This window comes from Gadus chalcogrammus, chromosome 11 (genome assembly GCF_026213295.1).
Source record: "Gadus chalcogrammus isolate NIFS_2021 chromosome 11, NIFS_Gcha_1.0, whole genome shotgun sequence".
Classification (NCBI taxonomy): domain Eukaryota; kingdom Metazoa; phylum Chordata; class Actinopteri; order Gadiformes; family Gadidae; genus Gadus; species Gadus chalcogrammus.
The window spans coordinates 2268339-2329286 of record NC_079422.1 but is presented as its reverse complement, the minus strand read 5'-3'; the positions used below and the strand labels follow the sequence as shown (position 1 = coordinate 2329286).

Here is a 60948-nt window from a genome sequence, read left to right as displayed (position 1 = left end):
CATCCACACTTTCATCCCTATCTTGTAGATGTTGGTGGCCTTCGCTTTATTTTTTATGTTTTAATTGTCTTTGTTTGAGGTCACTGTTTTTGATTGCATTTTGAAGGACGTCTGACAACTTCAGTGCCTCTTCAGTGACCTCTTCCACAGTGTTTCAGCTGGTAATAGACACAGGATGGGAAATAATCTATGTAAAGTGATACTCATGAATGCTATCAACTAATTTTAAGGCATATAAAACATTTCAGTACCAAGAGAGGGCTTGAGATCTTTTTCTGGCAGGAGGAAAACGACTCCAATGTGTCATATTTTCGCTTTAAAACGTATTACAGCTGATAAAAGAAAAAATCTATAAGGTGGGAAAATAATGCATAGTAAGAAAATACATGTTTTATTGTATAAAAAAGACACACAGATATAATTTCGATTACAGTGGTTTAAAAACATAAAGAAGGATAATTGACTCATGGACAATAGTGCTGTAGTGCTATTGACTAGTATGACTGATCAGACGTCGATCCCCGTACAACGTCGATGTCTTGTCACCTTAAAATACATATCTGTGTTAATACAGCGGACAATAGTCCGGTAGTGCAATTGACTAGTATGACTGATCAGACTTTGCTGCCGCACACACGTTTCGAGGCGATATAGCCTAGCTTTAACAAGCTGTGCGCGCTCCCGCGGCTGAAATCACTTTCTGGCAGCTGATCACTTTTTGGCACAACACCGGGTCTCGGTATTCACGAACGTTACGCACTTAATCTACGCGGTTTAAACGCAAATCACTAATCGCTCCTACTCGGTGTACACACTAATGAGGGAGAATGGAGTCGTTACAGTCAGCATCTGGTCATTACACATTGTTATGACGAAAAACAGGTAATGAGCGTAACAATATTTTAACAAGCGATGGAGGGAATACTACATAAATGGACCAATTACATAAGTGGTAAGTCATTTGAAACACGTAGCTAGCATGTAGCTGTTATCACTTGTGATAGAGTTTAGTTACGTTACCAAAACCAGCAGCGAGTTAATCCATCGAGCTAACGGCCGCTACGACTAAAGCACTACCTCGGGTTTAATCGACTATCACTGCCAAGTCAGCGACGTTATTCTCTCACTATTTATTTATATATATATATATATATATATATATAGAGAGAGAGAGAGAGAGAGAGAGAGAGAGAGAGAGAGAGAGAGAGAGAGAGAGAGAGAGAGCGAGGGAGCGAGAGGTAGCTAGCTCCCACCTGTCACTGAACTCGGTCTGTTGTACATTATACATCAGTGGTGTTCTTTTGGCGACATATGGAGGATTCAAAAGAGTTGTAGAAATCGAACGTCCTGAATCAACACCTATATACCTGGTTAATAGTTGGCCTGGTCTATCTGCGTTGACATACCGTCCAACTGTTAACATGGTATATCTGTGTTAGCATACCAGCTCACTGTTAACCTGGTGTATCTTTGTTGATATATCAGCCTGGTATATCTGAGTTGAAATACCAGGCGGCCCCGCATGAGAAACATTGTGGCAGTGTCAAACACAACCATGTCTTCCCATAATGACAAATCGCTTTACGATGAATACTACCATATTATATGATCTGATTTCATGCAGGTTGGCAGCCTCGGTGGTTTGTTCTGGATGGAGGGACGCTGTCTTACTATGATTCTCAAGAAGACGCTTGGAAAGGATGTAAAGGCAGCATTAAGATTTCAGTGTGTGAAATCCTAGGTTGGTAGCTTGCACTTTCCTGTGATTTGTATATGAGACCACACACTTTGTAACAAAATCAAGTAACAAGACTTACTTTGCATTTAATGTTCACCACTATTGTATAGTCCATTCCACAGACATTACCCGCGTTGATCTCACAATACCTGGAGAGCAGTACTTTTACCTTCGAGCCATCAATGCAGCGGAGAGGCAGAAGTGGTTGGTGGCTCTGGGAACAGCAAAGGCCTGTCTCACAGACAACCGGACAAGGAGAGAGAAAGGTAACCTAAACGCTACTACAAGTATGTTTGAGATGTACTGTTGACTTTGTATGATCATCTTGTTTTCTATACCTTTCAGAGCTTCAAGAAAACACAGAGGCAATAAAAACCAAGATGTCAGAACTTAGATTGTACTGTGACCTCCTCCTCAAACAAGTGAACAAGATCAAGGACAGCGAGGAGCGTGGAGACTCTGCAGAAGTAAGGTTTTTTGATGAGCTAGAGAAAATAAAAGAGGCAGACGGTAAAGGGAAAGCTCTGTGGTCTCCAGACGCAGCAATAAGACTAGCTCTTGCCATGTATGCCATTATGTCCGCAAACATTTTCTCCATAAGTGACCCATCACCACTGCCATGAACTTAGCATTATACCATACTAAGGCAAAAACTGATTCTCTGCGGTTTTTGGATGTTAGCCTTGTGCATATGTGTACTAATACCAAGATGGTTCCTGCAGGCAGGTGAGGATACTGGAAACATGGTTAAATCCACATGCACCACATTCCTCAAAACTCTTGAGGAGTGCATGCAGATAGCCAACCACACATTCTCGTCAGACATGGTGTCACAGAGTCCACCTGGCTCTCCCCCAGTAGCTGCCATCAAACCTCAGAAGGTACACTGCTCTGGCGCTAATTGCTTCTTCGACAAAGATGTTGTGAAAATTCAATATTTGGATGTTGCTCAACTCTATTGTTAATGGCCGCTCCTCCCTCCAGATCAAACCGCTCTGTCACCTGAATCTGGGAGAAAAGTAGGTCACACATACATGTGCCTCCAATTTTGTTCATTGACTTTAAAATATGCATGCAAGTTGTATTTTTTGTAAGAGTGAACAATAAAATGTGTAGATGTTCTTGACTGGGGATCTATTGTATCTGTTCCAGATTGAGAGAGTCAGAGGAAGCACATGAAAACCAGAGCCAGGACTCGGGGCGAGAGGGAGCAGAGGAACCAGAAAAACCAGACATACCCTCCCACAGAGACCAAGCACCCTCAACAGGTTAGACGTCCCCCATTACAATGCAAATGTCACAAGTCATCAGATGGTCGCTGTCTACAGCTTTGTAATAATGATTGCCAGGCTAGTGACCAAGGATGAACATCTGGTTGCCTTCTCTGGAAAGTCAATGAGTGGATATCAACAATCTCCTGTAGAAATTAATTAGTGCAAATACAGCATACGTTCCTCAATGTGATCTGTTTTACATTATACAATTGGTCAGATCTCGTGTGTGTGTGTGTGTGTGTGTGTGTGTGTGTGTGTGTGTGTGTGTGTGTGTGTGTGTGTGTGTGTGTGTGTGTGTGTGTGTGTGTGTGTGTGTGTGTGTGTGTGTGTGATGGAAATACCAGCCACTGGTGAGTCGTATATGCCAACTAGGTTACCAATGCAAACTTATATCTTTAATCTTTGGAAGCTTATGTCATATCCCAGAAAATTGGTTGGAGGACTGTGGTTGGTGGGGTTACATAAGAAGGAAGCCAAAAGATTGGAAAAATGTTGCTCTGTTTCACCCACCATAGGTAGTATGCAAATCTTGAGACAAAGATGTTTTTGATTTTTTTTATCCATAATTGTTCGGGGGAATATCTTATCAACTTATCATGTAGGTCTTGTAAAGGCATGTAAGCTTTGAACCTGTTACATTATTAATATTTCTTCCCAAAATGTTTGGATCCTTTTCTCCTTCTTTGTAAATTTGCATCCAAATAAAAGCATGTGTGTGTGTGTGTGTGTGTGTGTGTGTGTGTGTGTGTGTGTGTGTGTGTGTGTGTGTGTGTGTGTGTGTGTGTGTGTGTGTGTGTGTGTGTGTGTGTGTGTGTGTGTGTGTGTGTGTGTGTGTGTTCAGTTCTTGAGGAGGACGATGGGCCTCCAGCCCCTTATACTGCTGGACCTGTGACTCAACTGGAGGGAGAGGGGAGCAATCCTGAACAAGAACAAAAGCACAACATGGACCAAATCAAAGAGGATGGAGAGGATGAGGTGAGCCGAAACCAGAGGGAGATGGTCTCTGCCCCGGACCAAATCCTACCTCCTCAGGATCCTCTGCTGGAGGAGGAGGGTGTAGACACATTCTTCAGCACAATGAGTCACAGGTATGGAACTTCTCTACAAGAGGCTCACATCCTTTAAGATGATAAAACAGCTCAATGGGACATTTAGACTGATTTGAAGCTAGCCCACCCAGTGTTTAATTCTCTTTTTTTAGTACCCTCATTGTCTATACTGTGTGTTTTATGTATGGAGAGTGTGGGTGTGTGTGTTCAGGTGTTAATTCAAACGTCATATGTCTTTTTTGCACTTGCTATAGATGTTTCACACAATAGGATTATATATTTTGAAACAATGACACATTCATAACCAGTGATTCTCTCTTGGTCACAAAACACATACAGAGACGTCCTCCTCAGATTTTTCGGTTTGTAAAGTTATATTTCCTTGTTACAATTTCACTCTTTTCAAACCTAACCTCCTCTTTTAATTCAAATGTATTTATTATCCTGCCAGTGTTTACAGTGTTGCTGGAAAATATGTGAAAAGTATGATTTTACTAATTTAATTATGTATTATAATATGCTATAAATTATTTTTTTGATTTAACTTACTTTTAATTTTATTTTTGTCAGTTGAATGAAAGAGCTGTTAACGATTAACATTGACCAGCTCTATTACCGGTTGTTACTGGTTTGCTGTGATGTTGATACTGCATGACTCTGTCTGAACCATCCTTTTACTTGACGCCTGTACTTTTTTTTTCTTTTTTATGACCCAATAAAAAGACTTACTTCTGGAATACATCATTTTAAACATATCTTCATGTTTGTATCTTTTCCACCTTTTTCTTTTTGTTATTTTTAGATTTAGTGATATAAGACTGGAAGACGACAGGGGTATCCCCACCCAAGACTTTTTGGACTCATGCTATGCAATAGTACCTGTCTTAGGTAGGCCCCCTAGTTATCTCCTCGGCTCTTCATCCTGTTCTGTCTGTCACTTATTCCTTCCTCGTGTTTATGAAGCTTATGTCTGATCATTCTTCTTCCTGCCTTTGATCTTCCATAAGTGCTTTATTATTCACGAGGGGGGAATGCATCTGTTTGGCCGATCTAATACTTGCATTCTTCCAGCTGCATGCACTTCTTTTCATAATGGTTTCATTATTTTGGACTTGGCTCTGGGATGCGTCCCAGGCAAATAATTTGCCTCACAACCCATTTCAGAGTGAAATTCTAATTTAGCATTTGTTGCTTCTTGCTTATTAAGGTAAAATATGTCAAATACCATTGTACTGCCTCTTTCTTACTATGTATTGGTATAAGTATTCCATCAGAGCAGTCAAGTGGTATTTTGTGAGGATGAATTTCACAGTGGAAGCTGCTCACTAGATTTGTATGGTTGTAAAGTATAGTCATTTATAATGTAAAATGTTTAATGAAGAATGTTGTCCTTCTCATCTACCTAGAATCTGACCTGCTAATTATTCATCAGCTACCATACCTCAATGCAACTTTCCTCCCATTCCATTCATGTAATGCATGACCTAGATGGATAGATCATCTCTCAAAGTCATCCACAGATCACTTATTTTCCTCATGTGTGGTCGTTGAATTAATATTTTTCTTGCACATTCAAGAGGTATAAAGTTCTGATAGAATTAACCAGCAACATGAACTGAGACGGTCCTCTCTCTCCATAGACAAGCTGGGATCCACCGTGTTCGCTCCAGTTAAAATGGATTTTGTTGGAAACATCAAGGTAGGTGTAAATGGTGAAAATACTTGGCTTGATATCTGCTTTGATATAACTTATACAAAACTGTTTATGTCCATATGGATACCTGTCTTTTTATAAACTAGTCAGTCCCTCCAGAAAAACGTGATTATGCGATCGCATAATTCAACGCATAATCAGCCTAAGTCCGCATATTCATGCAGGGGCCGCATTTTATCAAATATGCCGCACTTTCACTGCATAAACTGCCAATTTCCACGAAAAAAGCAGCCATTTCCCCCTGTTGCCATGGGAACGTTATGAAGTGACGTAATTACGGGACGTGAACGTCATCGCAAACCCCGCGACGAAGGCAAGATGAAGCGGTCTCATTTGCCAACAAAGATAAGTGCAAAAGACCGTGCAAAGCAGTTTCCCGGATTGTTACACGGCAGTGGGGGCAAATTATTTTGCACTCCGTGCAACTGCGTGTTGGACCACAGGCGGAAGTCGACGCTGGAAAACCACTTTGCCGCAGCCAAACATGCAAGGATGGTCAAAGAGATGGACGTTGAGGGAGAGGGGATGGAGGATGAGGATGAGGAATGATTGGCTAGTGTTAGAGGCTGCAGTTAGTTTTCATTTGGACTGTTGTAGTTTCATTCAATGAGTTGATTCAACTTGTTGAATCAACTTGTGCAATCTTACATCAACAGTTGTAAGATTGCACTTTTTTGTTACTCTTTTGAAATCTTCCTCTGTAAAACAGGAACATTTATTTATTTATATTTTATTTATTCATTTTTACAGAAGTTTTAGCAGATTCTTTTTGTAAAGCTACAGAAGTTGTACTCAATGTTTTGTAAGTTTGAGCCATGTTTTAAGGTCTCAAATAAAACAAGACTAGAACTTAAATATTCCAATTTACAATTAGGGCATTTAGCAGATGCTTTTATCCAAAGCGACTTACATCGTTTAATACACACATTGACACACAGACGGCAGAGTCAACCATGCAAGGCGACAGCCAGCTCGTCAGGTCATATTGTAAATTGTAAATATTCAGAGCACTTTCTGTGATGTAATATGCTTGTTTTTCATAGAAAATAATAAGAAATGACTCTTTACATTAAGGTAATAGCCTAGTGAGAACAGGGTGTTGGGGGAATCACTTTTTCCCCCTCTTTTTCAAACCCCAATTTTCGCACGTTCCCGCATTTTTTGCAAGTTCCCGCATTTTTTTGCGAGTTACCATAATTTCATTGCATAAAATTGCATAAATACGCCGCATATTTCATCGCATTTTTTAAGAAAACGTGCCGCATAATCAAGGATTTTTGGCCGCATAAATCACAAAAAAATACGCATTTTTCTGGAGGGACTGACTAGTAGGCAAAAAAAATTGACACTTTGACTGATAATCTTTTTATATATTTCTAAAATTAAACAACACTTTTCTATATCAGAGCCGCAGTGTATAATAAGCTAATATTAATTCACCAATCTGTTCGGTTTAAAACTGATTTAATGAATCCAAAAATTATTAGATTCATTATTCAATTATCTATCCAAATATTACAATTGTAATGAACATATTAAGTGTTATTTATGTCAAGTAAAAATAAATGATAAATGATTTCAGTGTCGAGCCTTAATTTGATGATTGCAGATTTTTTTTCTGGTCAGCATTTTAGCTAATAGACTAATGTGATGGCAAGCTAATATAAGTAAAAAGGGAAACCATGTTTCCTAAAGCACAAGTTAATTTCTCCCTCCGACTGTGCTAACAAACAGGTTCTGTTTGGCAGGTCTAGAAGCACGTTTATCTAGCATGAGTTTCTTTGCTAAACAAAACAGGAGAAGGTGAAATGTTGTAGTCCAGGGGCCGTATTCACAAAGGATTTTAGGGCTAAAAGTAGGTCCTAACTGGCGAATTTAGGAGTAACTCCTAAAAATAATGGGCGTGTCACTCTTAAATTTAGGACTCCTAACTTTATTCACTAAGAGCAATTCACAAAGTATTTTAGGACTAAAAGTAGCACCTAAGTCTAGGAGAGCTTAAAAGTCCTCAAGAGGACTCCTAACTCAGTAAGACCTATTCACAAAGAATCTTAAAATGCCTGCGAGACAAAATGTTAGGGTATTCAATTTATTGTGGAGTTAATGCGCGATGCAATAACATCCCCGACTAACAGGAATAATCCGATTAGTCCCGAAATAAAATGTTATAAAAATTATAAGTTATAAAAAAATATAAGATATAAGATATATAAAAATATAATACTTATAAAAAATAAAAATAATTGCGCCATCAAAAGACGAGGACGTGTTCGTCAATAGGAAGAAAGTGCATTCCATCAACACGCAGGTTGTTTTTGATGCAAATTTTAACATAGCCTACTGGATGTTGTTGAAAAGTGGCCTGGATCTTCAGCTACCCATGATTCGCGCATTTTAATGGTGAGCGGTCTGAGGCAGCTTTTTGAGATGTACCAGTTGGGTGTCACTTGCTGGGTGATAGTGACTATCCATGCAAGACGTGGCTCTAGACACCCTACCTCAATCCACAACCGGGAGCACAGTTAAAGTGTAACATGTAAGTGATTACGTATAGTCCTATGCGTAAAACACATCGTATTGGCTCTTTGCGAGCACACAAACATACACGAAATGTTGTGGAGAGAGGAATTGGGCAGATGAAACGTCGGTTTCATGTCCTCCACGGCGAAATACGCCTCACCCCAGAGAGGGCAAGCACAGTAATCACTGTATGTGCCATTCTACACAACCTCTGCAAGCGGAGGAACATTCCACAGCCAGACGATGATGATGATGATGATGATGATGCATGGCGATCAACATTACAAGGAATTTGGCCGTGTGGAACCGAGTGGACAGGCATTTAGGGATCACTTTGAAAACACATTTTAGGTAAACACCTTGGCACAAATCAGTCAACACTTGGGTAGTTCGTAACATTAATTTTATTTTAGATTTTACGTATTTTTATTGTTTGCTTTCTCCCTCTCTTGAACGTGCAGGCTACAACGTCATTATCGTGGTCTGCACAAAATTGTCATCATGCGTGTATTCTGCTAACTACACTATAACTACTTAATAGGAATTCATTTCTAGCCTAGGCTATTTCCTTGTTTTTCGGTGATTCAGTGGGCTCGTCTGAACAACCAATCACCGAACTGACCGCTTCTAAACTCGTGCATGAGAATTGACGTAATCCATAGCAACGGCGCGTCACTCTTAGTTCACTCTTTGTGATTTATCCTTAGTAAGAGTAGGTCTCAGCGGCTTTGTGAATAACTTTTAAGAAAAAACTCCTACGTAAAATGTTTTAGCGCGAATTAGGAGCACTCCTAGCGGTAAGATAAAATGCTTTGTGAATACGGCCCCAGAACATTAATTGACGGGACAACCCAGATATTTTCTTAGTGCATAGTATATTTATTTAAAGAACAGAGAGAATAGCAGAGCATAATTTCATGACTGCCTGGAACATACCGATGGCAGGAATAAAGGGGGCTGGCATGTGGCTGAGAAGGTAGACTAGGTTGGCTGGTTACTGTAAGGTTTCTAGTTCGATCCCCGACTCCTCCTTGCTGTCGAGGTGTCCTTGAGCAAGAAACCTCACCCTAACTGCTCCTGACGAGCTGGCTTTCACCTTGCATGGTTGACACTGCTGTCGGTGTGTGAATGTGTGCATGAATGGGTGAATGTTAGGCAGTATTGTAAAGGGCTGTGAGTGACCACTGGTTAGAAAAGCGCTGTATAAATGCAGTCCATTTACCAAAGGGAAAAAGTAACCACCACTTCTTTAGCCATTTGGTTAGCTTGACCATTTGTTTTTTCTTTGTTTTTTTGGCTTTAGAAAATTAACCAGAAGTGGTTGTCAGACCCCAACTGCTTCCCGACCCTCCAGTCCATCGTGCTGCACGAGCTGCAGACCGCTACAGCACAGGTGCGCAACTCGGCCACCGAGGCGCTGCTGTGGCTCCGACGAGGCCTCCGCTTCCTTAAGGAGTTCCTGTCTGAGGTCCACTCTGGGGAGCAGGACATCCATGGGGCCCTCAGTGAGTTAATTCTTTGTCATATATCCATGTCCTTCAAGGGCAGATAGGGGCTAGGCATCTACAGGTCTGGGATGATTGGGCATCAAACCCAGTATCCCCTAGCCACAAAACTGTCTGGCCCTGCAGTGGCTCACAGTGTCTTATGGACACTGTGAGCACATGTACCATATGCAAATACTTGATGATCCATGGTTGATTGAGATGGTATGCCACATAACTGGCTTCCCCGTCTCCAGCGTAGCTACAACCCGCTTGCTCCACTCCTCTGCCTCCGCTGTGCTGGCTCTGTGGCTTTACCATAATCGCCTGGATCTACCGCTGGCTTCTTCCGACTTCACAACCTGTGGATTTTTAACCTGTTCCTCTGGATTGCGCTATGTTAGACTCTCACGTAACAAGCGCATCTCTGCCGCTCCGTTGCTCGGTAACGGAGATGTTACGTCTACGGATCTTCTCAAGGACCCCCCCACCTCAGCTTGCATCCCACCACGACATTCTCAAACGACCAAAATACATCCACCGAGGCTCTGGACGGAATTTTCAGTACACTCACACCAGCAACAAAAACATCCGCTCCTGCTGGTCCACTGGGCCCCGCCCCCCTCCTCGCACAGCCCGTACGGTCAGTCCCGTCAATCACAGTGTACTGTCCCCTCTGCTCAAAGCAACCTGCTACACTCCACTCACCTGTCTGAAACTCTGTCTGCTGAACACCAGATTCCTCAGTAATAAGGCCCTTTTGATAAATGACTTTATTGTTGACCAGAGCCTAGACATTCTCTGCCTCACTGAGACCTGGCAACAACCAAATTACTTCTCCCATCTAAATGAGGCTGTCCCACCAGGTTTTTCTTTTATTAGTAAACCCCGGGTTAATGGGAGGGGGGGTGGCCTCGCTCTCCTCCATCGTGATAACATCAAAGTCACTACTGTCACAGTCCCCATTCACTCCTCCTTTGAATGTCTATCTATAAAACTCTCAGGCCCCAAACCCACTATCATTGTCACCATTTACAGACCACCAAAACCCTCTGCCGTTTTCCTCAATGAATTCTCATCACTACTTACATCTGTATCGTACCGTAAGATGGCGGATGGTGCGTCCCGTGGCGCAGTAGCTCCTGGTTTCAATCACCGGCCTCGATTAAAGCCTACAATTTACAAAACTGATCATGGCCAAGTAATTGTGGAGGATGAATTCTTAAACTTCCTAGCGGTTAAAATTAAAACGATGACCCAGGATGATCTGGTTCTTGTTGCCTCAAACACATTTCACTCAGAATGGATCGAGACTTCCAAAAAGGCGTTGTTTGAACTCTGTCCGGAGACAAAGCAAAGGTGTGTGGCATTCAAAGGCAACCAGAAGGACGCAAACAACATTAAAAGTTGCTTAAAAGTGCTGAATGAGTGCGGAGAAGACATCCCCCGTTTTGTCTCTCACTACCTGGACGAGCTGCCACCTGTGACGTTTAGCAACCTGGATGTGTCTAACCTGCTGAGCAGAATGGAGCGTCTGCACAGCGAGGTTTGCGCACTAAGACACACAGTAGAAGTTCAGGCTGAAATCAGCGAGGACCTGCGTACTATGGCTGTAACAATGGACAACCGAGTTGCTGCCGTGGAGGGCCGATTGAAGCCGGGTGATGGTGGAGGACTGGCTGTATCAGATGGCCCTGCAATCGGCGGTGGAAGTGGTCCGCACGATGGCCCTGTGAATGGCGCAGCGCATGTTGCGAGCGCACCCGGCACCTCCGTTGCAGGTGAACCCGCCTGTGTTGAACCTGTTGCTGCAGCAATAATCGTGACTACCTGTATGAGTCCTGGAAAAACAGCACCGAACTCGCCAAGATGGAGTCAAGTCGTGAAACAGGGCCGAGGTCGGAGCAATAATCCCGAGGGCCAGTCGGTCTTATTAAAACAGCGTGCTGGAAAACCTGAACGGAGGATGCCCAAGCCTATTGTTGCCACTGCTGCGCAAAAGGATATAAAAGTGGTGCGTACGAAATTGGTAAGTGTTTTCGCCACGAAATTCTCCCCAGACCTAGATGCTGAGACACTGAGTATATATCTTACTGAACAACTTGGCCGCTACGTTAATTGTCAGCGTATTGTCACTGCAGGCAATAGATATAGCTCGTTTAAAGTGTGTGCTGAGTGCGATGAAGTTGCGGAGATGTACAACCCAGAACTCTGGCCTGAAGGCTCGCTTGTGAGGAGATATTATGAACCTCGTAAAGTGGGAGTGATAGGTGCTGGCGTAGCTAGGTCGGTTTCTAGTGCAATTGTACCGAATGGGTCTACGGATGCAATGCTCAGCTAAACTGTAGGCAAACTTCATGCAAGTTGGATCATATAACTGTCGCGGGCTGCGCCTGGGTAACAGCGAAGGTGATAGGAGCCGACGTATAGTAGTGGACAATTTGCTGCAACATTGTGACATTTTATGTTTGCAAGAAACTTTTCTACCAAAGCAGGATTTGGGAAAGTTGAACTGTTTTCATGACAATTTCCACGGGGCTGGCGAGTCCACAACGGACCTATCCTTGGGAATAGTGAGAGGGAGGATAGCAGGGGGCGTGGCTATCCTCTGGCACAAAAAGCTGGACTCTGTCATTAATGTCATCAGGCTTGAAGTTGACTGGTGTATTGCAGTGCGCATACAAATAAATAACAAGGAGTTCAGTATTCTAAATGTATACACACCATATGAGTCGCAACAAAATGAAGATGAATATCTGAATAGGCTTGCTTTTATAAATTATTTTATTTCTGATAATCATTCCACAAGCGTCTTGTAGTGGGTGATATGAATGCTGACCTTACAGACAAACGTTCCTTGTTTGCTAAGCATATGCTACAGTTCTGTGACGATAACAATTTAATTGTGTCCAGCCAAATATTTTTACCTGCTGATAGCAATTCTTATATAAGCGAGGCTTGGCACACAACATCATGGCTTGACCATTGCATTAGCACTGCTGATGCCCATGAAATTATAAGATCTATTAACATTGTGTATGAGGCGTCCATGTCTGATCATATTCCTTTTGTTGTGTCACTAGATTGTGAGAGTCTCCCTGAGATGTCTCAGGAGGGTAAACATGCCTCTGTTTTAATTGGAGTTATTGATGCCTCTAAGGCCTTTGATAGAGTCAATCACCAGAAGCTGTTCACAAAATTGAATCAAAGGGGTGTACCTGCTAGCATTATAAGAATACTTGCATACTGGTATGCTAACCAGAGTATGCAAGTCAGATGGGGTAGCAGTGTCTCTGGTCCTTTCAGTGTTGCTAATGGAGTTCGACAAGGGGGGCTACTGTCACCAGCCCTCTTCAATCTGTACATGAACGATTTATCTCACCAACTGAACGATTGTAGAACGGGCTGTATGATTGGTAACACGGTGATTAACCATTTAATGTATGCGGATGATTTGGCCATTCTCTCTCCCAGTAGTGCTGGGTTTCAGCAGTTGTTAAATGTGTGTACAGAATATGGTGTCAAACATGATGTGCAATACAATTCAAATAAGAGCAGTGTGATAATATGTAGGGCGAAGGGAGATAAGGACCTCCACTTTCCACAATTTTATCTTTCTGGGGAAAAGCTTTGTGTTTGTTATAAAGTTAAGTACCTCGGGCACTTTATAACAGATCAAATGTCTGACGATGACGACATTTTAAGACAGTGTCGTACATTATATGCCCAAGCCAATATGTTGGCAAGAAAATTTCATATGTGTTCTGATCATGTTAAAATATGTCTCTTTAGAGCATATTGCACTCCACTGTATACTGCCCCCTTATGGGGTAAGTTCAAAAAATCAAGTATGCACAGACTACAAGTTGCTTACAACGATTAATTTAGGATCCTACTTAAAAGACCTAGGTGGAGTAGTGCAAGTGAGCTATTTGTGAATGCAGGAGTTAACACCTTACAAGCTTTATTGAGGAACCTTATGTACAGATTTATCTGTCGCCTGAATAACTCAAAGAATGAAGTCATAATGCTGCTGTCGAACCCAAGTTATAGCTCAGTACGCTACCAGTCATACCTTTGGAGGCATTGGTATAAGTGCCTTTTATAATTGGTCGTTATGTTTTTATTCTTATTTATGTGTGTGTTGTCCATTTCTTGTATTGTATGTTTTTAAATGGACCTTGAGTCTAATAATAAAAGGTTGATGATGATGATGATGTATGTGCAATGTCCCCCACTGTTATCCTCCTTGGTGATTTCAACATCCACATTGACAACCCATCCTGTACTTTTGCTAATGACTTCACATCACTTCTGGACTGTCTTGGCATCACACAACATGTCAACCTCCCAACCCATAACAAAGGTCACATTCTGGATTTAATCTGCTGCACTGTCATCACTCCCACTAACCTTGATGTCATTGATTTCCCCATCTCCGACCACAAAGCTGTACTTTTTGACATTCTTACCCAACTACACAAAACCAAGGAACAACGGACCATCTCCTTCAGAAACATCAAACTTATCAACACCACAGACCTCTCCACCCTGATCAGCTCCTACCCCAACCCTCCCCCAGCTTCCTCCCTGACTGACCTGGTGACTCACTACAATAACTGCCTCTCCTCCTCCCTCACCACCCTGGCCCCCCTGAAAACCCGCTCAGTCTCATTCACCCACACTTCTCCCTGGTTCACTCCTCATCCGCGCCAGCTCAAAGCCACTGGTCGTCGACTGGAGCGACTCTACAATAAGACTCAACTCACTGTACACCGCCAAATGTATTCGGACCACCTCCATCACTACAAGAATGCCCTCACCACTGCCAAAACCTCATACTACTCCAACCTCATCAACACTGGTGCAACAGCAGAGTCCTCTTCTCAACAGTCAGCCACTTACTTCAGCCTCCTAAATGCCTCCCTCCAGACATTTCCACCACCCAATGCACTGCGTTCCTGGACTTCTTCAGCTCTAAAATCAACACCATTCACCAACAACTGGCCTCATCTCGCACCCCCTCTGATGACCCACCCTGGATGATCACCTCTGGCCAACCTCTCATCAGCTCCCTCTCTGACTTCACCCCAGTAACAGAACAGACCGTTTCAGAAATCATCCGCAAAGCCAAAACCACCACCTGTCAGCTCGATCCTCTTCCCACCTCCCTTGTCAAAGCATGTCTTCCGTCCATCTCCCCCATGATCACCAACATAATTAACTCCTCCCTCACTACTGGTACTGTACCCCCCACTCTCAAGCTGGCTGCCATCACTCCCATCCTGAAAAAACTTGGTACTGACCTTAACCATTACCGGCCCATCTCCAATCTCCCTTTCATCTCCAAAACACTTGAAAGGGTGGTTGCCGCACAACTACAGTCCCACCTTGACACAAACAATCTCCATGAACCGTTCCAGTCTGGCTTCTGTCCAAAACACAGCACTGAAACAGCCCTAGTCAAAATCACCAACGACCTCCTCCTTGCAGCCGAGTCTGGATTACTCACCATTCTCATCCTCCTCGATCTCAGCGCAGCATTCGACACCATCTCCCACACTCTGCTCCTGGACCGCTTGGCTGGCATTGGGATCTCTGGTGCTGCACTCTCCTGGTTTACATCCTACCTCACCGGCCGTCAACAATTTGTTCAACTAAGCAACCACAAATCTGGGTGTTCAGGTGTCTCACTGGGTGTCCCCCAGGGGTCAGTCTTGGGTCCACTCCTGTTCACCACTTACCTCCTCCCGCTGGGCACACTCCTCCGTCACCATGGGGTCCATTTTCACTGCTACGCTGATGACACACAGGTCTACATCTCCACCAAACCCACCGCTGCCACCCCCCCCACCTCCCTCATCACGTGCCTGGAAGAGATCCGGAGCTGGTTGAGCAGGAACTTCCTGAAACTCAATGGAAACAAGACCGAGGCCCTGCTCATCGGATCCAAATCCACCCTCACTAAATCACAACACACCCCAGCTCCACTCATAATCATCGATGGATTCCCAGTACCCTTCTCCTCCAAAGTCAAGAGCCTCGGCGTCATCCTGGACAACACCCTCTCATTCGCACCCCATATTCACAACATCACCCGGACTGCATTCTTCCACCTCCGCAACATCGCCAGACTCCGCCCATCACTGACCCAATCCAGCACTGAAATCCTAGTTCACTCATTTGTCACATCACGCATAGACTACTGCAACGCCCTCCTCACCGGACTCCCCACCAAACTCATCAACAGACTGCAGATCATTCAGAACTCAGCCGCCCGGATCATCACCCGCACCAAATCATCTGACCACATCACCCCTGTCCTCATCCAACTTCACTGGCTCCCAGTACACTACCGCATCCAATACAAAACCCTACTCCTCACCTACAAAGCTCTCCACAACCTAGCCCCCAGTTACCTCTGCGACCTCCTCCAAGAATACACTCCCTCCCGCTCCCTCCGCTCAACCTCTGCTGGACTACTATGTATCCCCACATCACAACTCACTACAATGGGTGCCCGGTCATTCAGCTGTTCAGCACCCAGGCTCTGGAACTCCCTCCCCCCACACATAAAACAGTCAGACACCATTAAAACCTTCAAGTCACAACTCAAAACTCACCTGTTCAAACTCGCACACAACGTCTAACTGATCACTGTTCTGATTGTTTGTTTGTTTTGTTTTGTCTTGTTTTTGTTTTATTTATTTTTTATTTATTATGTTTATTTTATTTTTTATTTTTTTTATTTTTCCAAAATGTCTTTTATTTATGATGACTATATGCTCTGTAAGGTGACCTTGGGTGTCTTGAAAGGCGCCTCTAAATTAAATGTATTATTATTATTATTATTTATTATTACATAAGGTCTCTTCTTTCAATCAGACAACGCCTATGGAAGGACACTTCGGCAGTACCACGGCTGGGTCGTACGAGGCGTGTTCGCTGTAGGTATCATTTCCACTCTGGTGGCTCTTCTTAGATCAGCCCCATTGTGTTCATGACTAGCCTGACTGACTGGAACCCTTCCCTCCAGTTGGCCCTGAGAGCCTCCCCGTCCTACGAGTCCTTCACCGCGGCCTTAGTATCCCAGGAGGGGGACCAGCTGAAGCCGGGCTTCACCAGCGGCATGCGGCGGGACCTGAGTGTGTACCTGCCCGCCATGGAGGACCAGCTGGGCATCCTGGACGACCTGTACGACGAGTACAGCCTGGAGTCTGACGAGGTGGTATGAGACTCTAGGGGCCTTCCTGCTGCACAGAGACGGTGTTGACGTTGATTTGCTTGCAGCGAGGCATTGTGGATTGAGAGACAAGGAAGATGTAGTTTAAATATCTTGTCAGGCCTGAGAGCCGGTTTAGTTAGCTATAACCTAAAAAGCGGGTGTGGTTCAACAAATTATGCTAATGCTAACGTATTCTATTATTGTATTAATTCAAGAAACCCAGAGAATCCATCTTTTCATGTTCTGGCTAAAGAGGATGGTGGTTAATTTATTCCCAAGACATTCCTGTTTGCTCGGGTTTATAAAACGGGTTGATGGATAGGCCTGCCGCTGATACAATGCACCATATTGACCAAGCTAATGTCAGGTTGTTAGTTTTTCTTTCCCCAGTATATGCCTTGAATTTGTTATTGGTTCTAATAAGGGACAACTATTTTCTAATGTGTGTTGCACTGAAGTTGTCCTATGTAACATTTGTTACTGAATGGTGTTCATCTGGCTATAATTGTAATCATAAGGCAATAGGTTTGCATTGGTTTCCTTAGTGTAACAGGTTAACAATGTATTGTCTGTGTTCTGTATAAAGACTCCATGGGACCAATATGTGACGGACATGAGAATGCTGTTAGCGTTTGCTTTCCATCACATCAAAGAAAAATGCAATGGAGCTGTTCAAGTGTTGGCAATTGATCAACTCAAAATCAGCATTTTTGCACAAACCTATGCACAGTTTGCATTGTTATTCTGACTCTGACTTTATATATTAGCTCTAAATGGTTCACATTTTGATAATCTCAATCTTTGTAGGTGAAGTATATTGGTATTTGCATCCAGCAAGAATGGATTTAGATTGCATGTTTAAATGTAACAATGGTGCCATAAGACAAGTAAAAATGAATACACTCTTACACAAAGATCTGAATTTATTAAATGTATCGCATTTATATTGAACCATTTTCCAACGGAATGATTGGCACCATGTCCCAAAATAGAAGTTACTTCCGGTTTATTAATTATGGACCCAGATGTACACTTGCCATATATACTCTAACTTTGTGAAGCAGGATCCTCCTTGACGTGACTTTTGTAAATGTTCCTGTAACGTGCCAGTATTTAAAAGTCTATCTGGTCAATATTTGAGTTTGCAGCGTGGGTTTATTTGTTTGTACAATAACATTTTCTTTGTCTCCTGTACATTAGAGATGTGCAAAAAGCTTGTTTACAATTCCTCTGTCAGAATAATACAATGTTGTATGTGGATAATGATAATATGCTTTTTAAATGATGAACATATAAGGGGGTATTTCATTACTACTCAATAAATGGTAATGGTTTTGAATTGGCAAAGTCATGGTCAGCTATAAGCTGTTAATGTTTTCTAGTTGACTGACTTTAGACCGCATTTACGCTTTACTGTTCCTAGCTCATTTCAGACCAATCAGGGGATCTCTTCCATGGCTGGTTTGAGGGATCCATCTGGCACGTCAATCACAGGTGTGTGAAATGCATCACTTTTCAATGGCGGAGAAACCTAGGGAGGGGTGAGAGCAGAGGGGGAGGGCAAGTTATGGTGTGTTCAAGGGTTAGGGTAACCCTGTTCTAGGCCCTGTCCACACGGCTACGATTTTTGTGTATAAACGCGGAACGACCGCCTAGAAGGACACGAGTTTTCGGTGCATGAAAACACATTCTTTTGATACAAGGTCCCAGGGTGAAAAAGAGAAAACTAGTGATTGGTCAATTGCGACCAAATCTGTTTGAATGACCGAATCTTTAAATTTCCCATGGCATGCTACTATATGGATGCTTTAATAAAGATATTAGTGGGCCCCTAACACATTATTTGAAGACATTCCTGAAATTCAGCCGTTGTGCAGAATTACAGCCACTACGAGCCAGTCGCACATTTATGGAAAGCCAAGAAGGCCACTAACTGGCCCTAGAATGGCGCGGTGAAAGTGCAAAACCGCACGGAAACCGTCCAGAATCCGTATATGGAAAGCCAAGAAGGCCACTAACTGGCCCTAGAATGGTGCAGTAAAAGTGCAAAACCGCACGGAAACCGTGCGGTTTGGCAGGAATTCCGTACGGATTCCGTACGGTTTTTGAATGCCTAATAGCCGCGGCTATTTATTATTCACTCCGGCTATAGAGCGGCGAAGTGACGCCCCTTCCGGTAGAGCTCATGGGACCTATGAGATCGAAAAATATGAATGGGTGTCAATGGAGAGAAAATAATTATTTTCTGGTCCCAGTCTTTGTATGACCTGGATTACACATATGTTGTTTGTGGATTTAAATGATAATTTTCCATGCAAAGAAAACTAAAAAAAATCGTGAAGAAGTTTGATAATTATAGGTTTTATGTGAGGCCGCTTTGTGAACTACAGCTCTTCGCTGCTCTCGACGCATATGATAAACGTCACCACACCCGCACTTGGAACTCGGCACAGAGATGGCGATCTCTCTGCTCCACTTCACCACTTTCTTTCAAGGCGAGGATAAAAGCATAGAAAGAGGTGAAAACCACTATAAGTCGGGGCATGTGGAGAGTTTTAGTTATGTGCCATCTCTATGTGCCATCTCTGTGCCGAGTTCCAAGTGCGGGTGTGGTGACGTATATCATTCGCGTCGAGAGCAGCGAAGAGCTGTAGTTCACAAAGCGGCCTCACATAAAACCTAAAATTATCAAACTTCTTCACGAAAATTTTTAGTTTTCTTTGCATGAAAAATTATCATTTAAATCCACAAACAACATATGTGTAATCCAGGGCATATAAAGACTGGGACCAGAAAATAATTATTTTTTCTCGATAGACACCCATTCATATTTTCCGATCTCATAGGTCCCATGAGCTCTACCGGAAGAGGCATGACTTCGCCACTCTATTAAAATAATAAATAATAATATATTTAATTTAGAGGCGCCTTTCAAGACACCCAAGGTCACCTTACAGAGCATATAGTCATCATAAATCGTTTAAAAAACAAGACATTGTGGAAAAAATAAAAAAATAAACATAATAAATAAAAAATAAATAAAACAAAAACAAGACAAAACAAAACAAACAAACAATCAAAACAGTGATCAGTTAGACGTTGTGTGCGAGTTATTAGGTATGCAGAACGAGCCACTCCCTCTTCTTTGCTTGACCACTAAGTTTGAAGGCTGTCTAACCCAGTGATTTTCAACCAGTGTGCCGCGAGAGATCGTCAGGTGTGCCGTGGGAAATTTTCTAATATCACCTAATTAACCATTGTCGGGTGTCTGTGCTGTAATAAAGTGTCGCAGATAATGTACCGTAATTTTCGGACTATAAGCCGCGCCTTTTTTTCCCATTTTTCAGTTCTGCGGCTCATATAACGGTGCGGTTAATCTATGGATTTTTACAGCTAACGGCTACTCGGAAATTGTATTCGAAGCTTAAATCAGTATTCAGAGCTTCGTTGTTTTTTTTCCACGTACGTGACGTTACAAGAGCGAGGGAGGCAAACTATAAGCGTCAGCGACACCAAGCAGAGAAGCGAGAGAGGTGGAGGAAGAATAGATATCTTCCCACACAGCAGGAGACTCCTAGGCGGATCCGCATAGGAGTCACCAAACCCGCGTTACTGTCACATCCGTTTTGGCGCCGCCCAGAGGACCTGTGTCGGATCCGCGAACGCGGATCCAACGCGCCTTTTACTGCTGAAAGTACACCAAGAGCTGAGAGATCATATAAATTGAGATTTTCTTAGCTGGAACACGGTTGCGTAAGCTATGATTTATTATTATTTGATTTATTTATTTGATTATTTATGGATATATTGCGGATCCTGAGCGGTGTCGGACCCGTGTCTGATCAGCGAACGCGGACGCGACATAACATTTGAAAGCCTATCACCAAGAGCCGAGACGATCATATCAGTTGAGATTTTCTTTACTGGAACACGGTTGCGTAAATATGATTTCTTATTGATTTCTTATTAATATTTGATTTATTTATTGATATATCTCGGATCCTGAGCGGACCCGTGTCGGACCCGTTTCCGATCCGCGAACGCTGACGCGGCAACACGTTTGAAAGCCTTTAAGAGCAGAGACGAATCAGACGATCATATCAGTTGAGATTTTCTTGGCTGGAACACGGTTGCGTTACGTAAGTATGATTTATTATTGTATTTATGTAATTGTTTCTTGATAGATTGCGACATTCACAGTAAAAATTGGCCTTTGTGTTTTTTTAATCATCATTTACGTTGTTTGATATTAGATATATTGTTTGATATTAGGACTAGCAGTAGGCCTAAATCCTTTTTCAGTTAGGCTATCATTTTTTTCAACAGGCTATTGTTAGCTGAGAGGCGATAATCATGTCAGTCTGTAGCCTATTTGATTTAAAATGGAATAGCAATTTCGGCAGAATGTTATGGTAGTTAAATTAAGTCATCCTTCATTGTCCCTTTTTGGGGGAAATTCTTTCGCTGCTTTTGACTCATCCGGGAGCCGGTGAACAAACGAAGGGGCTTATTTTCGATAGGCCGATAATGACCGGCGACATTCTATACATTATGCCGCTTATTACATGGCTACTTGCCAAAACGAAAAAAATAACTTCACACCATGTGTCTTTTTACAATTTATCTGTTACCAGTACCAGTACTCTGGGGTTGATAAGCTACCCGTAGGCCTACTTGCGGAGTGCTACGAAAGACGTTTTTTTCTGAATAAAATAGCTTTTGAGTAGCTTAGCTCTTTCATTGACCAAGTAGGGTTAGTGTTACGTACATTTCTGCAGCAGCAGTGGCGGCTGGTGATCAAAAATGTTGGTGGTGCACAGTAATAGATCGTACCGGCCTACGTCATCCATAGTAATCCATTCCAAACCTGCCTGGCAACAGACGATCGCATCGCCCGTTCGCGTCGAATGACATGGGAAGGTTCTTGAACATTCGCGCGTCGAATGACGTGGGAAGGTTCTTGAACATTCGTGCGTCGAATGACTTGGGTATGGCGACACATTAGTGCCATAAAGCACTCGTGTGATAAAACATGCATTCGGGCGTATGATATCATATCACACGCGTAGATATTAATTGCGAGCGCGCAAATTATCTCTGCGCGCACGCGCGCACTCAGAGCGCTGCTCCCCGAGCGAGCATCCTCGAGAGCATTACCTCGTTGCAAGCGAGAGCGGGAAATAACTTCGGTCGCACAAAACATAATTTGCGAGAGGCTGAGGCTGTTTTGTGCGACCAAAGTTATTACATGAGTGCTTTATGGCACTAATGTGTCGCCATACGTGGGAAGGTTCTTGAACATTCGCGAACTCGTTCATTGAGCGCGACAAGACAGATAACACTTATTTTACAAATGACATTTATTAGCGTTCCTAACTTTATATTTGTATTGTATTGTATTTATCTATTTCCCTACACAGTAATAGCTAAATGTTATGGGGATAACGTGAATAATAATCATAAAAAAACATTTACCAGTTAGTAAATGCCTGCTCACCTATCTATCTATCTATCTATCTATCTATCTATCTATCTATCTATCTATCTATCTATCTATCTATCTATCTATCTATCTATCTATCTATCTATCTATCTATCTATCTATCTATCTATCTATCTATCTATCTATCTATCTATCTATCTATCTATGTCTCTCTCTCTCTCTCTCTCTCTCTCTCTCTCTCTCTCTCTCTCTCTCTCTCTCTCTCTCTCTCTCTCTCTCTCTCTCTCTCTCTCTCTCTCTCTCTCTCTCTCTCTCTCTCTCTCTCTCTCTCTTACCTATAATCTATTCTCTAAATTAAATTAAGGAAATTCTACACACAAGCTAGCTAGATTATGACACACATTAAACACTCAGTTTACTAGCTAAATTCGATTAAACAATTAAATGCAATACAAATATAAAGTAAAAACAAGTGTTATCTGCCTGGCAACGGACTATCGAACCTGCCTGGCAACGGACAACCCCTTACGTAATCTGTTGTCCGTTGCCTGGCAACGGACAACTGATTGAGTACCCGGTACAATTTTAACGTGACACCTGTCATCATCTCTTTGGTCGGGGAACTACTCGGACCGTTTATTCTGCGCATGATCACATGACATTTACAGCGCACGCTCAATGACGTCTATGTGTAGGCTTTTTAACATGGCTTTGCATCTGCACTTATATTCAGTAATATAGGCCTACTTAACAGTTAGGGTTAGGGTTTGGTTTCATGTGTAGTGGTTATCTGCCATCCTCTTTATAATGAAAATTTGCCATTTTAATCACTGTTTAAGTCGGTTCAACTAATGGGTATCTGGATTTGACTGTTGCCCATTGACTGTTCGCTTAATCAAGTAAGATACTTTCTGGTTTCTTAAAATGTAATGTTGCTGACACATTTTCTAGCAGTTGGAGCATTTCCTGCAGAAAATGCGGTTAAATGGCTTAAATCAAGTGAAGGGATTCGGTTCATACACAACTAATGGGTATTTGCGCCCGTTTCTGATTTCTTATGCTACTGTATGGTACTTGGTCCCCATCTTCTATTTTGTGTGTTCTGCAGCATCTGGATTTGACTGTTGCCCGTCCCCTACAATTGCCTCTGCTGGGTTCGCTTCATCAAGTAAGATACTTTCTGGTTTCTTGAGGTGTAATGTTGCTGACACATTTTCTAGCAGTTGGAGCATTTCCTGCAGAAAATGCGGTTAAATGGCTTAAATCAAGTGAAGGGATTCGGTTCATACAACAAATGGGTATTTGCGCCCGTTTCTGATTTCTTATGCTACTGTATGGTACTTGGTCCCCATCTTCTATTTTGTGTGTTCTGCAGCATCTGGATTTGACTGTTGGCCATCCCCTACAATTGCCTCTGCTGGGTTCGCTTCATCAAGTAAGATACTTTCTGGTTTCTTGAAATGTAATGTTGCTTACACATTTTCTAGCAGTTGGAGCATTTCCTGCAGAAAATGCGGTTAAGTGGCTTAAATCAAGTGAAGGGATTCGGTTCATACAACTAATGGGTATTTGCGCCCGTTTCTGATTTTTTATGCTACTGTATGGTACTTGGTCCCCATCTTCTATTTTGTGTGTTCTGCAGCATCTGGATTTGACTGTTGCCCGTCCCCTACAATTGCCTTTGCTGGGTTCGCTTCATCAAGTAAGATACTTTTTGGTTTGTTAAAATGTAATGTTGCTTACATATTTTCTAGCAGTTGGAGCGCTTGGCCATAGAACAAATAATGATACTACTACTACTACGACTACTAATAATAACTACACAATGCATTTCCTGCAGAAAATGGCAACAAATAGCTAATGTGATCAAGTTTGAATACATTTGAAATAAAATATAGAATAGTTGTGCTGTTCTGTTGGCAATTTCCAGCTGAACTATAGACTGAAAACCTTTCAATCAACCAAAAACCCACCCAAAACGTATATCGCCTGACATCGGATAAATCATATACTTAAGCTTGACTAATACATCATGAATCAAATCTCTATTTCTATGTTCTTTTCTAGTTTGTAGCAATGAAACAGACAACACCACCATTCAACAATGTGTTTATTTAAATACAACAGTAGAAACAATGATCAATAATACATTTTACTGTCTTTTCTTTTTTTCTGAAATGTCTTTTAGAACAAAAACGAATAGAAAGACTGTGCCCTTCTCTTTATCAACCTTAAGACGAAGGACACGTGCAGATGTTCAAAAAAGGCTTAATCAAATTAGGACAGACATGACTGACATGACAGGAATAGGGGCAGATGACAGAGTTCTTTCTGAGAACACTGCCCAACCCTCTTCAGCTGCACATGCAATGCCAGAGGTGCAGGTTTTTACTGAAGAGGACTTGGAATTGGAGGCAGATTTTGATAATGTGTATTCGGATGGGTGTGATGGGGATGGTTCATCAGGTTCAGATTCTGAAAATGATGATGACCCAACATCACTTTCCGATAACATTGCCAACTGGGCAGTGAGTTTTGGTATTTCCATGGTTGCCCTGACTGCACTGTTGAGTATACTCCATACAACCCATCCCAATCTGCCAAAGGATGGTAGGACCCTTCTCAAGACAAAAATGCATTATGCTATTCAGGAGAAGGCTGCGGGGAACTACCATCACTTTTGCATCCTTTCCTCCTTGAAGTCCACCCTAAGCAAATATGCCAAAACACTGGCAGAGGGCATGACATTGGGGCTGCAGATGAATATAGATGGTCTACCTTTATTTAAAAGTTCCACAGTACAGCTGTGGCCCATCCTTGGCTTACTGGTTAGCGTCCCCATGAAGGAACCTGTGGTCATTGGGGCATACTGTGGACCAAAAAAACCTAGTTCGGCCACAGAGTTCCTATTTGATTTTGTCAGAGAACTACAGGAGCTAGAGGCTTGGTTTTGTTTTGGAGATAAGAACCTGAAGATTCAGCTTCACACGGTAGTCTGTGATACCCCTGCACGGGCCTTTGTGAAACAAACAAAGGCCCATAATGCTTACCATGGGTGAGATAAGTGCCTACACCCAGGGAAATACCAGAACCGGCGTATGTCGTTCCCTGGACCAGAGTACCCCCTTAGAAATGACATCTCATTCAACCTGAAGGTTGATGAATTACACCACCATGAGGGGCCACATCCATTTCAGAACGTCAAGATTGGCATGGTAACACAGTTTCCCTTAGATTATATGCATCTATGGTATAGTAGCCTACAGTCTAAAAAAGGCTACACGGTCATATTGGTATGACGGTTGCTACGATTTTTAAGGCTGGCAACAACAAACTTGACTTGGAGTGTATTTAATATTACTGTGAATTATATACTTAGTGAAAAGCAAGGTCTTTGTTGCCATCCTACTAAAAGGCTTTTTGTTGTTGACACCCTTCCAATTGATCTGATGGGAGACCTCATCAGTGAACAGCCTGCCCAGGATGTTCCAGGTCACCCTCTTCACATCCTGGCCTCCAATGGTGGCCAAAGATGAAATCTAAAAGGCAAAGACATCTTTTTTAAATAGACAGGTAGGTACAAATACCTGAGCTTAGTTGCATTTAAAATGTTTTTGTTCCTGTTGAAAGCTTCCAGAAATGTAGAAAAACTAAAAAAAATCTAAACATGTACTTGGCTCACATCCTCATGGACCTGTGCCACCTTTACACACAATGTCAAACCAGGGAGATTGTCACTCACTGACTGTCCACTCGGAAAAGGCGGTTCAGGACAGGCCGGTTCAGGGCTGCTTAAATAGAATATTTGCAATAATCATGGGCAATCAATAAACCTAATGGCACCATTCAGATTAAGTAAGAAAACTCTCTGTCGAGCTGGGCCATTTGACGGTTCCTTTAAAAACATTTCAAATGCCTCCACTGCCTCCAATTGTTCCAGGGGAAACTGAATGCTGCCTGGCATCTCCACATCTGGCCCCGGGGTGCTGTTCATCCTACTGGTGAGCAGGTTTACCTTAGCCACAAGCTGGTCTTTTTGCTGTTTGATGGTTTCCAGCAAGCTAAGGATTTGGAACTCGGCCGCTGTTGACAAACATGAAATATAGCTAAAATGTAGTATATCAAATATATCACGTTTCAGTGTTTATCCTAATTCCTCATAATACCGACATTAGCTATTGACATTAATTAATGACAAAAGTTATAGACAAAGTTTGAGGAAAATATGTGATGGTTGTCAGAATTTTTTCCAAAATCTGTGGCACAGAATGATCCTCCAGTATTTGACGGTTATTGCTCACCAGAGCAGGGAATGGTATCGGCCATTCTTCCCCCTCGCCATGTTGGTCTGTAGGCCAGGCTTGAAGAAGGCTCCATGTTGAGGGCTGGTGCCGGGGGTGGAGGGAGTTGAGGAGGGACTGCCGTTCCTGGCCCATAGTGAGGTGGGCGGTGTGCGAGAGTCATCTGTTAACCATGACTGATAATACCAATGGGGCCTTTCTATTCATTAATATTTCAGTTTTCAATATATCAGTCCCTACCTTGAGTAACTCTCTGCATGTTAAATGCGGGTGCAGGGAGTTGAAAGGATATAGGGTGATGCAGTCCTGCTCTATGCTGAGATGCTAAGGGAGATAAATTGGTATTAAATGTTTGATCTGTTAACCATGGTAGGCTGCGAGCTACAGGGCCAAACAATGGTAAACAAAAAATCTCTGGTCATGCTGAACATTAATTTGTATGTTTCATTTTGGTATGCACTACCTTTTTCAATCCCATGAATGGATTGACAATGTGTTTCAATACAATTTGATACTGATAAATTATTAATTGAATATTACATGCTGGATGCTAAGACTTTTCAGACTTTTCACAATATTGCATGAATGCAGAAGTTCTGAGATGAATGACCATTGCTGTGTTATGATAGATGGGGCCACTGTATTCAAAATTATTATTAGTATTTACCTAGACAGTTTTCTCCAGGTTGAGGAGCAGTGAATCTACTGCCTGGCACTCGGCGAGATGGTGGAGCTGGAGGAATGGATACACGGTGAGGGGAATGTCTTTAGTACTACGAATGTTAACCATATCTCTAATATATTTGTTATTAAGATGTTAAGAGATTATTCCTTACTCTGCCAGGGCAATTGGCTTGGGCTTCGAACTGGTAGTGCTTCGAACTGAGACACTAGGTCACCATTTTCCACTTCTTCTTCGCTCTGGTCAGAGTCTCCGAAACGATGGCTGTTAAGTAACCATATCATTAAGGTTATTGCAATCTCAAAATTGCCAAACATACATATAGGTCAAGCATCTCTGGTCTATTTTTGAATGCTACGGGAAATAACCTTTCTATTACTGTAGAAACATGACAAAAACAAGACAGAACACACTTACACTGGCTTCCTGTTCCTTTTATCTGGCAGCTCAACCTCAAGCTCTGCCTCAGATTGCAGATCTGAGGTGTTGCAGCCATTCTGATACTGCTTCAAGATTCTCATGGCATTTTTGTAGTGGTCTAGAATTTAAATTATGTTAAAATGAAGTGATGAGTTTCAAATTAGCTGTAGAGCTGCACAGAATATTATTATTATTGATGATGATGATGATGATGTCTCAGGTCTCTCTCTTACAAGAGAATAGTATATACAATAATCACAGTGGATTATAGTATATACTATTCATCAAGAATAGTATAAATGAAACATGCAAGGCAAAGAGAATTTCATGTGCATTTTTTCAGAACATATACAGAATAGGTTATTCCAAGCAGAAGGAGAAGCAACCATGAAATTATATTTATTTAAACAAGAATTTTATGAATTGGCATACCACAAGTTCGGATGACATTGACGTTGTATCTTGGCCAGTTTGGCTCTGGTTTCTCCTCATTAAGAGCTTCCCTTTTCACCCTTTCAGTGCTTTTATAGCTGGGCCAGTAGTACGCCATCCCATCATCGTACCATTACATTTGGGACAACAGCAATGTCCCCGTTTATTTGGAATTTAATGAGATGAAAAGGCATCCTTAATGCAGAAAGAAAGAAAAGGGGTATTTATTTAATGTCAAAGAAATAAAAAAATAAAGCATGCACAAGTGTACAGTATTTACAAATAAGCAAGTAAAGTTAACCTTAATGGTGCCCCAAGGTGGGAAGAAGGTAGGTAAAAGTACAGGTCATAATAATAGTCAGACAGAACTTCAGTTCAACCGTAAAGTAGGGTACTATTGCAATTCTTTGGCAGTGTGATTGGGTGTTTCATAATCTCACAAATCATTGCATAATGCTAAAATAGTATACTATAGTGGACTATGTACTGTCCATGGTATCAAGAAACGTGGGACATGTATCAATGCTTGTTAAATTCAGCATAAAAATTTCAGCATTGAAAACATGAAATTATGGGTGTAGTGTATACATGGAATAATACCAACCTTTGTGAATTACTTACAGCAAATTTTCATTCAGAGTCATGGAAGTCATAGTCAGTAGTCAACTATATTATTAAAGTTTTTAACTTGAACTGATTATTTGAACTGATTGATTTAACTGATTCATAGTCAGTAGTCAACTATATAATTAGAGTTTTTAACTTGAACTGATTGTTTAAACTGATAAACTGATTGAACTGATTGTTTATGTTTTTTTGTTGTTTTGTTTCATTTAGTGGAGGAGAGGTATGGCCACAAAACCATCCCTGTACGGCAAGGCTACACAATTCTGTGACAGTGCTGACACCTCAACCGACTTCAGCTCATCAGATGCATCATTTACAACAAATATGTTCATTCTGTCAGAGTTGAAGGGGTAGGTATAGAATGGAGACTGCCGGGAAAATTCAGTGCAAATAGCATACACACCATTATCATTTTGGATAATGTTTTTGATAAGGCAGACTTTATCCCCCACCAGAAACATGTTGTCCCCTGTTGATAGTTTTATTGTCCACCTTTCACATCGCATTTCCCCATATTGCGCATGAACTCCCATGCCAACAAAAATTGGGCCCACAAAATGGTTCTGGTTCTCGTATGGGAACGCTGAAAAAGAGTCAAGACAGCCATGCCTCTTCACCTCGTCTGCCAGGTGGACCAGACAGTGGACATTGTACACAATCTGGTCTGTCCCATAAAGCTCACCAAAACTTGTTTACAAAAGATTTTAGCATTTGTCCAGCATAGTCAGCAAGGTTGAGATGTTCAGGGCTCACCAAATGGATATAGCAGTTGACAGGAGCATGAAATTGTGGTACATGTTCCGGTCCAGGAATCCTGCCAGCACCACAGGGCCAGTGTACAGTAAGAACTGTCGGAATTCAGTTGCCTTCCAACGGTCCAACTCCCGAAGCGACCTCGGTCTCCTGGCAAACTCAATTGGCACGTAGAGCCTCATGGACTGGAGTTTGCCTGACATCCTGTCCACTATTAATGCCGGCAGTCTTACTGTTAACGGACCCCGGAGCCAGGTCTGGAGCAGTTTCCTTACAATTCCCAAACACACTAGACCAGGGGTTTTCAAAGTGTGAGAGAGTGAGCCCCCCCTCAGAGAAAAAAATTCAGCTGAGCCCCCCCCCCCCCCATTTTTTTTTTTTCTAAAGACCTTTGTTTTGAAAGCTATCTTAATTATTTTACACATTTTAAACATCTCTGATCATAATTTTAAAACATTTGAAACATATTTCTGAAACATTACAACATCTTTGTGCGTTTTCAAACACATTTCTTAACACAATTTAACAACTTTATCAAAGCATGTTTGAGCTTAACCTTTTTTAAATACATTTGAACATCTTAATCTGTGTAAACTGCCAGTTTACACAGATTCATTCAGGGTCCCCGACTCTGATTTTTCAGAGTCGAATCAGATCTGCTTTTTCAGTCCAGAGATTCGACTATTCGGCGGGGTTTGTTTACCGGCGTTGCTATGGTGACCTAAATTGTTATAAGCAACTGAAAACGATGCCGGTTTGAAACCTGTGATTCTGAAAAAAGTATAAATGCTATCAAAATTCCGTTTGGATAGTATTGAAGCTACAAGTGTTTAGATTTGTTCAATGGTTTGAACGATGGTAAACGGTTGAAAAAAGAATGAGTTACGATGTCTAGAAGTAGGTGTATCAGAATGGGCAGACGTCTTCAATGAAAACAGCTGAAAACGAAGCGGTATGAAACTAAAACGGTGGTTCTGAAGAAATTTTAAATGATATCGAAATTCTGTTTCGATATTATTGAAGATACAAGTGTGTAGATTTGTTAAATGGTTTGCACGAAGATAAACGGTTGAAAATTGATTTAGTTAGGTTACTTCTACAGTTGAAGTACGATTGATGATTTGAATCATCGACTATCAGGTTTTTCTTCGGGTTTATTTTTTTCTCACGTCGCGCCCCCCCTGAAGAACTCTGGCGCCCCCCACAGTTTGAAAACCACTGCACTAGACCTTTGACGTTTGATGTCTTTTTTTTTTTTACTCGAAATCAAACATAGTATGACCATGACACCCTGAGCAGCTGATGGCTACTCTACCTACGCAAATCTTCAGTCAGGTAGGCCTATGCCTGATAGCAATGCAATAGATAGCGCGTCAGTGAAAACCTGACACGGTCACTTTTTTAGTAGGGACAATATGCTAGTGAAAATATTCCTGTTTATTATCAGACCGTGCAATAATGATAATAGCAAAAATCCTACCTTTCTGACATGCACCCTGCTGTGTGACTTCCTCTTTTTTGATTCCTTCAGTTTCCTTCGGCGTTGACCAGGGGTGCGATTCTAGAAAGTGGATATGCCAATTTGGCACAATCCTGGGCAAAACAGTGGCGTACACTTGTGCACTGCTAGAGCGCGTCAAAGTTTGGTGATTGGAATCACAGTGTGGAATCACACATCATGTTATAGAAGTAAACACACGCAAACGTATTGGCTGCCTGGTGGTTGCGATAGCTTTCAATAATAATTCTCTGCCGTATCAGATAATACCAGCTTCGCTTTCTCGCTCTCTTCTCTCCGGCAGCGAGTTAACAGACACACATCAGCGTCAACATAGCCCCGCCTCCCCTCACTCCCCGGTCTCTGGCAGTAATTCGTCACTAGTCTCAATGCTGTGTGTTAGCTACAGGTTAGCCAACAGAGCTAGCATGTCAAGTGCAGTGCCTCCGCGACCAGTTTAAGTGTTGTTTAGAAGTACTTTGGATTTGAGGCAAATTACCAAAAGACGCATGGGGGTGGGTGCTCGCCTCGTGCCCACTGCACCGTCAGTCAAAGGACTAACGCCTCGTGCCCACTACCTCCGTCCGTTGACTGATCCCCATTGACTTTGAATGGGGACGGACGAGCAATGCATTGTGGATCCGTCAGTTCCGTTGGAGCCTTCGGCTCCGTCAAAAAGTTGAAAAATGTTCAACTTTTTCGGCAGCGACGGATCCGTCATCCAATCAGATCGCGTATGCAAATTTAAGCACTGTGACGCGACTCGGGCTCTGACGACACTGGAAAGCGGGAAAGCGGGTCATCTTGCATCGCAACAAGCAGGAAGAAGCGGGAAGAACCCGGCGAAGCGATTTGATTGGCTGACTGATGCCTCTGCAAAGACTACTCCCCCATCCGTCAGCCACGCCTTCCCACGTCGTTGACTGACGGTGCAGTGGGCACGAAGCGTAAACGCCTCGTGCCCACTGCCTCCGTCCGTTGACTGATCCCCATTGACTTTGAATGGGGACGGACGCGCAATGCATTGTGGAACCGTGCGCTGAAGGCTCCGTCAAAAAGTTGAAAATTTTTCAACTTCTTCGGCAGCGACGGATCCGTCATCCAATCAGATCACGTATGCAAATGTAAGCACTGTGACACTACTCGGGCTACGACCCTGGAAACCTCCCCTATCCGTCAGCCACGCCTTCTCACAGTTTTAATTTACTGCTCAGCTCAGCTGGTTCTATATGCCTTTTATTGCTTCGTTTTCGAAATGTTTTAAGGTGCTTGCTCAAGTAGTCTTCTCCTTGCTGCTACAGTAGACATTAATGCAGTTGACATTAATGCGCCCTGTTGTTCACCACAAATGTGTAAAAACCTATTACATAAAATCTGTCTGTTTGATTACAGGTGCTGTGAGGAAAAACTTGGTGACACCGTCAGCCACGGACGCGGAGGTCACCAAACACGCCATCAGGTGGTTCAACCTGGCGGCGGATCGGGCGGCGAGGAGACGTGTCCCTCCTCCATCCACTTCTCCGCCCATTAATAATTAAACAATCTTTTGATTGAACTTCTTGTCGTTCACCAGTTATAAATGTTCTGATATTTTAGCTGTATATAGCGCAGCATTTCATGTTGTAGCCTAATCGATAGCATTTTATGTCTGTAGCGACCTATGCCTATAAAGCACTAAATTAGACTTTGACCACTAAATGAATGTAAAGTAGCCTAGCCAACGTAGACTACTTAACAAAAACAGAATAGGCTATAACCTATCATTAACTGAATGGGAAATGCAATATTTTAGGACAGATTCACCATTAAACGTGTTTCTAATGACATTTCTAGCGAGAAATGTACTTTTTCCTTGAATAATCTTCAGTCAGTGAATGTGTATGATCTTTATTAATCTTTATTATCTGAATGGGAAATGCAATATTTTAGGACCGATTCACCGTTAAACGTGTTTCTAATAACATTTCTAGCGAGAAATATACTTTTTACTTGCATAATCTTCAGTCAGTGATTGTGTCTGATCTTTAGTTTTATAGTTATTAGGAAGATTTTATCGGCTCGCTCGCATGTTTCAACGACGTCAGGTTGTTAGGGGGGCTGCTTTCGCTAAACTAGCAACTCACTTGTTTCCTGCGTTTGTGTTATTAAACCGTTACTTTATGTAACTTTTAATGATATCATCTTGTTAGAAACACGTATATCTGAGAGCCAACCCAGTCGCCAAAAGCATACGTTGACAGTGTACGTTTTCGTGTACACTGGATTACGTCGCATTTCAACATAAAATAGCGTGTTATACACACACACACACACACACACACACACACACACACGCACTGCATTTCGCTGCTAAATAACTACTAAGGCAGAATAAAGAATAAATTCATTCATTATCATTCAACTTCAACATGTGTTATTACAGTATAGTTGTGGAGGGCTGACGTATGTTGGCCAACCCGGAAGTGAGCGTCGCCCTGGGTTCCCTTGACAAAAAGCCAACAGGTTTTTCCATTTGATTTTGGATTATTGCAGAAAAATTAGCATCTTTGAAACACCTCCTCAAAAACGGAAAATAAATAAAAATAACTGCTCCAAAGAAAGAAATGTAAACCAATGCATTCCGAATGGGAGTGTTTCTCAGATTTTTCCATGCTACACAGAACGAAATGTAAACCCATGCAAATAAAGACTTCATGGTCATAATCATTTAAATATCATTAATCTCCTGAGGGTGGTATTCTATTTTTTTCAACGGGGCTGCATCCAGTCACTTGACCGTCATGGTTGCTATGGTGGTTGTTATCGACCAGCCCCTCTAATCCTTACATGGCTCTAAAAACCACGCGGCAAATGAGCTGCCGTAAATTGTGTTGTTTTTGTCGTAAACTAGGGTCCGATGGTTAAAAAATAGACAGATATTCCAAGGTATCCTTAAAAGGCAGCTTGGATGTTTTTATTTTCTGCAGGTTAGACTTCTTCTATAACCTATTTTTGAAAGCAAAACACCAAGCTCATTGATTTAACGAGGCAGGGTCATTCGAAACAATTTATTAAATAAATATTTATGAGAGGTCATTCCTTCTCCTGAGTTTTCTTCCTATTTATGTCTAGTGTACAACCCTACTGTCCACAAGCATCACCCCCCCCTCCCCATATGGATTTGGAGAATTGTTGCCACGTCCCAGTGGTGGAGGTATCATATATATGAAAGAGGGCATTCAATTATACTACAATGATCAATTAGGAGGCCGAAGCCCTAAAGGAAGTGATGCAATAGGTGACTGGGTCGACAACATTTAAGTAAGCTTTACTTTGAGGTCTCTTATATATCAAAGGGGGTCTCAAAGGACGCATACGCTTCAACCTGTGGCTCCAGCCCTACAGGAAATGACTCAGCAAGTGCTCCATCTCGTTGCACCTGCACCCAGCGGCTCGCTTGCAAGATTTTGGCCTGAAGTTATTCCCAGACCTACACCGTAGCCATCCAACCTGCATATCTGAGAATCAGGCCTCTCTTTAATAATGACAAAAATGTATGAGAGAAATACACATTAACTTTTGTCTCACAAGCGGCGTGGTGCCGGCTCCTTTTGACCTTTTGACCCCAGACTTCTGGGGGAATAGCTGAATCAATTCATTAGTCAATCAAAAGCATGTAAATATCTTCCTGGTGGCGTAAGAGGGAGAACAATGTGTCCTTTAACATCTACGCTTCCAGGCGATTGCAACGGTGCCACACATGAGCATATTTGAACATGTTTAATGGTAGTAATTACCTGTCGAAATTGGAGGCCTTAATCAATAATGAGCAGCTATTGATTTGCTTCCCGATAGAAATTTGTGACAAATTACATGTTATTTAGCATCTACACGTTGAGCTGAGTCCAATGACACCAAGCATGACACTCTAGAAAATGGTAACATGTATTTTACATGGTACACCTAGGTCTAGGACATGATCTTGGTGTAGCAAGAGGGCGAGCTTGATCTCATTGGACTCAGCTTAACGTGTAGATGTATAAATAACATGTAATTTGTCAAAAATCTCCATCGGGAAGCAAATCTATAGCTGGTCATTATTGATAAAGGCCTCCAAAATCGACAGCTAATTACTACCCCGAAACATATTCAAATATGATCATGTGTGGCACTGTTGCCATCGCCTCGAAACGTAGATGTCAAAGGACACCTTGTTTGCCCCGTTACGCTACCGGGAAGATATTTTTATACTTCTAATGGATTGATTCATATTTTAAGGTTCTCGGAGTGAGACTTTATGCGGCTGCAGCAGAAGAGTTGAGACGAAAGATGATATCAAGACATTTATAGAATATTCCCATTCACATTATGATTCTTCGTCATAACATCCGACCAAACATCCTTTACAGTCACCGAGCAAGGATTATGAAAGTCCAGGCCCCCCCTTCCTGCACTCGGGGTCCGACTAGGCCAAGTTTCAGGCAGGAAGGGCCACCCCTTCCTGCCCTCGGGGTCCGACCGGGCCAAGTTTCGGTGCGGGGGTCCCAGTTAGGCCTTAGAATAAGGTATTCAAATTTCAGGGCGGTAGGACCTTCCTATCTCAAAAACTGTTTTTCCACCACATTCTGAACCATTAGGTCTTGCAGGTAACACTTCTGAGGGGCTTTGTCCAAATGACAGTCCATTTGGGAAAACTTTTTTTCTCTAACCCTGCGTTCACACCAAAAGATGCAAAAAGTTGACGTGCGTCACGATCCCATTCAAAGTGAATGTAGAGACGCGTTGCTGCTTTGCTGCCGCAGCATTTGCTGCCGAGAAAACCGGCAGCAAAATTTGATTTGCGGCGCGTCAAAATCTGATTTGCAGCGCGGAATGCCCGTGCCCGCCGCCGGGCACGGGCGGCGGGCGCGTTCACGTATTTTGCGGCGTGTCAAATGCTGCTCGAGTTGAAATATTTCAACTTTTCGGCAGCAAACGCGTGATGACAGCCAATCAGCGTTCAACAGCGTTGCCACGGAGGCGTTGCCACTGAGTGACATGCGGGAACAGCCAATCAGTGTTACTCCCTTGGAGTGACCTAGAGTTCACTACCGTTACATTTATTTAGTAACTCGAAAAACCCCACAAATCAGCATTCTGTAGTGTAGTTGTGTTTACAGTTAAACTAAACTAGTAGTATGTGTATGTATAAGTATGCTAAAGGGCTAGCATAACAACCCCAAACAAAACCCAGTTGGGTGCCAGGCAGCACCAGCCTTCCAGGCTCCGAATGGTCTCATGAACCCATAAACGACGGGCATTCCGACGTCTCTCCCTCTTCCACAACAGGTAAAGACATGCAATGCTCGTAATGTCGGTTGTGAACGAATTCAAAAGCACCGCGAAACTTCCCGCGCTGCAGCAAAACGTTTGCAGCGCGTCAAAACCTTTGCTGCGCCGCAAAACTTGATTTGCCACGCCGCAAAACTTGATTTGCCGCGCCGCAAAACTTGATTTACCGCGCCACAAAACCTCGGCGTCAACGCGTTCGGGCAGCAAATGCATCTTTTGGTGTGAACGCAGGGTAAGGGCTAGAACTCCAAATCTCTGATATGTCGTTCTCGGGGCCCCGGGAAATGTGTGTCAACATTTTAGCATCCCTAGCTATCTCGAAAAGGCCGGAAAAGGGGCGTGACCTCCAACAGTACAGTAAATGTACATAAGACAGAGGTTAGTTTCTAGTCCCCATTTTTTGTGGGATAGAGGTGTACATTTGTGGCTTAAGGTGTGTAGACACAGCTGGCCTGTGGCCACGTTTTTGAAGTCTGGGGTCAAAAGGAGCCGGCACCACGCCGCTTATGAGATAATAAAAAGTTAATGTGTATTTCTCTAATAACTTTTTGTCATTATTAAAGAGAAGCCTGATTCTCAGATATGCGTGTTGGATGGCTAGGGTGTAGGTCTGGGAAGAACTTCAGGCCAAAATCTTGCAAGCGAGCCGCTGGGTGCAGGTGCAACGAGATGGAGCACTTGCTGAGTCATTTCCTGTAGGGCTGGAGCCACAGGTTGAAGCGTATGCGTCCTTTGAGACCCCCTTTGATATATATAAGAGACCTCAAAGTAAAGCTTACTTAAATGTTGTCGACCCAGTCACCTATTGCATCACTTCCTTTAGGGCTTCGGCCTCCTAATTGATCATTGTAGTAATTGAATGCCCTCTTTCATATGATACCTCCCCCACTGGGACGTGGCAACAATTCTCCAAATCCATATGGGGAGGGGGGGGTGATGCTTGTGGACAGTAGGGTTGTACATCTAGTGTACAACCCCATAAATAGGAAGCAAACTCAGGAGAAGGAATGACCTCTCAAAAATACTTATTTAATAAATTGTTTCAAATAACCCTGCCTCATTAAATCATTGAGCTTGGTGTTTTGCTTTCAAAAATAGGTTGCAGAAGAAGTCTAAACTGCAGAAAATAAAAACATCCAAGCTGCCTTTTAAGGATACCTTGGAATATCTGTCTATTTTTTAACCATCGGACCCTAGTATACGACAAAAACAACACAGTTTACAGCAGCTCCTTTGCCGCGTGGTTTTTTAGAGCCATGTAAGGATTAGAGGGGCTGGTCGATAACAACCACCATAGCAACCATGACGGTCAAGTGACTGGATGCAGCCCCGTTGAAAAAAATAGAATACCACCCTCAGGAGATTAATGATATTTAAATGATTATGACCCTGAAGTCTTTATTTGCATGGGTTTACATTTCGTTCTGTGTAGCATGGAAAAATCTGAGAAACACTCCCATTCGGAATGCATTGGTTTACATTTCTTTCTTTGGAGCACAGTTATTTTTATTTATTTTCAGTTTTTGAGGAAGTGCTTCAAAGATGCTAATTTTTCTGCAATAATCCAAAATCAAATGGAAAAACCCGTTGGCTTTTTGTCAAGGGAACCCAGGGCGACGCTCACTTCCGGGTTGGCCAACATACGTCATCCCTCCACCACTATACTGTAATAACACATGTTGAAGTTGAATGATAATGAATGAATTTATTCTTTATTCTGCCTTAGTATTTATTTATTTATTTAGCAGCGAAATGCAGTGTGTGTGTGTGTGTGTGTGTGTGTGTGTGTGTGTGTGTATGTGTGTGTGTGTGTGTGTGTGTGTGTGTGTGTATAACACGCTGGTGTGTGTGTGTGGGGAACACACACAGGGTGCGTGTGATGCGTCTAGTGCAGTAGTGCAGGCTAGTAGTAGTAGTATTTGTAGCTTGTGCATGTGCATGTGCATGCTGCATGTCGCTTCTGCTTGCTTTGCTTTCAGCTACTGCCGCCGGCTAGCCCTCTTCGCAGGGGGGGGGGGGCGAAAAGAGGAGCCGAGTGCGTAAGCCTCCTCCTGCCGGTACACAGCCTCTCCACCACCAAGACCCCTACAGTGCCTCCCAGCGGCCACACACGGTAACTGGGACCTTGCAGTCCCAGGCTAAACTGTAGGGGATCGGGGAGCAGCAGTGGGCCCCAAAGACGCTGCGTGCAGGCCCATCAGAGAGTGGACACGTCCTGGCGCCCGTCAACCACTGCCCTAGCTATGGGTAAATAGCAAAATCGGGCAGGTGGGGCCCAGCCTTGGTCGGCAACTCACCTAGGAGAAGGACACTCCAAATTAAAACCTACAGCTCTGCGGCCAGCCGCAGCCGTCTCAGTTCGCCGAGCTACTGTGGAAGAACCCTGAGCCTAAAGAGTGGGATCGAAGTGCGCAAGTTGATCCACACTTTAAACAAATAGCGCAGGCAGGAGGAGGAAAGAGAACAAGTCCTGCAGCGTTGGGGAATAGGGCGAAACGGTAGGTGCAAGATGGCACTGGCAGCCGCAGCCTCAAACCTGCATGCAGGCGGCTCAGAATATTGGTCGTTGGAGGCAACAATACCATCCGGCAGCACTCTGAGCGACCAAGCAGCCCTGTTCAGGGATAGCACTGCTTGCTCCACTTGGAGACAGGTCTAGAAAAGGTGACCTAAAGAAAGCTTGCCTCAATTCACCCAGTTGGCTTACCGCAGTCAACGGGCATCTTAAACTAAAGCGGTCGAAAACAAAAAGAAAAAAATACAAAAAAGAAAAAAAACATGACCGATGCAGTAGATAAAAACCGCCCACAAAGACGCTCCGCGCTTGTGGCAAGGGAGCTTGACAGACTCAATATCGACATTGCTGCCCTAAGTGAAGTTCGCTTTGCAGGACAGGGGTCCCTGACAGAACACGGAGCAGGATACACTCTCTTCTGGTCAGGAAAAGCCGAAGACGAGAAGCGGCTCTCGGGTGTCGGCTTCATGATCAAGAACACCATCGCTAGGAAACTCCAAAGCCTTCCAATCGGCCACTCAGACCGCCTGATGTCCCTCCGTCTACCCATCCAAGACAGGCAATTTGCCACCATATTCAGCGTGTATGCTCCCACCTTACAGGCTGACCTAGGGACAAAGGAAGCATTTTATCATGACCTCGGAATGCTTATCAAGGCAGCTGATCGCAGAGATAAGCTCCTAATAATGGGAGACTTCAATGCAAGAGTCGGTCAGGACTATGATCTCTGGAGAGGAGTCCTGGGAAGGCACGGAATTGGCAACTGCAATGACAATGGGCGAATGCTACTGGAACTCTGTTCCGAACACAACCTCACCATAACAAACACGATGTTCCAACAAAAGGCCAGGTATAAGACCACTTGGAGACACCCACGCTCCAAACACTGGCATATGCTGGACTACATCCTTGTGCGCCAGCAGGACACAGCTGACGTGCTGCACACCCGGGTTATGCCCAGCGCTGACTGTTACACTGACCATAGACTGGTCAGGGCAAAAGTCAACTTTGGGATAAAAGTAACCCCAAGAAAGAAAGGTCTACCCCCAAAAAAACTCCAAGTTGAGAGGCTCCTGATGATCCTGAAGAACTGTGGAACCATCTGAAAACCACTCTCCAGGAAACAACTGCAGAAGTAGTTGGGTTCTCTAGAAGAAGAAATAAAGACTGGTTCGATGAAAGTGACTCTGAAATCAAATCCCTTCTTCAAGCAAAACATATCTGCCATGGCAAAGTGCTTGCATGCCCTACCAGCTCGGCGGCAAAATCAGCATATAGAGCAGCATGTAAGCAGTTGCAAGTAAAGCTGCGTGTGATCCAAAACAACTGGTGGACTGCTCTCGCAGAGAGAACACAACTTTACGCAGATATGGGTGACACAAGATCCTTTTATGAAGCTCTGAAATCAGCATATGGTCCCAGCCACCAGGCTCAAACACCTCTCAAGACATCAGATGGTTCAACCCTCCTGACAGACAGAGAGGCTATCATGAAACGTTGGGCTGAACATTTCAATTGCCTCTTTGAAGACAGACGGATTGTCCAAGAGACATCAATAGCCAGGATACCCCAGCATGAATCAAGGTCTGAACTGGATATACCACCTACCCTGAAAGAAGTCGCATCTGCCATATGCAAATTACGATCGCACAAATCACCTGGAAGTGACGGGATTCCTGCGGAAGTCTACAAGCAGGGGGGCGACGCACTTCTTTACAGGCTCACAGACCTGTTCACTGTATGTTGGGAGAAGGGCACAATCCCCAAAGACTTTAGAGATGCACTGATTGTCTCCCTCTACAAAAACAAAGGGGAAAAGTCTGACTGCTCAAACTACCGTGGTATCTCCCTTCTCTCGACCGCTGGTAAAATCCTAGCCAGGGTCCTTCTCGATAGAATTACATCTACTGTCGCCGAAGAAGTTCTCCCCGAAAGCCAGTGTGGCTTCAGATCCGGGAGGGGAACCACAGACATGGTTTTCGTCCTGAGGCAGATCCAGGAAAAATGCCGGGAGCAAAACATGGGCCTTTATGCTGCCTTTATCGACCTCACAAAGGCCTTCGATACGGTCAGCAGGGAGGGCCTCTGGAAAATCATGTACAAACTCGGCTGCCCCCCCAAGTTCCTCACCATCCTCCAACAACTTCATGTAGGACAGAAAGGCCAGGTCAAACATGCTGGCAGCATCTCAGAGCCTTTCCCCATAAACAACGGGGTGAAGCAAGGGTGCGTGCTTGCACCAATCCTATTTGCCATATTCTTTAGCATGATGCTTCAAGAAGCCACAGCAGATGTGACTGAAGGCCTGTACATCAGATACAGAACTGATGGTGGTATTTTTTAATCTACGCCGACTTCTGGCTAAGACGAAGACCACTGACAAAAATATCACAGAACTACTCTTTGCAGATGACTGTGCCCTCTTAGCACACACAGAGGAGGCACTGCAGCTCATTGTAAGCCACTTCTCAGCAGCAACAAAGGCTTACGGACTCACCATAAGCCTCAAGAAAACAGAAGTGCTCTACCAGCCACCACCCCGCGTACAGTACATCCCACCATCCATCACCATTGACACTACCTGCCTAAGTGCAGTGGATCAGTTCACATACTTGGGCAGTGTAATCTCAAATGATGCTTCAATCACAAAAGACATTGACAACAGACTCTCCAGAGCAAACAGTGCAGTTGGCAGGCTCCGCAAACGGGTATGGGTCAACCACTCACTGCGACTGAACACCAAAATCCAAGTATACAGGGCTGCTGTACTCAGCACTTTACTGTATGGCTCAGAGTCCTGGGTCCTTTACAGGAAGCAGCTGAGGCTGCTCGAGTGCTTCCATCAACGTTGCCTGCGCTCCATCTTAAATATCAGGTGGCAGGACCACACCACCAACATGGAAGTCCTGGAGAGAGCTCAGTTACCCAGCATGGAAGCCACCATGCTGGTCCACCAGTTGCGCTGGACTGGTCGCGTCTCACGCATGGAGGAAAACAGGCTGCCAAAAGCTGTCCTTTACAGTGAGCTGCGTCAGGGCAAGCGTGACTGAAGTGGACCTCGGAAACGCTTCAAAGACCAGCTCAAATACCAACTTACCATGGCAGGTCTGGAGTCTGAAACGTGGGAGTCCACGGCTGCTGATAAAAACGCTTGGCGCTTGGCAGTAAACAAAGCTGCCGTCAAGCTCAGCAACACCAAGAGGACAGCTGAAATGCACAAACGTGCCCGGCGAAAGGGTGATGAATCCATCCAGACTGCTATCACAGCCACAGGCCAGGAGTACAAGTGCACCAGTTGCCAGAAAATCTGTCAGTCAAGGATTGGCTTATTCTCACACCAACGTGCCTGCCTCAAAGCACAGCTAAAGGAATCAAAACTCTAAACTCCTCCTATGATCTTCGCAAGCGAAGTACCAGCCATCGTATAACACGCTATTTTATGTTGAAATGCGACGTAATCCAGTGTTCACGAAAACGTACACTGTCAACGTATGCTTTTGGCGACTGGGTTGGCTCTCAGATATACGTGTTTCTAACAAGATGATATCATTAAAAGTTACATAAAGTAACGGTTTAATAACACAAACGCAGGAAACACGTGTGTTGCTAGTTTAGCGAAAGCAGCGTCCCTAACAACCTGACGTCGTTGAAACATGCGAGCGAGACGATAAAATCTTCCTAATAACTGTAAAACTAAAGATCAGACACAATCACTGACTGAAGATTATGCAAGTAAAAAGTATATTTCTCGCTAGAAATGTTATTAGAAACACGTTTAATGGTGAATCTGTCCTAAAATATTGCATTTCCCATTCAGTTAATGCTGGGTTTTGCGTATCATATGCACGCGAAATGGACGTATCCGCCCTCCACAGTAGTTAATTCTGGGTTTTGCGTATCATATGCACGCGAAATGGTCATTTGGCGTATGTACTGCACGCATTTTGAAAGTGTCAAACCGTGCGATCTGTACGCATATTGGTGAGACTGGGTTGGGTATTTAATCGTATGGTATTGTTACGGCTGCCGTCTAATGTGTATGTGATGTTAAATGATTCTGTATGCAAATCCAGCTGGGTCATTCCCTTCCGATGATTGGTCCCCTCCCTACTTCCTGGATCCCATCGAAGCTACCAATCGGGAGTCTCCAATCAAGCCAGCTGCATATAAATAGCGTGTGTGTCCACAGTTCGGGGCGGCTGTGAACCAGTGATCAGTCCGCCTCTTTGTTGGTGCCTACCATTTGTGGTGGCTTAGGGAATTGGAATTTTGATGTTGTTGTATTGCCTGGCTGCGATTGAGTGGTTTCAGCCAGTGTCTTTTGTTAACCTTGTGTAGTTTTCTTTTGTTGTAATTCTGTGTGCATGTGCACTCTTTTCAGTTGATTAAACCCCCGATTTTGACCTGAATCTGTCCATGGTCTCCCATCCATTTCATTTAACATCCCAATCACGTGTTGCGGCTCTTAAAGGCCTACGATTTCTACCGGTTTCCTGGACTCCTCCAAGTAAACGCAACTTATCACATTTTACAGTGTAAGAATGGGGGCTGTTATTGGAATTTAATTTTATTTATTTATTTTATTTATCTTTTCTGTTTTTTTTTAAGTCCTTCTTGCATAGATGTGCTGTGTTTTACAGATAATGTTCAAAATATCAATGTGCAAAGAGTATGTTTAATACATCTGTTGAGTTACAAAAGAAAAGTAAGGTTATTGATTATTCAAGATGTGGATACAATAAAAGAAAAAACTGCTTGAATAGCTGGCTACTGTGTTTAATTTTGGTAATGAGTGTAATGAATGTTTGAATGAATCTTTTTTTGTCCCGTGATGCTGTCATCCACCGGTGCTGGTAACACTCAGATTGTTCTTATTTCAGATTTTAACAGGACTTGACCTTAAAATTAGGTAATTAATTATGTGAAATGTATGGGAATTCCCCTTAAAGGCTACATGAATAAACTGTGAATTAAACTGTGAATCCTACGGCTGAGCAACACAATTGTGCTGTTGTTTTAGCAGGATTGAACCATAAAATAGGGCAATAAATGATGTGGAATGGATAGTTTTTCGCTTAAAAAACAACAGGGTTTCATTGTGAATGATACAGCTATATACCATGAGCCTACATGCAGTTTCACTGTTATTTTAACAATAACTGCCCTTAATTGTAACATGTTGAAACTGTTGGTTTTACATGCCTTAATATACCTTACCGTGAATCCATATACAAGATCACTGTGGTTTTTACAGTGTACTGTAAAGACGAACCCACGTTTCTTTTTCAGCTATGCAAAGAAATACTCTAAGTTGAGGAGCAACGTGGGACCACTGAGGAACAGCAACAACGACCTGGAGAACAACCCAAAGGTTATGGCTGATATTCTGCAGCGACAATACGTCTCAGTATTCATCGATCCCTCTAACCCAAACCTTGGAGTGACCTTGGGGTAACCTTGGCTTCCAACTACCACTGGTCGGTTCACATAAACCAGACGGCCGCTGGGGCTAGAAAACTAGCTGCATGGGCGCTAGGAGTGTTTCGAGACCGTTCTATACTGGTCATGCTTACGATATGGAAGTCGCTTATTCGATGCAAACTTGAATACTGTTGCCCACTATGGAACCTCCACAAGCTGGAAGACATCAAAGCTCTAGATTAAGATGTCCAGCGGTTCTTTACAAGACACATATGTGGGCTACAGGAAACAGATTACTGGGGAAGGCTGAAAGCCTTGCGACTTCAGTCACTGCAGAGAAGGCGTGAAAGATACATCATAATCCACGTCTGGAAACTCCTACACGAGAAAGTGCCCAATGATATCAACATGGAGTTCTACTACACCGGAAGGCTCGGATGGAGAGTTAGATTACCCAAGCTCTATGGCAGAGCGAAAACGTCTGCCAAAACCCTATACGATGCCTCGTTTGCCGTCCAAGGAGCTAAGCTTTGGAACGCACTACCGAAAGATGTCAACACCCAGGATAACCTTGATACACTCAAAGTGCACCTGGGCGAATTCCTGGGCAGAATACCTGAAATCATCAAATCACAACTCCATTGTTAACTGGTTAAACCAGCCGGGTGGCCTTCGAGAGAAGTTGACGACCCAGTAGGATCCTGCTGAACCATTCAATAAGGTTCAATAAGGTAAGGTCTGTCTGTCTGTCTGTCTGTCTGTCTGTCTGTCTGTCTGTCTGTCTGTCTCTAGAAATATGTTCTCTCTCTCTCTCCATAAATATATTCCCTTAAAGATCCATCTGTTTCAAATTATAATAATGTTTTGGCAGCTACTTATTCAGCCAATGGTGCAAGTATAATTGTCACATTTCACTAGTCAATACCTGGAGGTATTATATTGTATATTTCATTCCAATACTTGAGGTATTTAGTTTGATTTTGATTTAAATATCAATATTTAGATCATAACTACAGTTTCTGCACGCGCATTAAGTGCCCTCATCCTCTACGTATCATTAAATCCATAGCAATAAGTTGGAAGCCATCGGTAATGACACTAGTTTCTGAACACATAATATTTTGGCTATAATTTTGTAACTAATAGCATTCAACATCTTTGGGAGAATAATATTTATGTATACATGTGGTAATATCTGTAAATCCACTTTGTTTGTACAGACATATTACTTTTGTGCAACATACAAGAAGGTTGTTCCACAGTTTCAATATGGAATATTGAAAAGTAATTAACGTTGTACAATCTTGTAACTCTATTCCTCTCTCTCGCTCTCTCGCTCTCTCTCTCTCTCTCTCTCTGGCTCTCTCTCTCTGGCTCTCTCTCTCTGGCTCTCTCACTCTAAGGGCCCTATTTTAACGGTCTGAAACGCAAGTGGGAAGCGCAAAGTGCAAGTAGCTTTGTGGGCGGTTCTACGGCGCTATCGCTATTTTACAGGCGGATAAATGACACTTGCGTCGCGGCGCAAGTGTCAAAAGGGTTGGTCTGAAGCAGCCTAGTTACCCGTAGGTGTGGTTTGGGCGTAACGTCCAACAAACCAATGAGAGTGCCAGCTCCCATCCCCTTTAAGAGCCATGAGCGCATTTGAATCGGACGAGTGGATATTTTGACAGCGCGTCTGCAGTCTCCGATGAGACAGATGCACATGAATTTCAAACTGCAAATGGCTCAGTTTATTGCCAAATAATATGGCCTAATTCACACATGGAATAAGGGGTTTTCTTCCACAACTTCAGAAATACTGAGTCCTCAAATAAATTTTGGCAAAGAAAACGTATATGATATAACATATGATATGCGGTAACTGTGGTTCTATTTAATGATATACGCAATACATTATAAACATTGTTTCTTATCAGTATTGTATGCTATCCTAATATGCATGTGTCCCCGCGGTAATAGACATTGCCATTGATATGCGTTACGTGTTTAGTTTGCGTGTGTTTAAACAGAGCACACACGCGCGCCCGCATTCATTCATTCTTTTTAACACTCACTCGCGGTAAAACAATGTTTTTCACGATCAAATACTCATCAATCCTAAAAGTTATGGGCATGTAGGCCTACACGATGTCTGTGTCAAGAAAATATGTGTTTGCTGTACGGTGTATGCAGATGCATTGATTTAAAAGTACAACTTATTACCGCTGCATCAGCTGTTCTTTCCCAAATAATTTACCAAGAATGTGCGGCTAGGTAGATGGGGGAAGCAAAGTGTATGCGCGAGGTGCACAAGCAATCCGTATGCATCGCATGCGCATGTATGCATGCGCCCTTAAAATAGCATCTGAACAACGCGCCACTGACTTTAAACCAGGTATTTCCTGGTCAGTATCGCAATGGTATTCAGAAATGGCAAAATACCGTTTGCGCCAGAACACGCCTCCTCCTTCCGCCGAACCGCCCCTTGGGGCGCATGATCAATCCCTAATTTACCGGCGAGGCGGTGGTGGGAAAAGAAGTCCTCCACTATCGGTCTCTGTGAAGATCGAGCCACAATACAACATTAACGAGAGTTCCACTCCTTACTATATTTCACTTCTCCCATTCTTCTGAACTTTCCTGAGGCCGGCACGGTCTGTGTTCCTAAGCAGTAGCTCCATAGCCGACGTTCAGAGTTTATACCATCCTATCTGCTGATCCGCTAATACCACCCTAGACTGCATGCTTACATTTTACATTCAAGTCTGTTGGTATTTTGTTATTAAGGACGATGAATTATTAATGCACGAGTCCCTCCTAACCCCTTACGCTCGTAAAGTCCCCACCACCCCCCTCCAGGCCCAGTCTAACACCCCCTCCCCTCACTGGCCTTCCATCTCTCTCTCTCTCCAACCCCGTCTCTCTAACCCCCGACCACCACTCTTCCTGCCGCAAAACCATACTAGCAAACCACACCCTTCCCACGACACTCTCTCTCTCTCTGTCGCTATTTTTAACAACGATAACTTCTATTTGTAGTTCCCCTTATCATCCAAGGATCTCATAGGACTATCTGTGTACATATAAATGTACACACAGCGCAGAGACAGAGTGTACTGAGAACACAAATTGCGGTTAAGTGGTAGCCTTATGCCATAAGGTACCACAGTTTTCAGCCGGACAGATAGAACTCAGAGAAGTTTCTGTAGTCGGCTGATACGTATGTAGTTTGCCCCGCCGCCATATTTGTAGTTCTTGGTAGTGAATCCAACCCCCCCCTCTCCCCTCCCTCCGATCCCCCTTCGTGGATCTCCTCCTCGTCTCTTCCTCCCGCCAAAACCTCCTCGTAAAGACCCCCCCCCACCCCTCCCACGACACCTCTCTCTCTCTCTCTGTGGCTGTTTAAAACCAACGATAACTTCTGTTTGTAGTTCCCCTTTTCATCCGAGGATCTCATAGGACTATCTGTGTATATATAAATGTACACACAGCGCGGAGAATCAATCAATCAATCAATCAATTTATTATTTAAAGTGCAAAATCACCATGGTACATGGTCTCAATACACTTTACAAAATATCAAGTACAATAATAACAATATTAAAACAATATTAAAACACCACAGGAATATGATAAAACAGTTAAAAATTAGTTTAAACCAAAGTATTGAGTAAAAAGGTATGTCTTAAGACGGGAATTGAAAATTGCAGTGGATGAAGCTTCTTTGATACATAGTGGGAGGCCATTCCATAGAAAAGGAGCACGGTAGGAAAAGGCCCTGCCACCAGCAGACTTTTTATTGATTGGTGGGATGACAAGGAGGTTAGAACTAAGAGAACGGAGTGGACGTGGCGGAATGTAGGGAAAAAGTAGTTCAGTTAAATAAGAAGGTGCAAGTCCATTTAATGCCTTATAAGTTAAGAGAAGAACTTTAAAATCGGCTCTAGCCTGAATGGGCAGCCAATGTAATGATGCCAGGACAGGAGTTATGTGACAGTACCTACTTGTTTTTGTTAAGAGTCTGGCGGCTGAATTTTGCACAAGCTGAAGGCTCCTAGTAGAACAGATGGGGAGGCCAGAAAAAAGGACATTACAGTAATCCAAACGGGAAGACACAAGGGCATGGAGAACCACCTCGGCGCTACGCCGGGACAGAGCAGGGAGGATTTTAGCAATGTTGCGCAGATGAAAGAAGGCCGACTTGGTGGTTTCCTTGATGTGAGTCCGGAAAGTCAGGGTTGGGTCAAAAGTAATGCCTAGGTTTCTAATGTGCGTGCTTTCAGAGATTGAACAGCCATCGATATTAAGACAGAGACTCTCAGAGAAGTACTTGTAGTTATTGGGCTTAATCACCAGCAAATCAGTCTTAGCAGTATTAAGCATGAGAAAGTTTTGACTCATCCAGGTCTTGATTCTGCAAACACATGATTCCAGATTTTGTATATGGGAGGGGTCATTAGGCTGTAGTGGGATGTACAGCTGTGTGTCGTCAGCATAGAAATGGAACTTTATACCATATTCGGCAATTATCATACCCAGAGGGAGCATGTAGATACAAAACAGCAGGGGCCCCAGGACAGACCCCTGGGGCACACCAGTGGTAACCGTAGAGCATTCTGACAAAGAGTTATTGAAACTGACACATTGGGTTCTACTAGATAAGTAGGACTGGAACCAGGAGAGCGCCAGCCGTGGATACCAACGTAATGCTTCAGTTGGTGTAGAAGCACACAATGATCTACTGTATCGAAGGCCGAACTTAAGTCAAGAATTAAAAGTAAGGAGGCTGATCCAGAGTCAGCAGTGACAAGTAGATCGTTAACTACTCTAGTTAGGGCAGTCTCAGTAGAGTGGCAGGAGCGGAAACCAGACTGAAAATTGTCATGGAGATTATTGGCAGAAAGGTGGAGAGTCAGTTGATCAGCAACAATTCTCTCAAGTATTTTAGATAAGAAAGGCAGAGTGGAAACAGGTCGATAATTTGCAAGAACCAGTGGATCGCTATTGGGTTTCTTGAGGAGTGGTTTAATGATAGCAGATTTATAGGTTAAGGGGACACACCCCTCAGAGAGGGAAGTGTTAAAGATGGCACGTATAGGGGCACTCAGAATAGGAAAGAGTTCCTTAAGGAGGTCAGAAGGGATGGGATCTAGTGAACATGTTGTTGGCTTTGAGGCGGCAACCATTGAGGCCAGGGCCTCAGCAGAAATAGGTTTGAACTGAGAGAGTGAACTCGTGGACCAGGACACAGAGCACTGGCTGGACATGGTACTAGAGGGCTGCTGGCTAATGATATTGTTCCTTATTTGGGAGATTTTGTCGGTGAAAAACTCTAGAAAATCATTAGCTGTGAAAGAAGAGCTCAGAACCGGTGAAGAGTGTGTAAGCCTGGCCACAGTATTAAACAGGACCCGATGATTGTTCTTATTGGTATTTATCAAATTGGAGAAATAAGAAGATCTGGCAGCAGAAAGTGCATGTTTATAATGTTTAAAGCTAAGAGTCCAGGCGAGGCGTGAGGACTCTGATTTACAGGTGCGCCATCGGTCTTCAAGTTTACGACAAGCCCGTTTAAAAGAGCGAGTGAGGTCGGAGAACCAAGGTACAGATTTAGTTCGAGTGCCTCTACTGGTTCTAAGAGGAGCAAAGAAATCAAGCGATTCTGACAGTGCACTGTTTAGGCCATCTGTAAGGTTGTTGACAGACATAGACGTGTTGGAAAGTGACTCAAGTTTATCGGGCAAATGATCAGCTAGAAGGGACTTAACGTGGTTGTTAATGACACGAAAAAAATGAGGGTTAGATTCAGAGCGATTTGTCTGTGCATGCGTGAGAAGGTTAAAAAAGATACAAGAGACCGAGGGCTCTTGTATCTTTGGGAAAAAAAAAAATGGGATTAAACCTGGGTGGTCTATAAATGAGTAATGCCAGGATATGTTGGCTGGTTTCCAATAAGGATGGCCAGGTACTCAAAAGATGTGAAGTCACCGAGTGAACATACTGTACAGGGAAGTTGATTAGAGAAGATAACTGCAAGTCAACCACCCGTTCTGTCTTTCCTAGCGGAGAATAAGAAGCTATAGTCAGGGGGAGACGCCTCAATAAGAACAGCACTGGCAGTGGAGGAAAGCCAACATTCAGTGAGGAAAAATAAATGCAGCCCATAGTGAGTAATAAAATCATTAATATAGGATGTCTTGCTGGAGAGTGACCTAATGTTAAGTAAAGCACAGCTGAGGTCGGCAGGTGGAAGAGCTGGAGGGACAGGAACTGATTTTATACTAATCAGGTTAGATGTGACCCTCCCATGAGTGCTGGAACGATTAACTTTATTTGGATCAAGATTGTTGCTATGAGGACAGTGAGAGCGTTTCGACAGGATGCAACGCCTGTCAGTAACTCTAATAGGGATATGAGTGCAGATAGAAGTTGGAATTGACATTGGAAAAGAGGTATGAGGATTTGCTGCAGGTTTTGCTGCTGCAAAAGAACTAGGTGGAGTAGAGGGGCCAGAAGTGCAAACATTAAAGATGACAGCAGGACACGCACTGTCAGAGACAGTGTTGTGACAGGAAGACAACGTGTGCAGGGCCGAGTCTTGCTGGGAAAAGCATAATTTCAGGCTGAAAGCAATGAAGTTAATAAAATTGCTTGTTAATCTTTCAGACCCTTTCCTATTCAAGTGTAAGCCATCAAATTTGAAGAGATCACGCTCTGATTGCTGATAAAACCCAGGCCTGTTGCAGTGGTGAAGTTCTGCATCCACGTGTGCAGACTGAAAAGTCGGCTAAAACGCTCTTAAAACGCTCTTAGCTTTTGAGCAGGGTGGGAATAGGGCCAGAGAGAACACACCTCTTCCCGAGGCTTTCAACAGTGTGAATCAGTGACTCAAGATCAAGGTAAAGTTTGCAGGAGCGTCTGGACATGACGTCATTTGTGCCAGTGTGCAATAGAACAGTGTGAACAGATGGGTGGAGATCAATAAGGACAGGTATCCGTTCTATAAAGTCAGTAGTAATCCCACCAGAGAGACAGTAAGTAATGGAGCCTGGGAGATGCACATTTCTGATGATAGAGTCACCAAGTATAAGAATTTCAGGAGGTTGATTCTTGCAGCCATTGTCATAAACTGACAATTTAGGAGACAGGGAGAGATGGGAGTTGCCAGGGTTTTCAGGATCAGTAGAAGAGGGATTAGCGCCCCCTACACAGATGACGTCATCATTGCGTGTCGGGGCGAACGGACCCACTCCAGGCAGTGGGAACGATTGCTGCGGGGCAGGTAGAGGAGGCCAGTCTTCTGAAAGGGATACAGATGAAGGGGATGAACACCTTGGACGTTTATCCTGGGACATTAGTGGACTAGATGGAGGGGTGCGACGCTTTCTGCGTCGGGAGATTGGCAGGATCGGTTGCTCCTGAGCGGTGAGTGAGGATGTAGCCGGTAGCCCAGCTAACTTCTCCAGTGGGGTGAAGAAGTTTGACAACGGGATGAAATCATCGTCGTATTCATCCAAGTCAGGGGAAAAGAAGGGGAGAGAGACCCGTCTCCCCTTCTTAACAGCAGTCGTCCAGGAGGAAAAGGGAGCATCCGATATGCGGTGGTCAGCGTTGGCCGAGCTTGGACCATCCTGCTGCAGCGCTTCCACCCAGGCGAGAAGCGAGGATTGGCGCTGGAGGACATCATCCAGGAGGGTCGCAATGGAGCGAAGCTCTGACTTCAGGCAGGACAGCTCATGGTCCGCCGTAGTGAGTGGAGGCATACTCACAGCAAACCATTCAGAGTTCAGTACTTTAGGGAGCCAAAAGCGGGTTATTCGCTAATCCGGGATCCAGCAGTCCTTCTCTGTTGCAGCAGAACTTCTGCAAAGAACCTCAAGCAATACCCGATTAATCAACAGCTTAATATTCTTTAACGACCACCTCACATCCAGATAATCCCATGAAGACACGAACAGGCAGGCAGGCCAATGGGACCATTATAAGTTGGGGCATGTGGAGAGTTTCAGTTATGCCGATGGGGAGATTGTTGGTCTTGTCGACGCCAGTCGCAGGGAGCGACTGCTGCTACCGTCTGTAATATGTTTTTCGAAAGAGTGTACTGAGAGCGCAAATTGCGGTTAAGTGGTAGCCTTATGCCATAAGGTACCCCAGATATCAGCCGGACAGATAGAACTCAGAGAAGTTTCTTTTATCGGCTGATACGTATGTAGTTTGCCCCGCCGCCATATTTATAGTTCTTGGTAGTGCCCCCTACTCGTTAACACGAGATTATTCCCAATTACATCTCAACATCTCCAACTGTACCACAAGAATATAACTATTATAAGTCCCAACTGGACGACCCCCTGCTTTCCAAGAAGCCGATCTACTGTTTTCCCCTCATCCAGCTCAAGAATCCCCTTAATTGTCTGCCCCCACCAGGCGAGACCAAATTTGCCTTGCAACAATAGGGTAACCCAATAAACAGCCGTTCAAAACCCCTCTTGACTTTAACATTCATACTGGAACAGAGGGATCTCATACATTTCTATACACCCCCTATGCCACATCTACTTGATAGACGAAGACCTATTGATTACCTGCACATCAAACAAACCTGCAACTTAAAGAGGACCACCCCTACACACCTAGTCTGTAACTTCAAACGCTCTCTTCCCACACTCCCTTATTCATATTGCTGAAAGAAGGAGGCTAAACCCCTTCCTATTGTCAGTTAAATTTAAGTATTTTCTTATTGTTCTTTCTCACCCTTGCCCCCTCCCACCCTAGTCACCTGGTCATGTGTTGGTTTATTATTATATGTATATTTGTTTGTATATTTGAGGGTCTGTTTGTCTGGGTGCTGAAATACAGGGAGCCAGTCCCTTGTTAATATCGGCAAAACACACAAGTATTTGTGTAGGTTGTAATCAATGTTTTTTGAATCACCAACATTAATAGTTTAAACAATCTATAAAGGTCTTGCATTTGTACTAAATTTGTTCTCTTTTCTCGTCAGGCCTTTGCAATCCGAGCAGTGATGAATGCCCGACATTCATCATTTTGATTGTTTACATTGCTACAAATATTCTCTTTTCTAATCAGGAAGTGGCAACACAACGATGCAGTTGCCCAACACTCATCATTTTACTTCTGTGCATTGATCTTAATTCTGTTTTCTCTTCAGGAGGTGGCAACACAAGCATTACAAGTTGCCCAACACTCATCATTTTACTTCTGTGCATTGATCTTAATTCTCTTTTCTCTTCAGAAGGTGGCACCACAAGCATTACAAGTTGCCAAACACTCACCTTTTTACTTCCCTGCATTGATCTTAATTCTCTCTCTCTCTCCAGGAAATGGCATTATATGCAGGAACGGCCAAATACTGACAGTAATTATTTTTTTCCAGGTTGCTGAGCCCTTCTGTCTATTTTCATGCGTTTTGTATAGCAAGACAGGTACAGAACCAGGCTGGTTCAAATAGACACGGGGTTCAACTGCTAGAATAATATGTCTAATTAATAAATGGTGCACATGGTTTTAAACAGTGCCCAAGGAGGGAGTTAGCTCAACTGCTGTAGCCACAATTACAATACATTTTTTGCGAACATTAAAGGTTAAATTCTGCAGTAATCAGCTACTACAAATAAACGGAATAACACTGCGTGAGATGTTCAAAGGTCAACTATTGCTTCCATTGGAGCGATTGCAATAGATATAATATCGTACCACCAATATGCATGCATTATCTTGTATTCAATAATTAGGAAAGCCGGATTCCAAAACCGAAAGAGGTCCTGCAAGGACACCAATACAGGGGTCTTACATCAAACCAGATCCCTGTACGAGAGTTACACGTTGATCTTAAGATAGGAATAATTATCTAGACTCCACATCATGAACGGTTAGCCTTTAAAGTTGTCCATAGCATGCATACCGCTCGTCCACAGAAGTCCGGGGATTATCCAGGCCTGGGGATTCTTATTAGGAGAGTTCTGGGATAACCTGCCTCGTAGGAGAGCAGAAGAGTCCCCCCCAAATAGAGGATCCTGAGGACAAGCGGTAGAAATGCATAGTTAACAGACCTGACGAGGTCCAGAGTACCAAAATAAGAAAGAATAAAATATATATTTCCTTACAAATTATGAAAATAACATTTCAATAAAAGTCTTCACGTAATCTATGGTTAATAATTGGCAATATTTACATAACATAATCAGAATAAAATGTAATCCATAATTCATCCTAATTGTGATTGACAATATACGTGTTACGTTTTTCATTACAAGACGGGCTATGTAGACAGAGGATACTCGATTATTACAATATATCACAACCAGTTTAAAGGGATACTTCACCCATTTAGAACCGGCGTTCTATCATTATAAAATCGCTATTGTAATATAAATAAATACATAAATAAATATAGCTGCGAGCAGCAATGTGGGTGTCAAGCATAATCGGACTCGGTAGGCTAATTCTGCCGGATGGACGTAATCGGCCAGGGGGCTACATGACGACCGCCTCGGAAATCGGCAATACCGACAGCCGGTGGGATGAGTAAATGGGAAAAGGACCCCACCTAGAGGTAAGGGCGCAATGCAGTCTGCCTGACAGAAGAAATGTCACAAATACATAGGGGTATTCGGAACAATAGCCCTAAAAGAGACACAATGTAAACAAGCATCCGTTCTGGAGGTGGTTCGTGAAGCATCTAATCCAGAGGGAATTGCAGTTTATATAGTAGGTGGGCGGAATGGTAAATATAGTCATTGTTGCATTATACATTAAGTACCGCTTGTCGCCACACGAGTGCAGTGTCTACCCATTAATGAGCGCCACACGAGTGCAGTGTCTACCCATTAATGAGCAATGTCAAGTTTGATTGGCTGTCACGGCCAAACGGTTTTGAATTTGAGAAAGCGGTTTGATACATTTGTTCAGCTTGGTCGGAAGATCATATATGCCAAGTTCTATGAAGATTGGACATAATTTGTGGCCTGTGGAAATTTACAACTGATTTTGACAACTTTCAACATGGCGGCCAAGTTCTGATGTTGCAATGAGAAATAATTTATAAGCTATATAAGGAGGTCTGGCAGTATCCTCAGGCATTAAAAATAAGTTTGAAATGTACTCATGTGAAGAGAGAGGAGTTAAAACACGTCTTCATTAATTATAGCGCCCCCTACGGGTCAATGGTCACCAAATTCATTGAGTGTCCCCATGATGATGTTATGGGTCTATGTATCATGTTTGGTAATGATATGTCAAAGGGCTGCTGAGATATTGGCGTGTTTCCGGTTAGGGGGCTTCGCGGTCGAATATCATTGGCTGTCGTGGATATTTCTGCAAGAAATAATATACTAGCTATAATAACTAAAATAAGTTTTGACTGTACTCATGTGAAGAGAAAGAAGTCAAAACACATCAACATTAATAACAGCGCCCCCTAGAAGTCAAAGGTCACCAAATTCATTCAGTGTAACCTTTATGGGGTCATGGGTCTGTCTACCTAGGTTGGTTATGATATGTCAAAGGGCTGCTGAGATATGGGCTTACATCCGGTTTGGCGACTTCGCCGCCAAATTTGATTGGCTGTAGCGGGCAAACGGTTTTGAATTTGAAAAGTCTATTCGATGTTTTTTATAATGCATGGCCTGATGATCATGTGTGCCAAGTTCCAAGATGATTGGACAAAATTTGTGATAGAAGTAGCATTTTGAAGGTTTTTGACGTAAACCAAGATGGCGGAAAATCCATCATGGCGGAAAATGACGGCATAGGGTGCGTTGAACTTGGCTTGGACCAAGGAATCCAATGATACCTAGTTTGTGATTATAGGACGAATGGGTCGAAAGTTATAAACATGAATGCATGTGCAACTTTGACCTGTTGGTGGCGCTAGAGCTGTTGGGCTAGCGATCTGACATTGGCTTAATGGGCTAATGGGGCTGTCTTGAACCAGTGTGTCAAATTTCACAACTTTTCGCCAAGCGGTTCTATGGGCTGCCATTGACTCTCACTGAAGGATAATAATAATAGGAATTCATACAAATACAATAGGTTGTCTCGCAACTTTGTTGCTTGACACCCAAATATCAGTCTAAACCAGTTTCCCCTTGGCCCATTTTTTCTCTTCTAATTTTCTCCCGAAATGACGTCAAATGACACGTTTGACGTCATTTCGGGAGAAACCTCTTGTCCCGCTAGAAGGGCCGAGGACTACAACACACTTTTGGTGGCAAATTTTTCCGACAGGTGAGACCGACAGGTGGGCGGGGCAGCGAGCGCAATGCACTGTGGTAGTTGGAGGTTTTCTTACTTTGAGCCAGAGAGACCATGAAAACACTCTTTCTGCCTTTTTTCAGGCTAGGATGAACCGATTTCAATTTTTCTTTTCACATTTATAATACATTGAATTATTTAATTCATAAAACCTTCATATTCCCACCGGTGAAGTAACATTTTTAACATCAAGATATTTTGTTAATGTTCAAATTTAAGTTTTGTATGTTTGTGTTTTCCCATGTGGTCTTGTCACCCTGTTATTCTGCAGGGTCGATTAAAATGTAATCCTTTGGGGTTAGTGGAAATCAGTTCTCACTCTGTTCCTTTGTTATCCTGTGTTGGTTTGGGCCTGTTATCCTTGATCCCCAGAGAAGTGCAGAGACGCAAGTAATAAGGAACGGCCAACCCCATATTTATGACATCTTAAGGAATGATGACTTAGATGACCATATGGTTAGCAAAGGCTTTTGGTTTGTTGTGAAACAGCTGCCCTCAATAACACTTCTGAATGTGTAAGGACTCCTGGCCACTCAGCTGACCTATCTGCGGACCCTTTAGAGAATGAAGGGCTCCGCAGGGAGAAATCCCATCTGAGGACTCAGATTGTTGAATAATATGCTTATTTTTAGGTCTGTTGATGCATGTTATGATGCATCTTCGTTCGTGCTTTTCTTACGAATGTGTATATAAAGATAAAAATAAAATGAAAATAAAAATAAGTAAAAATATAAAATGAAAACAAATGGTGGATTCATATACCATGTGTGAATGTCCTCTCGCGTGTGTCAGAGCCACCAAGATAATGGAGGTTACTCGACTGTTACATACACGAGGGGATATTGAAAGCATACCACGTATAAAACTATAAGATAATTAGAAAATAGTTCATTATAATTGACTTACAATAACATTGGTTTCAACCCATAAATTCAGAATTTTTCTTTTAGGTTCAGTTTTTGTTTTGTTTATAGAATATTACCCTATATTTAATACCCAGATGTGCATAATTGTTGTGAGTTCGGATGACTCTTATTCTACCTAGTTTAGACAGTTTTAATTGACCTGGCTCAAAATTCCCCCATAGACTTGGTGTCAGACGTTGGATTGTGGCACTCCTTGGGAGCCTCCAAGCCCACGTCGACTGACTGATCGTTCCTGCGGGTTCTGGAGAGGTGACGCTGGAGCTCATGGGGAGGCTCCGGGAGAGTTCGCAATCACGGGCTCCTTCGGGGAGAATTCAAGTGGGTCAGGATTACAAAATTGAATGAATGTATCGATTTGATGTTGACCAACAAAAAACTAGATAATTATAATAATAAATACTGTTCATGTAATGGTATAGTTAGGTCTGGGACCTGCGTAGCTAAAAAAACTGTTTTGGAAATAGTAATGGACGTGTCCGGGATATGTATAGCTATAAATAAGTAAAGATAAAACTGAGTTTTACTTTACTTCACTTTGCTAAGGCATATGCACGTTTGATGTGGTATGCAAAAGGCAGAGAAAAAGGCGTATACACGTTTGATGTGGTATGCAATGTACATAGGAGTGAATCAAAGTGTGGACAACATCAAATGCGAGCAATACGTAGAATAAATGAAAATTAGGTCATCCAATATACATAGTTAGTGTAGGACAATCGGGTAGTATAATGAAGCCAACTGTTAGAACCAGATACAGTTAACACAGAAGTGATATGGAACATGCACATTTTAACATTGTTATTTCCCTTTTTTCATGTTTTTGGGTTTATAGATAAGAAATGGATTAGCGATACATCTGCTGGGAAGGGACAATATAGGCTCAATTTAGATTCAAAAGTAGTGGGTTCACCTTTCAAATGCCACTGCTACTACTGTAACGCTTTGATAAAACGTCAGCGTTTCATAGTCTGATATTTTTTTTATTATTAGTCTGATAAGTTACAGCACACAGGTATACTGACTCATGAAACATTTACGGTTTACTGCATTTAACAACAGCATGGTCTCCAGACGGCTGCATAGACCCACCACTATCGACCTTTGGTTTTGTATGTACTGGTCTTCATTTCTCTTCACAAATAGATTGGTTTATGTACAGATGATTAAGGAAAGGAACTTCAACTTGGTTGCACTACACCGTTGTTAGGATTGGTTAATTTAATGCGCATGGCTGAAGCAATGCGCAAGGAGGGATGTAGTGTGAATATTAAATCAAGGTTGAAGGTTGAAATCAGCTCAGAATAAGGAATGGGACACTCAAAACAAAAATTTAAAATCTGTACAAGCACTAAATAGAATTGGTTAGATGAAGGAATACAAATGAGGCATTATCAATTATAATACAAACATATCTGAAACGCATACAATTTTCAGGTCCAATGTTTCCAGAAGCAAGATGAGTACCGTGTATCACTCTGACACAGCTAACTTTGCACGCAATGCTTAGGGTTAGATTCATGCTTACACTTACATTTCAAGGGTCCCATAATGGACTTCCATTAGAACAATTAAAAATAGAATTAAAGGAAATATGTTTTTGAACAACTAACTGCTGTACACAGGGCTGTTGCACCGAATCCTGTGCCACTATACTATAGGTACTGATGGACCCCCCTGCGCTAAATTGTTGACGGGGGGGGGGGGGGGGGGGTATGGAGCGATTGTTGACGGGGGGGGGGGGGGGTAAGGAGCGATTGTTGACGGGGGGGGGGGGGGGGGGGGGTATGGAGCGATTGTTGACGGGGGGGGGGGAAGACGTGGCCGATGAGTAATTTTTCTTTTTTTTTCATGGGCCCCCCCTCTGCCTTGGGCCCCCCCACAACTGTCCCCCTTGTCCCCGCAGTCCGTCGGCCCTGGCTGTACATGAGTTTGTATTTCTACAATAGAAACAAAAAGTTCCAGAACCAGATGCAGACACGCCCGGAGCCTACAAACTACGTCCGCCGAGCAAGGAGTAACAGTCACATGAGGAAATCAAATAACGGCAGGATTTGAATCGGTTCTGTTTTGGTTGTCCACATATATATATATATATAAAAAAAAAAAATTATATATATATTGTTTGGATAAATTACATGTATCATAATCAGCAACAGTTCGTTCAGTTTACCAGATAAGGTTAAAAGGAATATATATAGATATGGATATGTTATTGACAGAGCAAGGAGTATGGAGTCAGAACAGTCTCATTATTAATGAATGCACAGAGAAGGATTCACAAATGTATTTTGTGATTTATATATAAATTACTCTCTTCTCACAAATACATTTCAATGCACACACAAATGGATATCGGCATGTATAAATGTAAAATAAATCCATAAACAAAATAAGTTTCACAAACATATTTCTGATCCACACACAAATATGTCTTGTTTTAAATAAAGGTAATATAAATCCATAAATATATTAATTTAAAAAAGATTTGCAATTTTCATCAAAAATGTATTTGGATGTTGTTACATTTATGTACAAACTGTTACACTTGAATTTACAAGACGCTTTTCATTTGTGAGCTTGTTTGCATTTGTGTGTGAAACTGTCTGCATTTATGTGTGGATTTTTGAGACTCTCCTGACGTCGCTAGATTCACAAATGCATTTTTTTCAACAAGGAAGTCTCTGTAGCCAATGCGATGCCTCCCTCGTTTTCAGTCAACCACATGACTGCTGTGACTGGGTTTTTACGTCGGTGCCGTTTACTACTTTAACGGCACCGATAATCCCAAAACCCAGTCGAAATTAGATGGAAAAAGTGTCGTGACGCAGCATTTACTTCTTCACCACCTAGAGATTGTTATGAACGATCATTCAAAAAACCATGCTCTTTCCGATAGAGTAGACATTTGACAGAGAACCGGGAGGCTCGGAGGCTGGACTCAGAGGTCGGAACTGCAGCCATGTGATTGGCTGAAAACGAGGGAGGCATCTGATTGGCTACAGAGAGTTCCTTGTTGAAAAAAATTCATTTGTGAATCTAGCGACGTCAGGAGAGTCTCAAAAATCCACACATAAATGCAGACAGTTTCACACACAAATGCAAACAAGCTCACAAATGAAAAGCGTCTTGTAAATTCAAGTTTAACTGTTTGTACATAAATGTAACAACATCCAAATACATTTTTGATGAAAATTGCAAATCTTTTTTAAATTAATATATTTATGGATTTATATTACCTTTATTTAAAACAAGACATATTTGTGTGTGGATCAGAAATATGTTTGTGAAACTTATTTTTGTTTATGGATTTATTTTACATTTATACATGCCGATATCCATTTGTGTGTGCATTGAAATGTATTTG

At 42.9% G+C, this 60948-nt stretch overlaps 1 protein-coding gene across 1 annotated transcript; it reads left to right on the top strand.

Annotated features, from left to right (window-relative positions):
* Positions 1-585: 585 nt before the first annotated feature.
* plekha8 (pleckstrin homology domain containing, family A (phosphoinositide binding specific) member 8) lies at positions 586-19277 on the top strand. Its single transcript, XM_056601530.1, has 13 exons — positions 586-952; positions 1625-1741; positions 1849-2004; positions 2084-2205; positions 2461-2619; positions 2723-2757; positions 2891-3006; positions 3854-4100; positions 4864-4949; positions 5702-5760; positions 9599-9800; positions 16665-16726; positions 16816-19277. The coding sequence occupies exons 1-13, from the start codon at positions 913-915 to the stop codon at positions 17011-17013; spliced, it is 1599 nt and encodes a 532-aa protein (XP_056457505.1). The 5' UTR covers positions 586-912; the 3' UTR covers positions 17014-19277.
* Positions 19278-60948: the final 41671 nt, after the last annotated feature.

Bases quoted from the DNA above. Each gene is read 5' to 3' on its own strand.
- plekha8 (XM_056601530.1), top strand. From the start codon at position 913: ATGGAGGGAATACTACATAAATGGACCAATTACATAAGTG. The intron at 2,620-2,722 runs GTACACTGCTCT...TCCTCCCTCCAG, and splicing joins CTGCCATCAAACCTCAGAAG to ATCAAACCGCTCTGTCACCT. The intron at 9,801-16,664 runs GTGAGTTAATTC...TCTTTCAATCAG, and splicing joins GGACATCCATGGGGCCCTCA to ACAACGCCTATGGAAGGACA.